Source organism: Somniosus microcephalus, chromosome 3 (genome assembly GCF_052327205.1).
Source record: "Somniosus microcephalus isolate GS21.2 chromosome 3, FLI_Smic_1.0, whole genome shotgun sequence".
NCBI classification, from domain to species: domain Eukaryota; kingdom Metazoa; phylum Chordata; class Chondrichthyes; order Squaliformes; family Somniosidae; genus Somniosus; species Somniosus microcephalus.
In genome coordinates this window covers 276,659,421-276,731,509 of record NC_140989.1, presented here as the reverse complement: position 1 = coordinate 276,731,509, position 72,089 = coordinate 276,659,421, and the positions used below count along the sequence as shown (strand labels likewise).

The following is a 72,089-nucleotide window of genomic DNA, read 5'->3' as shown; positions in this document are numbered from 1 at the left end:
ACGGTGGTGGTGGTGGTGGCGGCGGCGGAGAAACAATTATAATGGATTGAATTGAACATTGCTGTTTGTGTTGCATAGTTTATCCAATTATGCTAAGAAATGCTTTCTAAAGTGGTTACTTCAGGTCTCCTATTGCCCACGCATTTCTTAAATGGCTTTTGTGAAGTTGGGAGGTTAGAGCTTTGGATTCTGATGGAAGTCACAATGCTAGTTCCATGCAAACTGTCAACTTTCAGCCCATGTGGCAGCTGTAATGTATGTACCTTTAAGGGGGAGAACTACTTTTTACAGCTCCTGTATCCTGTAGTACCGGCAGTGACCACACCTGTATATAAACCCTGAGTAGTGATCTGTACAGTCAGTTGCAGTTTGAATCCTCATTCAGTAAACACCTGTTGATCATTCCCTGCAGTCTGTTGTCTGATTATTGAAGGACACAACATTAAGATACACGGATATAACATTGGCGACGACGCAGATTCGAACCTACCTGCAACTCTGCATCACCTCCCAGGGATTCGCTCCTGGAGAACAGTGGAAGGAGGTCGAGTCCAGAAGCATGGACGTCGACCACGGGCAACCGCCCAGTCATCCAGCGGAGATTTGAGCATCGCAGGGGAGGCTGTCGAGAGCCAGGCTTGGCTTTCCAGTCACGGTGGTCCAGCGAAACGGGCTGGCAACAGGTACTGCGCAGACCCTTCCCGGACAGCGGCGGCTAGAGCCGACTGAGCGGCACAGAAAAAGGCCGAGCAGCGTCGACGGGGGAGAGAGGGCAGAATGCACAGGGCGCAGCCAGTGTTCAAGACCGAGCGGCATCAACGGGGAGAGAGACGAGAGAGAGCAGAGCGCAGCCGCTGCCCAAGGGCTGAGCAGCGTCAACGGGGGAGAGAGGCGCGCAGGAAAATGCGAGGCGCTGCCATTGCCACGAGGACCGCAGAGAGCAGCATTGGCAGCAGCGCAGGAGCAGTGCACGAAACCTACAGGGCATCGCCATTTGCCACGAGGACCGCCGACAGCGGCGTTGGCAGCAGCGCAGGAGACGCCATTTTAAGCAGCAGCGGGGAAGAAAGGAAAGCGCGGGAGATGCCATTTTAAGCCGCAGCGGGGAAGAAAGGAAAGCGCGGGAGACGCCATTTTAAGCCAGTCTAACCACACCCAAAAATGCCGAAGCGTGGCAGTATCACAGTGTTCGACAATGAAGTCGAAGATTGGACGACATATGTCGAACGCATAGAAGTATACTGCAAGGCGAATGAAGTGCCAGATGACAAGAAAGTGCTGGTATTGTAGAATTCAATGGGTGCAAAAACGTATGGCTTACTACGAAACCTAGTAACCCCAGAGAAGCCAGTAGAAAAGGATTTTGAAAACATAGTGTCAATCCTACAGGACCACTTAAACCCCACACCGCTGCTGATAGCAGAAAGATTTAAGTTTCACAAAAGGAACCAGCATAAAGATGAAAGTAATGCTGAGTATTTAACGGAACTGTGCAAGCTATCGAAACAGTGCCAGTTTGGAACGGGACTAGCAGATACTTTAAGGGACAAGTTTGTGCGTGGGCTTCAAAGTAAAGGAACCCAGAAACGGCTTCTGTCAGAAAAGGATCTTACGTTGGACAAGGCTTTCAGCATGGCAGTATCACACGAAGCAGCAGCACGGGGCGCTGCAGAGATACAACGGAGACCGCAAGAATATGGCACAAATGAAATGTCATACGGAACAGTGAAGTGCTATCGCTGCGGCAGAACAACACACGACCATAATGATTACTGGTTCAAGGACAAAGTGTGCAGACAGTGTGGAAAAGTAGGCCACATAGCAAGAGTCTGCAGGTCGGGAAAGAAAACCAGCAGCAAGAAATCTCCACAGGAGAAGTACAAGAAGGTACATAAGGTGACGGAGAGTAGTTCAGACGAACAGAAGAGTGATACAGGCTCCGGAAGGAAGGAGCTAGGTTGTCTGAAACTACATAATGTGATCAAAACGGAGGATCACCAAACTATCTGGGTCACGCTCAAGATAGCAGGAGTCCAAGTGAAAATGGAATTGGACACAGGGTCAGCCCTAACAGTCATAAACCGAAGGGACTACAAGCGGCTATTCTCACATATACCCTTGAGAGATACAAAGATTGTCTTGAAGATGTACACGGGGCAAAAAGTCTACCCCAAAGGAAAAATAAGGGTGAACGTTATATATAACAGCAAGGAAACACCAAAAATGGATGTCGAGGAAATTAACTATCAGACGGAGACATCGAGGTTCGCTTTAGGAATTTATTACATGATATCATGGAGAGTCTGCAGCAGTCCCTACTGCTCACCGGCACTCTAAATTACTATTGTACAGCGCTCATAGTTATACAGCAAGGTAAACAACTTCATGTGATTAGCTTACATTACATTTCAACATATGGTTTCATAGGTTCCATTGTTCTCAAGAAACAGATTAACATGTTCACATTTTATCACCAGATGTTCTAAGCCAAAAGGTCAGCTTGACTTTATTATGGCAGTCAGCAGTTCTTTTAGTTTTAACTAGTTTAGTGTCCTTTGTTCAATTAGTAAAGTGGTCAAGTATCCCAGCATGCCTTAATGTTTAATACATTTTCTCCCACAATTCCCTCCTTGTTAATCTTTACTGATCAACACTGCTTTACGGCATTGTATTCAGTTCGTTTTCATAGGGAGGATAATATCCCTTTGGGAAAGGACGCATTTTTAGACAATCTTCTTCATCATACTCATCCTGGTTTGCTCTTTTTCTTTCCTTTCTCTCTAGTACTTTCGTAGCTCTTTTTACAGATGCTACTGGTTCTACTGTTTGCACTAACAGATATCTCACTCTTATCCACATTATACAAATTAATATAAATAAAACTCCTGTTGTTGTGTCTGTGTGTTGATAGAGACACTGAAGACAGGAGTTGGTTCATAGGTGTTTACTAAGCAAAGTCTGGAGGGGAACTAACGGATATAACACAATATACAGGCTTATATAGCCCGAGTGGCCATTACCGGCATTACAGCACACATGGGGCTCTTAAAGGCACATACACTACAATTCCTCCCCTTTTAGATAATTAGTACATAATATTTTAAGTAATTATTAATTACATGTTATAAGAAAAATAATATACACATTGCTGCAGTTAATTAATTATAAGTCAGTCTCTCTGGAGGCTTCCTGACTCGGTCTGGATAACGCATCGGTGGTGTAGTAGTTTCTGGTGGTGTAGTAGGTTCTTTTGGCAAGGCTGATTCGGCTTGAATGCCAGTGTCGGGTTCATCGGGTTCCAGTATCACCGGATCGGAGGTAGATATGGGTATCTCTACTTCATCGTTAGGCGTATAGAGTTGTGGTGTAGGTTGTCCCTTTTCGGATGACTCTATGATCTGGTCAGCATGGCGCCTTATTATGCTTTCTCCGATGTCCACGGTATACATCAGTGGTCCTAGTCATGTGCAAATAGTTCCAGGCTGCCATTTCTCGGTACGGTAGTCCCGGGCCAAAACTTGTTGACCTATCTGGAAGGTTCTAGTTGGCCTTTCATTCATGCCTTGAAATTGCCGGTTCTCCACGTCCCTTCTGATGTTGGGCTTGATCAAATCCAGCCGGCATCTTAGGCTTCTATTGAAGAACATCATGGCGGGAGTTTGGTTGGTAACCATATGTGTTGCATTCCTGTATGCGAACAAGAAGTTATCCACCTTGTGCTGAAGTTTTATGTCTTCATTACCCATGGCCTTTATGGCCTTCTTGAAGGTCTGGACAAACCTTTCAGCCAATCCATTGGTGGCGGGATGGTATGGGGCGGATGTGTAGTGCTTAACCCCATTGTTTTTTAAGAACTTCCTGAATTCTTCGGACACAAATTGTGGTCCATTATCAGAACAGATCTGTTCCGGCAGCCCATTCCTGGCAAATATGGTCCTTAATACTGTGATGGTTTTTTCCGTGCTGGTGGAGGACATCTTTATTACCTCCGGCCACTTGGAGTGTGCATCAACCGCGATTAAGAACATTGAGTCCATAAATGGACCAGCAAAGTCGATGTGTACCCTTTGCCAGGGAGATGAGGGCCACTCCCATGGATGTAGAGGGGCTTGGGTTGGAGCGTTTTGGACCTTCTGGCATCCTAGGCAGCTCTTGGTCATTTCTTCTATGTCTCCATCGATACCTGGCCACCATACAAACGCTCTGGCTAGGTTCTTCATTTTCACTCCACCCAGATGCCCCTCGTGAAGCTCCTTTAGCACTTTATCCTGGAGTTTGGGTGGAATCACCACTCTGGATCCACACATCAAGGTTCCTCGGCATACTGACAGCTGTTCTCTTCTTTGCGAGAATGCTGGCAACAGTGGTTCGCCATGTGCTGGCCATCCCTTCACCATTAAGTCGTAGACTCGTGAGAGAGTCGGGTCATTTCTCGTTTCCTTTTCAATGGCAGAATTTGTTACTGGTAGACATTCCACTATGGTTGAGTGGAACATCTCCACTGGGTCTACTGTAGGTGCCTCTTCTACCGTTGGCAACGGTAGGCGCGATAAACCGTCAGCATTCCCATGCTGTTTTGATCCTTTGTATTCTATGTTGTATTGGTGTGCCCCTAGAAAAAGGGGCCACCTCTGTAGCCTTTGCGCTGTCATAATGGGAACACCCTTTTTAGGGTTGAATATGGAGATGAGGGGTTGATGATCAGTCAACAAGGTAAATTTTTGTCCGTGTAGGTAATGGTTGAATTTCTTCACTCCCCATACCAGGCTGAGTGCTTCCCTGTCGATTTGGGCATAGTTACGCTCAGCTGAGTTCAATGAGCGTGACGCAAAAGCTATCGGCCGTTCCGAGCCATCAGGGAATTTATGTGATAATACTGCTCCTATGCCATAAGGGGATGCATCGCATGCCAGTCTGATTGGCAGTGATGGGTTGTAATGAGCCAAAACTTCTTTGGATGTGATTAAGTCTTTGCATTTATGGAAGGCACGTTTACAGTCTTCGCTCCATTTCCAAATTACTCCTGTTTGTAGCAGTTCATTAAGAGGGTGTAGAAGAGTTGATAAGTTCGATAAAAATTTATGATAGTAATTTATTAGTCCCAGGAACGACCTTAATTGTGAAACATTTTCAGGTGCTGGGGCTTTTATGACCGCTTCAATTTTTTCAGGTGACTTATGCAACCCTTCCTTATTAATTATGTGGCCACAATATGATATTTGATTTTGGAAAAATTCGCACTTGGGGCGATTTGCTCGTAGGCCCCGTTCTCTCAGCCTAGTGAGCACCTGCTCCAAATTGGCAAGGTGCTCGTTGTCATTTTCTCCTGTTACAAGGATGTCGTCTAGGTAGCATTGAGTACCCGGAATCCCTTGGAGGACTTGCTCCATAGCTCTTTGCCAGATAGCTGGAGCGGATGCTACTCCGAAAACCAGTCGATTGTACTGGTACAGACCTTTGTGTGTATTTATCGTGAGATATTTTTTAGAGGCCTCTTCAACCTCCATCTGTAGATATGCCTGTGCCAAGTCAATTTTTGTGAAACGTTTCCCTCTGGATAGTGAGGCGAAAATATCTTCTGTACCGTGTGAAGGACCGGGTTTACCGTCACCTTGAAGTCTCCACAGATGCGAATTTTTCTCTGTTCTTCAGATTTATCATTATTCAATGCTTTCTTCATGACTGGAACGATGGGTGTTGTCCACTCGCTCCAATCTATTTTGGATAATACGCCTGCATTTTCCAAATTCTCCAGCTCTGCCTCGACTGCTGGACGAATTGCGTATGGCACTGGTCTTGCTTTAAAAAACTTGGGAATTGCTGCATCTTCCACTTTTATTGAGGCGATGATGCCTTTCAAGGTTCCTAGTTTCTCTTGAAACACTTCTTTGGCGTTGGCCAAGATGTCTTTTAATCGTTCAGGTATGACATCATCATTGTTTTTTTTCTTACTGGTCACCGTCAGTGCCTGAATGGAGTGCCAGTCTAAACATATTTTCCTGATCCATTCATGTCCTAACAGCGGTGGGCCACCATCTTGTAGAATGTATAAATACAATTTTTGTATTTCCTTGCCGTTGTATACAACAGGCACCCTTATTTTTCCTTTGGGGTATACTTTCTGCCCCGTATATGTTTTTAAGATAATGGATGTGTCTTTTAAAGGTATATGCGGAAATAGCCTCTCGTAATCCCGTCGATTTATTACGGTCAGAGCTGATCCTGTATCTAGCTCCATTTTAACTGGGGACCCTGCTATCGTGAGGGTAGCCCAAATGGTCTGGTAATCATCTTTGGCAAGTACATTATGTAATTTGAGACAGCTTAGTCTCTTGTTTTCGGAGTCGCTATCGCTCTTCTGGTCTTCGGAGCTACTGTCCGTCATCATTTGTACCTTTCTGTACTTTTCTTTATTGATTTTTTTTTCCCTGTCTGTGGATTTATTTTGTCCAGATCAGCATACCCGTGTAATGTGTCCAATCTTTCCGCATTGCCTGCATGCTTTGTCCTTGAACTAACAGTCCCTCTGGTCATGGGTGGATCTGCCGCAGCGATAACATCTCTCGAAACCCTGTGTCATTTCATGGGTGCCGAAGTCCTGTGTCTTTTGTTGTATTTCTGCAGCTCCTCTTGCGGCTGCTTCGTATGATACAGCTACACTGAAAACCTTGTTCAGTGTTAAATCTTTTTCAGAAAGCAGCCTTTTCTGTGTTCCTTCACTTAAGAGACCGCAGACGAATTTGTCTTGAAGATAATCTGCTAGTCCTGCCCCGAATTGGCAGTGCTTTGATAGCTTTCTTAATTCGGTGAGGTAATCAGCGTTACTTTCATTCTTGTGTTGATTTCTCTTGAAGAATTTGAATCGTTCCACTATCAGCAGCGGTGTTGGGTTTAAGTGCTCCTGTAGGGTATCAACAATTTCTTTAAAATCCTTGTCCTTTGGTTTGGCTGGAGTGATTAAATTTCGTAACAGCCCGTATGTCTTTGCGCCCATTAGATTCAGCAGTACTGAAGCTTTTTTTTCATCTTCTATTCTATTTGCAGTGCAATATACCTCCACTCTTTCCACATATGTGGTCCAATCCTCTATCTCGCTATCAAAAGCATCAATATTGCCAGACTTAGGCATCTTAGAAAAGATATGGCGCTTCCCGCGCTTTTCTTTCTTTTCTGCAGAAAAGATATGGCGCTTCCCGCGCTTTCCCGCCGCTGCTGCCGATGACAACGCTGTTTCCCACGGTTTCCGTTCTTTTTTTATTTATTTATTTACAGTTGGAGACTCGTTCCCGCCGGACTTTCTCTCTAGGTCTGAACGCCGACCTTTTTGCAGCGCCGGCCATCTCCCGAGTGCTCCCTCCCCATCTGTTACTGCTTGCCTCCGCTTTCGCTGCTTGGCCCAGCTGTAAAACCAGCTGCTGGAGCCCCAGTCTGACGCCCAGGAAGGATTAGCGCAGTACCTGTCGCCAGCTGGTGAAACCACAACTTTTTTCACTTTCTTGATTCTTCTGGACGCCAGAGGAATCGATGTCCTTGAGGTGCTGCCGAATTGCAGGTAAGTCCGTTTCCACTTCGTCGCCACTGTTGTGTCTGTGTGTTGATAGAGACACTGAAGACAGGAATTGGTTCATAGGTGTTTACTAAGCAAAGTCTGGAGGGGAACTAACGGATATAACACAATATACAGGCTTATATAGCCCGAGTGGCCATTACCGGCATTACAGCACACATGGGGCTCTTAAAGGCACATACACTACACCTGTCACTACACAAATTATAACCATCGGGTGAACAAACAATTCCAACACTGCGGATGCTTTAGGTGACCATCCTTTAAACACATTAAGAGTTTAAACAAGGACAATCAAAAGGTCAACAGGGCAGAAATGTCTTCAGACAAAGTTAGTTAATTATATTCTGTCAGGAGGTTTTGTTTGAATCTTGTTACCAAAAAATGATTTGCTCACTCATGTCTGATTATCATATTTATACAGTGAAGAACACAAGTTCAATATGACCTTTAACAGAATTGTTTTCATTCTTTGGCCAGATGTCATTAGCAGTGCGGTTACCCAATAGTTCTGCAATGTATTGTTCTGGCAGGTTGTGATTAACTTAATTGCAATAGGTCAGAAGATTACGTTAGTTGCTGCTGACTCAGTTTTAGTCCACAGGCAATGGTACAAACATACATTAGATGTCAAGTATCCCATCATGCACTAGTAAGGGCAAAATCATATTTCCACATTCCCTCCTTTTGTCCTGATCAAGGACAACCTAGTCTAGCAAGATTGCATTTAATCTTTCCTTCTCCATCAAATAGGTCCTTGATCTGTACCTGCATCATTACTTTAACTGGATCTGTATAATAACTGTGGCCAACGCTTGGTCCTCTACTCTTACTCTTATCCAGGCACAAGGAGCTTACTGGTCTCCCTATCCCAGATGTATTGGTGAGGACCAGGGAGGGGAGCTGTCTAGCATGGTCATACTTAGGCTGATACCATCCTTTGAGGGTGTCCAAATCGTACCCTGCCGAGGTCCAGTGCCTTTGCCAGTCTTCATCTACTATAATCTTTTTGGGGCCATTTAACTCATACTTGGTAATACTCCCATTTTGGCGTAAAATCCATTCCATCGTCTCTGACTCATTGAAGGGGATAGGTCTTAATGGAATTCCCCCTTTACTATGTATGGGAACATGGGCACAAACCCAACAGCTGGAAGCGCTTACCATTGTTGCGTACGTGTATGCCATATACAAAAATGTATTTATATACAATTCGGGCATTGCAGGTATTATAAGTGTCCCAAGGAAACATAGTCCTAATGTCCAGTTCCATTTACTGATGGGGTTGGTGATTCCTTTTCCTTGTTTTCTGGAGCTCTTTTGCAGTGGGAGGCGTGGATCCATGTTGGTCTCTCTTTCACCTTTACAGCAGTATTAGTTGCCAGGAGTACTTGGTACGGACCTTCGAATCTGGGTTGGAGACCGTTCTTTCTCTTGAATACTTTCACGTATACATTGTCTCCTGGTTCTAGGTTATGGCACCTTCCTTCAAGTGGTTCAACCTGGGCTTGCTTGACCTGTTGGTGGAAACTGGAAATACACTTAGTTAAGGCAATGCAATAATTCAACATATGTTCATCCATCTTGTGAATGTCCATCTGCTTGTCAGTGAAGGGTGCAGAAAATGGCAGTCTCTGAGGTCGTCCCATGACGACTTCATGTGGTGACAATCCCATCGTTCTGTTTGTTGCTGATCGCCTTACCATCAATGCCAAGGGTAAAAGTTCGACCCATTTAAGTCCTGTCTCGCTGCAGAGTTTGGAAAGTTTATTTTTCAGCATACCATTATATATATATTTTTTCTACCAGTCCCGCTGACTGTGGATGATAGCTGCAGTGGAAGTGTTGGTTGATCTGTAAAGCCTTACACATTTCTCGCGCAACTGTCCCAGTAAAATGTGATCCATTGTCACTTGAAAGTTGTGCAGGTATACCAAATCGTGGTACAATTTTTTTTAACAAACATTTTGCAACAGTAACTGCATCATTTTTTTTTTTACATGGAAAGGCTTCAATCCATTGTGAAAACACATCTACAATAACTAATACATAATCCTAAACATACCGGTAATTCAATAAAATCCATCTGTAAATGTACAAAGGGTCCTGTTGGATTTGGGTGGGAGGCAGCCTGTACCTTTTCCGTTTTACCTGGGTTCATTGTTTGGCAGGTAATGCATTGTTCACTAATTTGTTTTGTAATTGTCAATGCCTGGTGAATACCAACTTTGTGTGATATAGTCTGCCATCCCCCCTTTGCCCGCATGTGTGAACATGTGGACACATCAGGCAATCCATGGGAGTATTGACTTGGGAGCCACCATGCGGCTGTCATGGTAGACCCATACTCCTTCAGGTGTTTTAAAACAAGAATCATTCACCCAAGCTAACACTTCGTCTGGACTGGCCTGTAATTGATAGGCCAAAACGTCATCAATTGTGGGTGGGAGATTGTCTGGATCTTGATTTCTAAGAACATATGCAGACACTTGTGACCCTGTATCAGATAGAGCAGCAGCCTTAGCTGCTCGATCCGCCCTATCATTGCCCAAAGAAGCCTGGTCTTGATTGCCTGTATGTGCTTTGCATTTAATAACAGCAATTTTTGTAGGACACTGGAGAGCCTTTAAAAGGTTATCAATTTGTTCAGCATTTTTAACTGTAGATCCTGATAAAGTCAGGAATCCTCTAAGTTTCCAAATTTGACCATAATCATGAGTGACTCCAAATGCATACCGAGAGTCAGTATAAATATTCACTGATTTTCCTGTAGCTAAAATACATGCTCTTGTAAGGGCAAACAGTTCTGCTTGTTGTGCTGAAAAGAAAGATGGTAGTGAGCATACTTCGATAATGGAATAATCATCGGAAATGGCATATGCACTTTTTGGCGAGCCCTCTTAGTCTCTGAGGGCTGATCCATACACATAAAATATAAAATCGCTATTGTCCAGAGGAGTTTCTACAATGTCTATACGAGGCTTAGTGATAAGCTGAGTCACTGATTCACAATGCCTCTTGGGTAGGTGATGCAATTAGCAGGTCATCTACGTACTGTATGAGGGTTGACCCATCGGTTAAGACAATGTCCTGTAAATCATGTTTGAGGCACTGCGAAAAGATAGTTGAGCTTTCTGTATAGCCTTGTGGCAGCCTGGTCCATGTGTATTGGGTTCCTTTGAACGTGAAGGCAAACAGGAACTGGGAATCTTGGTGAATAGGAATGCTGAAGAAGGCTGAGCAGAGATCAATGACCGTATAATACCTTGAATTAGGAGGTATACTGGTCAGGATAGTGGCTGGGTTTGGAACCACCGGGTAGGCAGGGAGAACAGACTCGTTAACTGCTCTTAGGTCTTGAACCAACCCTAACTTATTCTCCACTCCTGTTGAACTGCGGCTTTTGATAGGCGTAGGACCATCTGTCCTAGATCAGAAGGTTTGAATTCATGTGCCACTGCTAATGTACAGTGTGGCTTAGAGTCTTTTACCCTGAATAATTCCCATGCTGTTTGGGTCAACAAGATTGGTGACGCTATTCCTTCTTGCCCAATTAAAATTCTTCGGATTTTAAATGAATATTGTAATGATATCAGCAAATAGTGATGATATTTGTCTGTGTTTGATTACTTATGCCTTACAGCATATTTGTCTGTGTTTTTGATTACTTGTGCCTGACCAGCAGAGGTCATGTGAGAGACAAGCAGTCCAGAGGAGTTTTACTTTCAGTTTCATTCTTGATGCATCACAGCATAGTGTGTTCTGTAAAAAGCTGTAGAAAGTCTTGAACAAGACTTTAGATTAAACAACATTCTCTTTCAGAAATGAGTCTTTATTGAACCCAAAAAGAAAACAAAACATGATGTCAGAAGTGGCTGAAAGAGAAAAAATCTGAAGTTAGCAACTCGATGGGACAGTGAAAGCAGTTGTGGCAAGTAAGCGAAATCAGCTCTCCACAGATTAGCAAGCCAGAAGAGAACATCGTTGCTTACCATTAGAGAATAGCTAACGAAGTGAAAAATGGAAGGTTTACACCCACCGGCGACGCTTCAATTGTCAGGTAATGTGGCTGAAAATTGGAGAAGGTTCAAACAACGTTTAGAGTTGTATTTAGCGGCAATCGGAGCTGACAAGAAAAGTAATAAACAGAAATCGTCACTGTTCTTACATGTCGTGGGTGATGCAGTGCTGGAGGTATATAATAATTTCATATTTGCCGATGATGGAGACAAAATGAAGCTAGATAAAATAATGGAACAGTTTGAGGCCTACTGCATACCTAAACGCAACGTGACCTTTGAGAGGCACAAATTTTTCAAATGTGTACAGAAAATCGGCGAGACTATTGATCAGTATGTGACTGAACTGAGAAACCGAAGCAAATCGTGTGAATTTGGGGGACTCACAGACTCGCTGATAAAAGACAGACTGGTGTGTGGAATTCCAGATAATGGTCTAAGGGAAAGACTGCTCAGAGAGCAAGATCTAGACCTGGGAAAAGCCATAGCACTGTGTAGGGCTACAGAGACTGTCAAGTTGCAGGCAAAGGAGCTGTTCAGTGACAGTAGCTGCAACGTGGATGCAGTGAGAAAGAACGGATACAAACCATTTAACAAAGAGAGCGCCAATGTGAAAAAAGAGACGTGGCCAGCAAACTAAAATTAAAGGGACAATCGGAAGTCATGTAGTCGATGCGGTACACAGCATCCACCAAGAAAGTGTCCAGCATATGGTAAAACATGCAATAGATGCAACAAAAACAACCATTATGCCCGTTGCTGTAAGAACCAAGCGCAACAAAGCAAGGTCCATACAGTAGATGAAAGCGAGATAGAGGAATTCAATGTAGATGTTGTGTCTGAAAACAAAAAAGAAAGAGACTGGATGTTGACACTAAAAGTGAATGACATACACATTCCATTTAAATTGGATACTGGAGCACAAGTTAATGTGATATCAGAGACTGATTTTAAGAGAATTAGACCCAGACCAAAGTTACATGGAATACAAGTGAAAGTGACCGGATACTCAGGTACTGATATACCAGTGAAAGGAACATGCATTGTCAAAGTAACACATAAGGACAGAGAGCACACGCTAGCATTAGTCGTGGTGCCAAAGGATGTGCAAGCCATACTAGGTTTAAAAGCCTGTGAGAGACTGAACCTGGTAAAGAGAGTCCTCATTGTGGAAAGCGAAGGAGAGACAGTCTATGATGAACTCATGAAAGAGTACAAAGACCTATTTAAGGGTCTAGGCTGCATTCCAGGAGAACACACGATCAGAGTAGATAAAAGTATGACACCGGTCATACATCCATGCAGAAAAGTTCCGTTTGCTCTTCAAAAGCAACTGAAGGCAGAGTTGGACAGGATGGAAAGCCTGAACGTGATTCAGAAGATAGATGAGCCAACTGAGTGGGTGAGTTCCCTCGTCGTAGTGGACAAAAAGAATGGAAAGCTCAGAATTTGCCTGGATCCAAGAGATCTAAACAGAGCAATAAAGAGAGAGCACTTCAAGCTTCCTACACGTGAGGAAATCATGGCACAGTTTGCAAATGCAAAATATTTCAGCAAGTTAGATGCATCCTCAGGATTTTGGCAGATGAAGCTGGACGAAGCAAGTTCAAGACTGTGCATGTTCAACACTCCATTTGGCAGATACAGATTCCTAAGGTTACCATTTGGCATTGCCTCAGCTCCTGAAGTGTATCACAAGACTATCCATATGATCTATGAGCACCTGGAGGGAGTTGATACATCAATGGATGACATCATAGTGTGGGGAACCACGAGAACTGAGCATGACGAGAGACTGAAAAAAGTGCTGGAAGCAACAAGGAAAACAAACCTGAAGCTGAATAGAGAGAAATGCCAGCTCGGGGTGACAGAACTGACATTCGTGGAAGATATCCTTAGCAGTGAGGGCATCAGACCAGATCCCAGAAAGGTGTCCGCCATTGAGAATATGCCAAGGCCACAATGCAAAAAGGACGTGCAGAGGTTTAATGGAATGATCAACTACATGGGTAAATTCATATCCAACCTCTCAGAAAAAATAGCGCCACTGAGAAGACTAACTGAAAAGAACATAGAATGGGAATGGAATCATGAGCATGAGAAGTCATGGAGCGATCTAAAGAAACTACTCACAGAGGAACCAGTTCTGAGGTTTTATGACCCAGCGAGACCCATCAAGATATCATCAGATGCATCACAGAGTGGGCTCGGTGCCGTTCTTCTGCAACAATATGACTACTGGCAACCTATTGCATATGCATCGCGCTCAATGACAGATGCGGAGACGCGATATGCTCAAATAGAAAAGGAGCTGCTCAGCATCACATACGCCTGTGAAAGATTTCACCAGTTTGTGGCAGGACAAGCAATCAGTGTAGAGACTGACCATAAGCCCTTGATTGCATTGTTCCAAAAGCCACTGAATAGCTGTCCGCTTAGAATACAAAGAATGATGATCAGGCTGCAACGCTATACACTGAATGTTGCGTACACACCGGGTAAGCTGATGTATACAGCAGACATGTTGTCCAGAGCTGTTGACCCAAGTGAGCCCGCAAACACCACAATGGATGAAAAAGTGAACGCCTACGTGGACATGATCACAAGTGCACTGCCCATAGCAGATGCAAAAATGGAGCTCATAAAGACTGAGACAAACAAAGATGAAACAATGAGACGACTGAGAAAAAGCATCTTGGATGGATGGCCCAACATGAAGCAAGACTGCTCACCTGATATAGCAGAGTACTGGAACTGCAGGGCGGAACTATCAGTGGTCGAAGACATCATCTACAAAGGAAGTAAAATAGTTATCCCAAAGAGTCTGAGAAGAGAGATGCTAAAAAAGATCCATGGAGGACATCTGGGAATCGAAAAGTGTAAGAAAAGAGCACGAGAGGTGATGTACTGGCCACGAATCAACCAAGATGTGACAAATGAGGTGTCAAACTGCACAATATGCCTGAAATATCGAGCAAGCAATCCGGTAGAACCACTAAAGCCACACCCAGCACCAGACAGACCTTACCAGAAGGTAGGCGCTGACCTATTCGTATGTCAAGGGAAGGACTATCTTGTCGTCACAGACTATTACTCCCTGTATCCAGAGGTTTGTAGACTGTACACCACCACTGCAGAAGCTGTGATAAGAAGTATGAAAGCCATATTCTCCAGACATGGCGTGGCAAGCGAGGTCTTCACAGACAACGGACCCCAGTTTAACAATGCAAATTTCCGACACTTTGCCAAAGAGTGGGACTTTGTCCACACAACGTCAAGTCCTCACTATCCACAGTCCAATGGACTAGTGGAAAAATCGGTCCAGACAGTGAAAAGACTGATGTACAAGGCAAAAGACAGTGGAACTGACTTCTACCAAAGCATGCTTGTATACCGCACAACGCCGCTCGAGTGTGGTATGTCACCAGCCCAACTCCTGATGGGACGTCGGCTAAGGTCAAACCTACCCATCCCGGAGAACCACCTGAAAACAAAAGAGGGGGAGAAAGTGAGGAAGTTCAAAGAGCAACAGAAAGAAAAGCAAAAGTACTACTATGACAGAGGAACACAAAACCTACCTGAACTCCACACTGGTGACCAAGTAAGGTTGAAAGACAAAACAAACACATGGACCCAGAAGGGAACTGTCCTGAGTGAAGTTCAACCAAGATCATACACCATTCAGACAGATGAGGGTGCTGTTCTGAGAAGAAATCGTCGAGATCTTCTCATGGGACCAGCCACAGCAGGTCAAGAGACTGATACTGGTGAACAACCTGATCACACAGCTGAGAACCAATCATCTGAGGCAACAACTCAGATTCAAGGACAATCAATCAGAAAATCCTCAAGACACGTGAAGCCTCCTGAGAGACTCATTGAGCAAATTTAAGGACTATTGTTACAGAAGGAAGTAATGTTATCTTATTCTTTCTTCAAGTTCTAGTGTATTGACATATTTCATGTGAACACACAAAGCAAGGGTAAAAAACCTTGATCATGATAATGATAATGTAAGTTCATTAAATGTTGTTAGTTAAAAGTAAAATACTTTTGTTTTAAGAAAGGGAGATGTAATGATATCAGCAAATAGTGATGATATTTGTCTGTGTTTGATTACTTATGCCTTACAGCATATTTGTCTGTGTTTTTGATTACTTGTGCCTGACCAGCAGAGGTCATGTGAGAGACAAGCAGTCCAGAGGAGTTTTACTTTCAGTTTCATTCTTGATGCATCACAGCATAGTGTGTTCTGTAAAAAGCTGTAGAAAGTCTTGAACAAGACTTTAGATTAAACAACATTCTCTTTCAGAAATGAGTCTTTATTGAACCCAAAAAGAAAACAAAACAAATATTTCTGATGCAGAAAGGGCTTGTAATTAATTGCCACTTCTAGATCTTCTCCCGTTTTGTCATAATAGACTGTACAGTGCAATTTATCATGCCAATGTCCCAAATTAAACTGCTTCTGGTATTCTGATACTGATCTTGTGACATACTGCAATGCTCCCACAGCCATCAGTAATTGTTTACTGAGGTCGTCATCATGATTAGTCCAACAATACAAAATAGGAGAATTGTGGACCTGCAGTGGGTACATCCCGTATCTGTCAGTTGGAACATGTACCTTCAGTCCTTTTTCCGTACATGATATCACTGCTTTTATTTTACACAACAAATCTCTTCCTAATAAGTTGATGGGAACGTCTTCAGATAATAAGAATGCATGCTGTTCATCAAAGTCTTTCATCTGTACATCCAATGGAGTGGGCCATACCATAGTCTGGGTTGTTCCTGAAAGTCCTACACACTTGACACTCTGATTGGTACAAGGTGCTCCTACTGCATATTGTTTAGTCAAGACCGAATTAGTTGCTCCAGCGTCTACCAAAAAATGGAACTTGTGTTCCATTCATATTTAAATTTATAAATGGCTCTTCTTTAGAATTTAATGATACTGCAGGCAATTGTACCACAGCTTGTTGTTCCTGGGCAATGTCTGGGGTGGGCTCTAAGTAACGTCATGCTGAACAATTTGGATTTTGTCCAAACTGTTCGTTTGGGCCACTTTGGATTTCCCCAGGGATTGCTAGTTGTCCAATTAGTCTGTGGACGAATGTGAACCTGGGCTTGGGTATTTCCGTTTCCAGATAAATTTTGTGGACCCTGCCAACCCTGATTTTGTTTAACTTTTTGTTGTTTATTCTATTCCTGATTAATCTCATCCCTCTTTTTATTATGTTTACTAACTTCTATACTTCGTTCGCGTCGCCTCTCTGCTTCCTTTTTCCAATCTGAGAAGGCTGACCAATTTACTTCTTTTTTTCCTTTTCTAGTTGGGTCCCCTTTTTTTTTAATGAGGCATTCCTCTAGACAGGTAATTCTGTCTATGTTAAAGGTGCCATCTGGTGGAAATGGGTATTTCCCATTTCGGGTCCCTCTGGACCACCTTGGCAGGTCATTGATTGAAACTTGACCGCAGTTTTGAAAAATATAACAAGCAGGGGTGCCTTTCTCTGGGATTTTACTAGATTTGGCACCCTTTTTTTTTACTTAATTGGGACTTTCCTGTTGGTTAGTCTCAACTAGGCGTAATTTCTCTGGATCGCAATAACCCGTTTCCCCTTTGCGATTTTGCAACCAAGTTGCTGTAAGAGATGAAAAGAAACACATACTAACAATAACAAGACTAATAATAACTAACGCGACAGGCCACACAGGTAAACAAATTAGGTAACTCATTAAAATCTTATACTATATACTGAACAATAGACAATTCTCAGTCTGTGTTATTCGCCACTGCAGAACTGAGCCCTTATACTTTAATGAAATCTCTGAAGGTCTCCTGCCTTCTTTTATTACAGTATCGGCTGGCGATCCCGGTGGAACGATGGGATCTCCTACCTTTTTTCGATGTTGCACGAGCTTTTTTATTCTGTCATTCGTTCTTTTACATATCTTGATTTTACCATTTGCAGCCTCCTGTTTTACCTTGCCTCGGGCTCCTTTCTTGGCAGGATCGGACGAATCCTTTCTTGGCAGGATCGGACGAATCCGCTAGACTGCCATTATTTCCCATCTTCTCCTTACTCCTGTAACTTAGTTTTAAACTTACTGGTTATACAACCGCGGGTTATTTTATATACACAAAATACAATGAGCGCTCATCGGTTTTTCTGTCCGCGAGTCTCGAAGTCAACCGTTTATTCTCTTTGTAGCTACTTAATTCGGTGCCATAGTCTTTTCTCTCTTCTCAGCAGTCTTGCCTCAGCCTGACGGGCTTCTTGGCTCAGCATGAGTCACCGGCCGGATAACTAGGCAACCGCGCGCCGTCCCCCTTTCAGCTGGGACACGCTAGGTGCTCTCCCCCTTTCAGCTGGGAGGCACCGGGCACTTTCCTTTTATTTTTAGGAGAGTCCCTTTTTAAATTTCCTTTGTCTAATCGGAGCCTAAGCGGGCCAAGTGATATACAAGGTCGATGCTATACCCAACTTAGACCTTCTTAGTTCTTTTGGATCCCGTTGTTAGGGATCCTGCATGACTACGCCAAATTCTGTCGAGGAAATTAACTATCAGACGGAGACTTCGAGGTTCGCTTTAGGAATTTATTACATGATATCACGGAGTGTCTGCAGCAGTCCCTACTGCTCACCAGCACTCTAAATTACTATTGTACAGCGCTCATAGTTATACAGCAAGGTAAACAACTTCATGTGATTAGCTTACATTACATTTCAACATATGGTTTCATAGGTTCCATTGTTCTCAAGAAACAGATTAACATGTTCACATTTTATCACCAGATGTCCTAAGCCAAAAGGTCAGCGTGACTTTATTATGGCAGTCAGCAGTTCTTTTAGTTTTAACTAGTTTAGTGTCCTTTGTTCAATTAGTAAAGCGGTCAAGTATCCCAGCATGCCTTAATGTTTAATACATTTTCTCCCACAATGGACCTATATGTATTGCCAGATGGAGGACCACCACTACTAGGACGTGAATGGATCCGGAAGATACAGCTAGATTGGCATTCCATACAAGCACTGACTGTAGATGCCAAAAAGGATGACGATGTCACACCTGGACGACTGTCAAAAATGCTAACTGATGCACAAGAAGTGTTCCAGCAGGGACTCAGAACACTAAAAGGCATAACAGCGATGATCAAAATAGAGGAAAATGCAAGCCCAAAGTTTTTTAAGGCCAGACCGGTACCTTATGCGATCCGCCCAGCCGTCGAAGCAGAGCTGGAAGGTTTGGAACGTTCAGGAGTACTGTCCAAAGTGGACTGGAGCGAGTGGGCTACACCCATCGTTCCTGTAATGAAGAGGTCATTGAGTAATACGCCTGGGGAACCAAAGAAGGTTTGCATCTGTGGGGACTTTAAGGTGACAGTGAACCCAGTCCTTCACACTGTACAATATCTGCTTCCGCGGATTGAAGATATTTTCGCCTCGCTATCTGGAGGGAAACGCTTCACTAAGATTGATCTGGCCCAGGCGTAACTGCAAATGGAGGTAGAAGAAGCCTCGAAACAGTACCTCACGACGAACACTCATAAAGGTCTCTACCAATACAACCGGCTGGTGTTCGGGGTAGCATCAGCTCCGGCTATTTGCCAAAGGGCAATGGAACAAATCCTGCAAGGGATTCCAGGGACCCAGTGTTATTTGGACGACATCCTGGTCACGGGCAAAAATGACAGTGATCACCTCGCCAACCTGGAGCAGGTGCTCACTAGATTGAAGGAATATGGGCTCCGAGCTAATCGCCACAAATGCAAGTTTTTCCAGAAGCAGATCTCGTATTGTGGCCACGTTATTGATAAAGAGGGGTTACATAAGTCCCCTGAAAAGATTGAGGCAGTAGTCAAGGCTCCAGCACATGAAAATGTGTCACAACTGAGGTCGTTCCTCGGACTGGTGAACTACTACCATAAGTTCTTGCCGAATTTGTCTACCGTACTACACCCACTGAACACCTTACTGCAAACGGGGGTACCATGGAAGTGGAGTGACGAATGTAAACGAGCTTTCCAGAAGAGCAAAGCATTGATCACATCAAAAGAGGTGTTGGCTCATTTCAACCCAGCACTACCAATTCGGTTGGCGTGTGATGCATCACCCTATGGCATTGGAGCGGTGCTGTCGCACAAATTCCCAGACGGCTCGGAGAGGCCAGTAGCCTTTGCGTCTCGGTCACTAACCTCAGCCGAGCGTAACTACGCCCAGATTGACAGGGAGGCCCTCAGCCTAGTGTGGGGAGTGAAAAAGTTCAATCACTATCTGCACGGGCAGAAGTTCACCTTGCTGACTGACCAGCAACCACTTGTCTCCATCTTTAATCCAAAGAAGGGTGTTCCGGTGATGACTGCGCAACGGCTACAAAGATGGTCCCTTTTTCTAGGGGCGCACCAATATGAAATCGAGTATAAGGGCACGAAACAGCATGGAAACGCTAATGGGCTATTACGCCTGCCACTGCCTACTGCGGTGGAAGCACCAGCAGTGGATCCTGTCGAAATATTTCATTCGACTATAATTGAATGCTTGCCAGTAACTAATGCTGGTATAGAGAAGGAGACCCGAAATGACCCGACACTGTCTCGGGTATATGATTTGATGGTGAAGGGATGGCCAGCACATGGTGACTCACTGTTGCCAGCATTCTCATCCAGAAGAGAACAGCTGTCAGTATGCCAGGGGACCTTGATGTGTGGATCCCGAGTGGTAATTCCACCCAAGTTAAGGGAGAGAGTGCTCAATGAGCTTCACGAAGGTCATCTGGGAGGGGTGAAAATGAAAAGCCTTGCTGGGGCTTATGTGTGGTGGCCGGGGATCGATCAGCAAATCGAGGACCTGACAAAGAGCTGCTCAGGATGCCAGAAGGTCCAAAATGCACCACCACATGCCCCTCTACATCCATGGGAGTGGCCCTCATCTCCATGGCAACGGGTGCATATTGATTTTGCTGGTCCATTCATGGACTCAATGTTTTTAATAGCCGTGGATGCGCACTCAAAATGTCCTCCACCACCACGGAGAAAACTATTGCAGTCCTACAGACCATTTTTGCCAGGAACGGCTTGCCAGAGCAGATTTGCTCTGATAATGGACCACAGTTTGTGTCCGAAGAGTTTTGAAGATTTATGAAAAGGAATGGGGTAAGGCATTACACATCCGCCCCGTATCATCCAGCCACAAATGGATTGGCTGAGAGGTTCGTACAAACATTTAAAAAAGCAGTAAAAGCCATGTGCGATGACGACATTCCACTGCAGCATAAGGTGGACAATTTCCTGTTAGCCTACAGAAATGCGACACATGCAGTCACCAACCATGCCCCGGCCATGATGTTCTTTAACCAAAGGTTGAGATCTCGTCTGGATTTGCTCAGACCAAATGTACGAAGAGATGTTGAGAGTAAGCAATTCCAGCACATCAATGAGACGCCGCCAAGGAACTTCAATGTAGGGCAACCAGTCTTGGCCCGTGACTACCAAACAGAGAAATGGCAACCAGGAACGATATGCACATGGCAGGGGCCACTAATGTACACAGTGGATGTTGGGGAGAACATTGTGAGACGCTATGCTGACCAGATCCTAGAGTAACAGGAACGAGTCAACCGCATGTCTTGGCCATACGTACCTGGTGAGGAACCCGACGTACAGGTCGCATCTACCTCAGAAACAATAGCATTGGAAGCTGATGAATCAACTGACGACAGGGTGTTAGAATCGCCTCCGCACCAAGAGCGAGACACTCGGGAAAGGCGTTATCCAGAAAGAATCAGGAAGCCGCCCCAAAGACTGAATTTATAAATAAACTATTTTCAGTTAATGTTGCATGTTAAAAGTGTTAATTGTAATTAGTTTGATATTTAATTGTTAAATGAGTGTTATGGTACTGTTAATCTAAAAGGGGAGGAATTGTAATGTATGTACCTTTAAGGGGGAGAACTACTTTTTACAGCTCCTGTAGTACCGGCAGTGACCACACCTGTATATAAACCCTGAGTAGTGATCTGTACAGTCAGTTGCAGTTTGAACCCTCATTCAGTAAACACCTGTTGATCGTTCCCTGCAGTCTGTTGTCTGATTATTGAAGGACACAACATTAAGATACACGGATATAACAGCAGCTTGTTCACTTTTTACAAGAAGAAAACAACAGCTTTTTCACTGGCATTGACCAATCATTTGGAAGGTGAGACTGGAGCCTGACAGAACCAGCTGGGCAGGACTGCACAAATACTTGAGGCAGAAAATGAGTTGGTTTCTTATTGTGTATTTATTTAGTGTTTCTGCCAAAATAAGTTTTATATAACAAATAAGATGTCAAAATGCAACTTCAAAAACATCTTTATTATCCTGAAAAACAACATTCTGGGACATGCCTGACTGTTGTTTTTTATGTGAAGGTGTATTTTCTTCAGTACTGGTTGCAGCTGTTCTTTTGAGATGAGGTGAATGTTTCTGGTCTGAATGCATTTAACTGGCTTTATTTGACGAATCCTGTCACAGTACTTGTGGAATTGCCAGGGCTGAGAAATCACACAGGAGTTAAATTGATGGTCCATTTAAATTTTACAGTGTTAGCCGTGACTCAGTGGGTAGCACTCTCGCCTCTGAGTCAGAAGGTTGTGGGTTCAAGTCCCACTCCAGGGACTTGTGCACATAAAGCTAGGCTGACACTCCAGTGCAATGCTGAGAGAGTGCTGTACTGTCGGAGGTGCTGTCTTTTAGATGAGACATTAAACCGAGGCCCCATCTGCTCTCTCAGGTGGACGTAAAAGATCCCATGGTACTATTTTGAAGAAGAGCAGGGGAGTTATCCCCGGTATCCTGGCCAATATTTATCCCTCAATCAACTTAACAAAAACAGATTATCTGGTCATTATCACATTGCTGTTTGTGGGAGCTTGCTGTGCACAAATTGGCTGCTGCGTTTCCCACATTACAACAGTGACTACACTCCAAAAAAAAAGTACTTCATTGGCTGTAAAGCACTTTGAGACGTCCGGTGGTCGTGAAGGACGCTATATAAATGCAAGTCTTTCTTTTCTTTTTTAAATGAAAGTGAGATTCACACTCAGAATTGCAGTAGATCAGGTGTTAAAAATCAAAATGATCTGGAGGGGGGACTGCCCTGAAAAATGCCTTCAGCGTTCACAACTCACTTTAGTAATTTCTAAATCTTCTCTGCTGCAAATGTGCTTTTGTGAACTGCAATAAAAGTGATGGAATGTTGAGAAAATCTGCAGCATAGGTTATGATAAACCCATATCCCACTGCTGTCTGTCTAACTCCCTGACTTTATATTTTTAGTTTTTTGCATGCTAATGACTACGAGCAGGTTTTAACCAGAAAATCTGGTAAACCAGAAAAACTGGTTAAAGAGATAATCTAACTTGCACCAAGCCCCGTTCACCCATCACCCCTGTGTTCACTGACCTACATTGGCTCCCGATCCACCAATGCCTTGATTTAAAAATTCTCATACTTGTGTTCAAATCCCTCCCTAACTTTGCAACCATCTCCATCCCTATAACCCTCCAAGAACTCTGCATTCCTCCAACTCTAGCCTCTTGTGCAATACCCACTTCCTTCACCCCACCATTGACTGCGTGTCTTCAGTCGTCTAGGCCCTTAACTCTGGAATTCCCTCCCTAAATCTCTCCACCTCTCCACCTCTCTCTCCTCCTTAAAACTTACCTCATTGACCAAGCTTTTGGTCACTAGCTAATGTCTCTTTCTTTGACTCAATGTCAATTTTTGTCTGATAACGCTCCTGCGAAGTACCTTGGGATATTTTACTACGACAAAGGTGCTATATAAATGCAAGTTGTTGCTGTTGTAGAAAGGATAAAATGGCCTATTTAGCAGTGTGAAGGTAATTCTTGTAAAAAAAATGGGAAATGTTGGAAATCCAAAACATAAGCAGAAAATACTTGAAATACACAGCAGATCTGTATCAGCAGATGCAAATGCTGAGGCAGGGGTCTTGCATTATTCCATCCATCTCATTTATATTCAAACATTTCATTAGTTTGTTGCGGGAACTTTGCCGATTGGAAGATGCAGATGGTGTCTTGCTGAGCCATTCTAAACTGGAAGGCCCCAGGTCAAATTGCTGCTGTTCTTTGTTTAATTAGCTTATCTCAGCCAGGATAGTAGCGAGGACACTGCAATTGGCTTTAGCATCCCCAGGTTATGGCTAACTTGGGACTGCGAGGTCAACTGTAGCAATCCTACTACTAACCAGGCTCAGATCAACTAACTTAGCATAGACCAGGAATTGGACCTGGGACCTTCCTGTTATGATTGGCTTAATAACATAGAAACATAGAAGATAGGAGCAGGAGTAGGCCATTCGGCCCTTCGAGCCTGCTCCGCCATTCAACGAGATCATGGCTGATCATCCAAACCCTAGCACCCGGTCCCTACACCGACAGCCATCCCACCCAAGCCCTATCCCCGTAACCCTGTAACCCCATGTATTTAATCCCCCCTAACACTAAGGGTCAATTTTTTATCATGGCCAATCAACCTAACCCGCACATCTTTGGACTGTGGGAGGAAACCGGAGCACCCGGAGAAAACCCACGCAAACACGGGGAGAATGTGCAAACTCCACACAGACAGTCACCCGAGGCCGGATTTGAACCCGGGTCCCTGGCGCTGTGAGGCAACAGTGCTAACCACTATGCCACCGTGCTGCCATGGGCTGGATTTTGTCAGCCCCGAGGAGGCGGGTATGGAGGTGGGACTGCCGGTAAATTTGCAGGAGGTGGGAAGTCGTCCTGCCCTGGGTTCCATCTCCTCGAGGTGGGAAAGGGATTAAAGCCTATTAACTGCCTGTTAACAGGTAGTTAACGGGCAGGAAATAGGATTATCCCTATTTTCCGTTATGAAGTGCAGGCTTCCCGACCTCGGGGAACCCTGCCAGGGTGTAGAAGACAAGTAGGAGGTCTGCGGGGGTCGGAGGGGTCTGAAAATGCAATGTAGAGGTGAGTGATGGGTGCAAGTGTGGAGTGGTAAGTATGTAAGGTGAGTGTAAAGTGCTAGAAAATGTTCACTTACCTTTGTTTCTGCCTACAGCCTTCAGCCGCTGTGGAGCCTGAGTCCCGACATCTCCATTGTAGATATCACAGACTGGCTGTTGGATCCTCCGAACCAACAGCCAGGTGATTTCTGCAAAGTTGAAAAGTTTGATGAGTCCTGAACACAAGCTTCACAGAGCTGTCAAACGCTGACATTTCTTCTTTCAAAAGTTCTTGACAGATGACATGTCATACGTTGACGTGCTCTGTCACGGACTTCCCCCTAATTGGCCCGCTGAGCCCGCTGGGCGGACTTAACAAGGTCAATCAGGGGAAAATCCCGCTGGTTGGCCAGAAGCTGATGGAGGCGGGATTGAAAGCCGGCAAGCAGCAGTCCCGCCTCCAAAAGCTTCCCATTGAGAAAATCCAGCCGCATGAGTAGAGTTACCTACTCAGTTGTCAATGAGATCAACACATAATCATAGAGAGAATCTCAGAATATTGCAGCAAAGAAATAGGCCATTTGGCCCATCAAGTCTGCACTGGTATTTTTCTCCACAAGAGCCTCTTAGTTTAATCCCATTCTTCCTTGTTTTCTTCTTATACTCTTAATATTCCTCTCTTTGAAGCAAATATATAATTACATTTTAAAGAATTTGTGGAATTTGCTTCAACAACTGGAAGCTGATATTCCTGGGAACAGGTGCCGGAGCTAACTTAAAAACAGGCTAGAGTGAAGAGACTGGTGCTGACCTATGTGCCTTGGGCACCACAGGAGCCACAGCCAGAAATCATGCAAAGGTTTGATTTACAGGCCTATACTCATACTTTAACTTTTACTTTAATTATAAAGTCACTATAAGCAGTTTAAAAGTAAATCGTACTCTAAGTATAAGCATGTAAATAGTTACCCTTTTCCCTAGCTAACTAATACTAGTCATTTTAAGATGCAGTATTCCAGAAACTGAACAAAAGTTGGTCACTGATATTTCTCCCAAGTATAGAATATTTTTTTCTCCCTGTTGATTTTGTGCATGACGATAGAATAAAAGTAAACTGACATAGTAGGCAATGTGAATTTTTGACCTACTTCCCATTTACAAGATCTTTACTAACCAAGTGATTTGATCTATTGTACCACACCCATAATCTTGTAATTTGTACACAGCAAACTTCCATTAGGGAATTTTTAAAAATACCGTGTGCTTTCAATACGACTTTTTTTGAGGTTGGCCATAAGTAATTAAATAAATATATGGCCTCTGAGTACTGCAGGTACATTATAATAGGATAAAATACAAAAAGAATCATAGCACTATTAAAAGTACGATCATTGAAGCAAGTCTTTTGTCTGTGGATTCAGATTATTTATTGAAAGTTTTGTGTTTTCCACTTTTATTACATGGGATTTTTACTGGTGTTTTGGGGATTGCATTCTGTGATTCCATCTGTGAAAACTAAAAATCAGTGGCTTCACCCCCAGCTCTTCCTTCAGCCCAGCTCTGACCTCTATCACTTTGCAGCTTTCCCATCACCCTCCTGGCACTTGGCCTCATCTCCTACATGAGACCAACCTCCTGTGTCCTAGATTGTCTTCTGATTCAACTCTTGGCTAAACTAAGTTCTCTTGCCCCAGTCCTGAATAGCAGCTCCCTTTTCTTGGGCATTGAACTGGACCAGCCATATAAATACTGTGGCTACAAGAGCAGGCCAGAGGCTGGGAATTCTGCGGCGAGTGTCTCACCTCCTGACTCCCCAAAGCCTTTCCACCATCTACAAGGCACAAGTCAGGAGTGTGATGGAATACTCTCCACTTGCCTGGATGAGCACAGCTCCAACAACACTCAAGAAGCTCGACACCATTCAGGATAAAGCAGCCCGCTTGATTGGCACTCCATCCACCACCTTCAACATTCACTCCCTCCACCACCGGCGCACTGTGGCTGCAGTGTGTACCATCTACAAGATGCACTGCAGCAACTCGCCAAAGCTCCTTCAACAGCACCTTCCAAACCCGTGACCTCTACCACTTAGAAGGACAAGGGCAGCAGACGCATGGGAACATCACCACCTAGAAGTTCCTCTCCAAGCCACACACCATCCTGACTTGGACCTGTATCGCCGTTCCTTCACTGTCGCTGGGCCCAAATCCTGGAACTCCCTTCCTAACAGCATTGTGGGTGTACTACACCATATGGACTGCAGCGGTTCAAGAAGGCGGCTCACCACCATCTTCTCAAGGGCAATTAGGGATGGGCACTAAATGCAGGCCTAGCCAGCCAGCGACGCCCACATCCCATCAATGAATAAATAAAAAACAAAAAATTGTCCCCTCGCCCTTTAAAACTACCATCATCACTCATAGGAACAAGAGTAAGCCATTGAGCCCCTCGAGCATTCAATGAGGTCATGGCTGATCCGAGACCTAACTCCATATACCCACCTTTGGCCCACATCCCTTAATACTTTTGGTTAACAAAATGCTATCAATCTCAGATTTAAAATTAACAATTGATCGAGCATCAATTGCTGTTTGCAGAAGAGAGTTCCAAACTTCTACCACCCTTTGGCCTAGAAATTGGGTATAGCCCCGCTTGAGGCGTTAGAACTGGCGCTGCGCAAAGTTTATAGCCAGACGAAACTTATCGCTGCCTGGCGCGATATTGGGTTGCATCGCCCCCAAAGGGGATTGTGGCGCGAATTCAGACGTTGCACAGGCCTCCTAAGGCACAAAACTTCCGGCGCTACCCAATATCGGCGCGGACGGGCGCAGCGCAGGTGATCTCAATTACCGATAACCACGAGACATCCACAGTGCTAACATTCCCACAGACAATGCACAGTGCTAACACTCCCCACAGACAAAGCACACTGCTAACAGTCCCACAGACAAAGCACAGTGCTAACACTCCCACAGACAATGCACAGTGCTAACAGTCCCACAGACAATGCACAGTGCTAACACTCCCCAGACAATGCACAGTGCTAATTCCCAGGAAATGAAGTGCTAACACTCCCCAGACAATGCACAGTGCTAACATTCCCAGACAATGCACAGTACTAACACTCCCACAGACAATGCACAGTGCTAACACTGCCCAGACAATGCACAGTGCTAACACTCCCACAGAAAATGCACAGTGCTAACACTCCCACAGACAATGCAGTGCTAACACTCCCACAGACAATGCACAGTGCTAACACTCCCACAGACAATGCACAGTGCTAACACTCCCACAGACAATGCACAGTGCTAACACTCCCCACAGACAAAGCACAGTGCCAGCACTCCCACAGACAATGCACAGTGCTAACACTCCCCACAGACAAAGCACACTGCTAACAGTCCCACAAAGCACAGTGCCAGCACTCCCACAGACAATGCACAGTGCTAACACTCCCCAGACAATGCACAGTGCTAACACTCCCCAGACAATGCACAGTGCTAACACTCCCCAGACAATGCACAGTGCTAACACTGCCCAGACAATGCACACTGCTAACACTCCCACAGACAATGCACAGTGCTAACACTCCCACAGACAATGCACAGTGCTAACACTCCCCACAGACAAAGCACAGTGCTAACACTCCCCAGACAATGCACAGTGCTAACATTCCCAGACAATGCACAGTGCTAACACTCCCACAGACAATGAACAGTTCTAACATTCCCACAGACAATGCACAGTGCTAACACTCCCACAGACAATGCACAGTGCTAACACTCCCACAGACAATGCACAGTGCTAACACTCCTACAGACAATGCACAGTGCTAACACTCCCCACAGACAATGCACAGTGCTAACACTCCCCACAGACAATGCACAGTGCTAACACTCCCCACAGACAATGCAAAGTGCTAACACTCCCCACAGACAATGCACAGTGCTAACATTCCCAGACAATGCACAGTACTAACACTCCCACAGACAATGCACAGTGCTAACACTCCCACAGACAATGCACAGATCTAATTCCCAGACAATGCACAGTGCTAACATTGCCAGACAATGCAGTGCTAACACTCCCCACAGACAATGCAGTGCTAATACTCCCCACAGACAATGCACAGTGCTAACACTCCCACAATGCACTGTGTTAATACTCCCACAGACAATGCACAGTGCTAATTCCCAGACAATGAACAGTGCTTACCCTCCCACAGACAATGCACAGTTCTAACACTCCCCACAGACAATGCAGTGCTAACACTCCCCACAGACAGTGCACAGTGCTAACACTCCCCACAGACAATGCACAGTGCTAACACTCCCCACAGACAATGCACAGTGCTAACACTCCCCACAGACAATGCACAGTGCTAACACTCCCCAGACAATGCACAGTGCTAATTCCCAGGAAATGAAGTGCTAACACTCCCCAGACAATGCACAGTGCTAACATTCCCAGACAATGCACAGTGCTAACACTCCCACAGACAATGCACAGTGCTAACACTGCCCAGACAATGCTCAGTGCTAACACTCCCCAGACAATGCACAGTGCTAATTCCCAGACAATGCACAGTGCTAACATTGCCAGACAATGCAGTGCTAACACTCCCCACAGACAATGCACAGTGCTAACACTCCCACAATGCACAGTTCTAAAACTCCCCACAGACAATGCACAGTGCTAACACTCCCCACAGACAATGCACAGTGCTAACACTCCCCACAGACAATGCACAGTGCTAATTCCCAGACAATGCACAGTGCTAACACTCCCACAGACAATGCACAGTGCTAACACTCCCACAGACAATGCACAGATCTAATTCCCAGACAATGCACAGTGCTAACATTGCCAGACAATGCAGTGCTAACACTCCCCACAGACAATGCAGTGCTAATACTCCCCACAGACAATGCACAGTGCTAACACTCCCACAATGCACTGTGTTAATACTCCCACAGACAATGCACAGTGCTAACACTCCCCAGACAATGCACAGTGCTAATTCCCAGAAAATGAAGTGCTAACACTCCCCAGACAATGCACAGTGCTAACATTCCCAGACAATGCACAGTACTAACACTCCCACAGACAATGCACAGTGCTAACACTCCCACAGACTATGCACAGTGCTAACACTCCCCAGACAATGCACAGTGCTAACACTCCCACAGACAATGCACAGTGCTAACACTCCCACAGACTATGCACAGTGCTAACATTCCCAGACAATGCACAGTACTAACACTCCCACAGACAATGCACAGTGCTAACACTCCCACAAACAATGCAGTGCTAACACTCCCACAGACAATGCACAGATCTAATTCCCAGACAATGCACAGTGCTAACATTGCCAGACAATGCAGTGCTAACACTCCCCACAGACAATGCACAGTGCTAACACTCCCACAGACAATGCAGTGCTAACACTCCCACAGACAATGCACAGTGCTAACACTCCCCAGACAATGCACAGTGCTAATTCCCAGAAAATGAAGTGCTAACACTCCCCAGACAATGCACAGTGCTAACATTCCCAGACAATGCACAGTACTAACACTCCCACAGACAATGCAGTGCTAACACTCCCACAGACTATGCACAGTGCTAACACTCCCACAAACAATGCAGTGCTAACACTCCCACAGACAATGCACAGATCTAATTCCCAGACAATGCACAGTGCTAACATTGCCAGACAATGCAGTGCTAACACTCCCCACAGACAATGCACAGTGCTAATACTCCCACAATGCACTGTGTTAATACTCCCACAGACAATGCACAGTGCTAATTCCCAGACAATGCACAGTGCTAACACTCCCCACAGACAATGCACAGTGCTAACACTCCCCACAGACAATGCACAGTGCTAACACTCCCCAGACAATGCACAGTACTAATTCCCAGAAAATGAAGTGCTAACACTCCCCAGACAATGCACAGTGCTAACATTCCCAGACAATGCACAGTACTAACACTCCCACAGACAATGCACAGTCCTAACACTCCCACAGACAATGCACAGTGCTAACACTCCCACAGACAATGCACAGTCCTAACACTCCCACAGACAATGCACAGTGCTAACACTGCCCAGACAATGCTCAGTGCTAACACTCCCCAGACAATGCACAGTGCTAATTCCCAGAAAATGAAGTGCTAACACTCCCCAGGCAATGCACAGTGCTAACATTCCCAGACAATGCACAGTACTAACACTCCCACAGACAATGCACAGTGCTAACACTGCCCACAGACCATGCACAGTGCTAACACTGCCCAGTGCTAACACTCCCTACAGACAATGCAGTGCTAACACTCCCCACAGACAATGCACAGTGCTAACACTCCCCACAGACAATGCACAGTGCTAACAGTCCCACAGACAAAGCAGTGCTAACACTCCCCAGAGACAATGCACAGTGCTAACAGTCCCACAGACAATGCAGTGCCAGCACTCCCACAGACAATGCACAGTGCTAATTCCCAGACAATGCACAGTGCTAACATTCCCAGACAATGCACAGTGCTAACACTACCCAGACAATGCAGTGCTAACACTCCCCACAGACAATGCAGTGCTAACACTCGCACAGACAATGCACAGTACTAACACTGCCCAGACAATGCACAGTGCTAACACTGCCCAGACAATGCACAGTGCTAACACTCCCCACAGACAATGCACAGTGCTAACACTCCCAGACAATGCACAGTGCTAACACTGCCCAGACAATGCACAGTGCTAACACTGCCCAGACAATGCACAGTGCTAACACTCCCACAATGCAGTGCTAACACTCCCACAGACAATGCACAGTGCTAACACTCCCACAGACAATGCACAGTGCTCACACTCCCACAGACAATGCACAGTGCTAACACTCCCACAGACAATGCTCCCACAGACAATGCACAGTGCTAATACTCCCACAGACAATGCACAGTGCTAACACTCCCACAGACAATGAACAGTTCTAACACTCCCACAGACAATGCACTATGCTAACACTCCCACAGACAATGCACAGTGCTAACACTCCCACAGACAATGCACAGTGTTAACACTCCCACAGACAATGCACAGTGCTAACAATCCCCACAGACAATGCACAGTGCTAACACTCCCCACAGACAATGCACAGTGCTAACACTCCCCACAGACAGTGCACAGTGCTAACATTCCTCACAGACAATGCACAGTGCTAACACTCCCCACAGACAATGCACAGTGCTAACACTCCCCACAGACAATGCACAGTGCTAACCCTCCCACAGACAATGCACAGTACTAACACTCCCCACAGACAATGCACAGTGCTAACCCTCCCACAATGCACAGTGCTAACACTCCCCACAGACAAGGCACAGTGCTAACACTCCCATAGGCAATGCACAGTGCTAACTGTCCCTCAGACAATGCACAGTGCTAACTGTCCCTCAGACAATGCACAGTGCTAACACTCCCCACAGTTCAGACAATGCACAGTGCTAACACTCCCCCCAGTTCAGACAATGCACAGTGCTAACACTCCCGCAGAAAATGCAGTGCTAACATTTCCACAATGCACAGTGCTAACACTCCCACAGACAATGCACAGTGCAAACATTTCCACAGTCAATGCACAGTGCTAACATTCCCGCAGACAATGCACAGTGCTAACACTCCCACAGACAATGCACAGTGCAAACATTTCCACAGACAATGCACAGTGCTAACACTCCTACAATGTACAGTGCTACCACTCCCATAGCTCAGATGATGTACAGTGCTAACACTGCCACAGACAACATACAGTGCTAACACTCACACAGCTCAGATGATGCACAATATGACCATTCCCAGGCTCAGATAACACACAGCTTTAATGCCCCCCAGGTGCTAAAATTGGAAGTGATGACATGGTGCTAACACTGCACTAACGTTAACACATATGGCCACAGAACGTATCTAGACTGCTGACTGGAACAGGATGGTCTGGTTTCATAATTCATTTCTTTGAGGAGGCAGCTGACTGAGGTTATGTTATAGTGTGATGGATTGACGCTAACTGTTACTGGTCAGTATGGGCACACTCCTGCATTGAGAGAATGTCTAATGCAGTCCTGAAATTTGTTGAAAGGTGGGCAGAATTTTGACCTGCCAGCTCATGAACATTAAATCCAACTATCTTCTGTAAAATATACACTTGTTCCAGGAGAATCCTATTAATAATGAAAGTATACATTCATTGTGTATTTTTGATAAGTATAGCAAAGAAATATTTTATATAAAATTTCCTTCTCCAAATATCTAGTTGCTACGTCACTTATTCTAAACATCACTGTAACTTCTTAATATATTTCTGGGATAAAATCCAAATGGAAACAAATTTAGCACCAATATCATACAGATATAAAGAAGTAGAATAGGTAGAAGCAATGGAAGGGGTGAAAAGTGATAGACAGGATGTACTAGAAAGGCTGGGAATTGCTTAGAGTGGACAAGTCGCCTGGTCCAGATGGCTTGCATCCCAGGTTGCTAAGGGAATTGGGGGAGGAGATAGCGGAAGGGCTTGCCATAGTTTTGCAATCTTCCCTATATGCGGGGAAGGTGCCTGAGGATTGGAAAGTGGCAAATGTGACACCATTGTTCAAGAAAGGGTGCAAGGACAATCCTAGTAGCTATAGGCCAGTTTAACATCAGTGGCGGGTAAAGTTTTAGAAACAATAATCAAGGAAAAGATTAATGAGCACTTGGAGAGGTTTAAGCTAATTAAGGAGAGTCAACACGGATTTGTGAAAGGCAGATCATGTTTGACAAATCTAATTACATTTTTTGATGAAGTAACAAGAGAGGATTGATGAAGGGAATGCAATGGATGTTGTCTACATGGATTTTTGGAAAGCGTTTGACAAACGACCACATAGAAGGCTGGTTAACAAAATTGAGGCTCATGGAATAGGTGGGTCAGTGGCAGCTTGGAATTTAATACAGAGAAGTGTGAGGCGATGCATATTGGCAGAAGGAACAGGGAGAGGCAATATACAGTTAATGGCACAGTTTTAAAGAGTGTGCAGGGAGAGGGACCTGGGAGTTAATGTACAGAGCTCCCTGAAGGTGGCAGGACATATTGAGAGAGTGGTTAACAAAGCATTTGGGATCTTGGGCTTCATAAATAGAGGGATTGAGTACAAAAGTAGAGAAGTTATGCTGAACCTTTATAAAGCATTGGTTAGGCCACAACTGGAGTATTGCGTGCAGTTCTGGTCACCACACTTTAGGAAGGATATGAAGGCCCTTGAGAGGGTGCAGAGGAGACTTACCAGAATGGTTCCTGGGATGGGGGATCTTAGCTACAAGGACAGGTTGGAGAAGCTGGATTTGTTTTCATTAGAGCAAAGGAGGTTGAGGGGTGATTTGATAGAGGTGTACAAGATTATGACGGGTTTGGATAGCCTAGACGGGGAAAAGCTGTTCCTACTAGTTGATGGTACAAGGACTAGGGGACACAGATTTAAGGTTTTGGGCAAGAGATACAGGGGGACATGAGGAAAAACTTTCTTACGCAGCGAGTGATGATGACCTGGAATTTGCTGCCGACGGAAGTGGTGGAAGCGGACACACTCAATGTTTTTAAGGGGAGACTGGATAGGCACTTGAAGGAAATAAACGTGTAGGGCTACTGGGATAGAGCGGGGGAATGGGACTGACTGGATTGCTCTACAGAGAGCCAGCACGGACTCGGTGGGCCGAATGGCCGCCTTCTGTGCCGTTATGACTCTGACTCTGATTTATGATTTTTTTTTTTTTTAAAGTATTGTGGCCTCGATGCCCAGTTGTGCATGTATGTTTTATCTAGATATGCTATTCAGGGATCTAATTAGCTTGCTGGATAATCTCTTGTAGATTTACTTGTGAACTGCATGAATGGAAATCCAAATTCAGGACAGCTTTCAGCCTTTTCCAAAAGAAGCCCTGTTGAAACTCATTCTGAGGCCACTCTAAGTAAGTGTTCCTGTTCATCAGCTTCCTCAGTTTGCAAAATCGATCTGGAATGGAATTCTTTGGAATAGGTTCTAACAGGAGCAAGATAAGACTGTCCTTTTTTTCATCAAATAATTGTTGGTGTGCAAAGAAGAATTCGTAGTGGCACCATTCACTTTGTACAAAGTTTTTTGATAGGATAAATATGGTTTTGTAGCTTTTTGATATACAGTCAATGATATTGGTAATTATTGGCTTTCCAGGTTTGAAGTCTCTTTCATGAATGCAGATGCGGTATGGTGGCTCATTATTTTCTAACTGTACCAGCAATTTGTTCTTCACCCATAGTGAGTCATGTTCACTGTATGAAATGAAAGCATTGTAATCAAATTTTTTTTCAACCAGGTTGACATCTAGACTTCTTTTAGCCTTAAGCCAGAGCCAGAGTGTGCAGATATACCAGGTAACATTATACTTTATACACAGCACAACACACAGCGCTACCAAAAGTGCTACACAGGCCAAAAGGACCCCAACAAATAAAGGAATGTTGCATTCAATGGGAGAAAATTTCAGGAATTGGATAGCTTGACCCTTGAATTTTCGCGGACTGTCACATTGATACTGGTCTGGCCAATCAAGAATCACTATATGTGTCTGCTGAACATAATTAGAGACTGACTGAATTGCACAGAAGCATTCCAAAGGGTTATTGCTGAATTTGAGCTCCGCTAGATCTAAGGACTGTAATGAGCGTACGTTTATGTTATTAATTTTATTGTGGTCAATGTGCATGGTTTTCAGCGAGTGACCCACTCTAATCTCAGGAAAAGAAACTATGGTATTTGCTGTCAAAAAAACTTCGCGGAGGTTTCTCAGTCCTTTGAGGTTTGGGACTGTGCTGATGGAATTGTAACTCAAGTCTAGTGATTCCAGTGATGCTGGCAAGCAGTCAAACACATTTTTTTCCAGGTTATTGTGTGACAAATTGATATGGGTCACAGACCGAGGCCATGTGCAGGCCAGTCCCTTGTGTAGTACAAGACCATTATGACTAGCACTTATACGAGACAAGCTCTCCATTTTAGATACTAATGTACTAAACCTTTGTAGATTTGAGAATTGATTCTTGTTTAGTATGAGGGTATTAAGATTGGGGAAAGGAGCTGCGCATTTTTTAGGAATAAAGGTGGCTTCTAAAAGCAAGTTGGAAGATAAGTCCAAATATCTTAAAAAAGTCATTGTTTCTGATACCACACATGGGACATAGAACAAGTTCCCCTTTGTGATCATTACCTCGGTCAGTTGTGCAAATATATCTCGAAAATATTCAAGTGAGTAAAAACCATAGAAATTGGGATTTTCTATATTAATTACATGAAACTTGCGCAAATGAATCTGCTCAGCTGATACAGGTTGTATTTGCCACCTGCCAATGCCATCCATTGTAATAGTTTCCAAAATTAATTCTTTTATGTTTGAGTCGAGAACACTGTTAAAAAGATGAGAGGTCAAAGAATCATCAATGGTAATATTCTGTACAACTAGTGTCAAGATATTCAGTTTCTTTAGAGGGAAAAACAAATCTACATTTTTTCCATTTTTGACTAAATCAGAGTTTAGAATTTCCAATGTAGTGGTCATTGTTGGAATATCCTTGAAAATATTGATCAATAATTGTGCTTTCTGCCCAAACTGTAAATCTAAAGAAAGCTTTTCCATGTTCTGGAGGACATTAAGTGTTCCAGGTTCATATGTCTGCAGGTCTCCAGTAATTAAATAGACCTCCTTAAGTGGGAGTCCATGAAGGTCAGATAAGGAGCTGGACTTCAAGGAAGAAAGCCGAGTGTTTCCAAAACGTAAAGAATGCAGTTTCTGTAGTTTGTTGATCTCTGTTCCAAAGTCAGCTGTATCAAACATGTTGTTGGTGATATCTAGGTGTGTTAGTGACTGGAGATGGTTAAATGGCAAGATTGAAATATCATGCAAAAAATTATTTGAAAGATCAAGATACTGTAGTTCTGGATTTTTTGCAAATGATCCAGGTTCTATTGCAGTGATGTGATTGAACTGAAGAAAAAGATTTTTCAGTTTGGCAAGATTCTGGAAACTCTGCTGTTGAATTATTGTGATGTTATTGTGAGACAGGTCCAGGTTCTCTGTGTCTGGTCCCAGGGTGCAAGGAGAAAGTGGATATCCAATTCCTGAACAATTCACTAAAAATGTATCAGTCCTCTTTGGTGTTGCACAACAACCAGCCATGAATAGAGAGCTTGTCAATACAGTAACTGCCCCCAACAGTGTCATCTTGGAAGCAGAATTTTCTTTACGGACATCATGGCCAAGTATCAACTCTTCTATTAACATATTGACCATCTTCAAACAAGTCCTGTCAAAAGAACAAATATGAATAATGAAAATACTGCTTCGGTCTCGAAGAAAGAATCAGTGGCACAGCATTCAGTACAATCCCTGTTCCACTTAAAATAACAGACATCTGATGTGAGACACCTTCCATCACTACAAAATATATCTTTTGGTTTCAGAGTCCTAGGTGTTCGGTGGCTGTGCATCAGGCACCATAATAACTGCAATGGATGCGAGGCTGCTGAAATATGACAAGGAAGTGTTTTTGGTTGGCAGTGGGGGGGGGGGGGTGGTTAGCTAATAATTAAATATATCAAAGAGCAGAGATTTTATTTAACTTTAATCAATTATTAATAGGCACAGATCAGATACATTGATTTCATGATTTTGCACTTGCCTCAACAGCTCTACTTCAGAATGAACACAGTGCTAACTTACTTTTGATGGTGAAACTTCAAAGCCTATTTTTACTATATGGCAGTCTCGGAGCTTCAGGATTGCTTCGAACGCACCGATTGGGGCATGTTTGCCCATAATGACATCGAGGAATACGCATCCACAGTGCTATTCTACATTAACAGTTGCATCGAGGTCGTCATGACCCATAAAAATATCAGGACATACCCCAACCAGAAACCCTGGATGAACGGAGAGGTCCGCTCGCTGTTGAAAGCACGCGACGCAGCATTTAAATCTGGCGACGCGGCGGCTTACAGTGCAGCTAGGACCAACCTAAAAAAGGGTATCAGGACTGCCAAAAGGAAACAGACACTGCGGATAGAGGATCATTTCCACAACAACTCGGACCCCCGGCGCATGTGGCAAGGCATCCAGTCCATCACTGACTACAAGAGCAAAAACACCAGCCCCCCGGTTAGCGATGCCTCCCTTCTGGAGGAGCTTAACAACTTAATAAGAATAATAATAATCAACTTTATTGTCATTGTTAGTGCACAAGTGCAGTACAACGAAATGTAGGCTTGCGGCTCCCGAGAGTGTACATTTAGATTAAGACATTTAAACATTCAACATACATTTGGCTTGTAATACATTAACATAAACATAACCATAATAATAACTTCTATGCTCGCTTCGACAGGGACAACAGGGAGCCGGCTACCAAAGCCTTGCCACCCCCGGAAGACCAGGTGCTCACTCTGTCGACCTCCGACGTAAGGGGTGTTCTACGTGGAGTGAACACACGAAAGGCTGCTGGACCGGATAGCATCCCTGGACGGGTACTCAAGGAATGTGCTGATCTGCTGGCTGATGTCTTCACCGCCATCTTCAATCTGTCATTGGCCCAGGCAGTAGTCCCTACATGCTTCAAGACCGCTACCATTATTCCTGTGCCAAAGCAAACGGCTGTGACGTGCCTGAACGACTATCGACCCGTCGCACTCACACCCATCATAATGAAGTGTTTCGAGAGACTGGTCCTGGCTCACATCAAAGCCAGTGTTCCCGCCTCTCTTGACCAACACCAGTTTGCCTATCGTGCAAACAGATCAACGGAGGATGCAATCACAACTGCTCTACACTCTGCACTGAATCACTTAGATGGTAAAGAGACCTACATCAGAATGCTGTTCATAGACTACAGCTCAGCATTCAACACTATTGTCCCCAACAAGCTGGCCACCAAACTCCACACTCTTGGCCTGAACACTTCCCTCTGCAACTGGACGCTGGACTTCCTAACAGACCCCAGTCTGTCAAATTAGGTAACCACACCTCCCCCCCCGACCCTGAACACGGGGGCCCCACAAGGATGTGTGCTGAGCCCCCTCCTCTACTTCCTCTTCACCCACGACTGTGTGGCTGGTTATGGTTCCAACACCATCAAGTTTGTGGATGATACCACGGTAGTAGGCCAGATCACCAACAACGATGAGTCAGCCTACAGGGAGGAGGTCCAGCATCTCGTGAAGTGGTGCGCCGATAACAACCTGGCCCTTAACATCAAGAAAACGAAAGAAATCATTGTGGACTTCAGGAAGTCTAAAGGTGGAAGTCACACCCCCATCCACATCCATGGGGCTGTGGTGGAAAGGGTGGACAGCTTTAAGTTCCTCGGAGCCCACATCACGGAAGACCTCTCCTGGTCCCTCAATACCTCCTCTCTGGTGAAGAAGGCCCAGCAGCGCCTATATTTCCTAAGGAGGCTGAAGGGATGTAACCTGTCACCCCTGATCCTCTCTAACTTTTATCGCTGCACAATAGAGAGCATCCTGACGAACTGTATCACAGTATGGTATGGCAGCTGTAGCTACTATGACCGGAAAGCCCTGCAGCGGGTAGTCAAAACTGCCCAACGCATTACCGGCACCCGGCTACCGACCATAGAGCACATATACCGGAAACGTTGTTTACGGAGGTCACGGACCATCATCAAAGACCCTACCCACCCCAGCCACAGTCTGTTCGCCCTCCTGCCATCTGGGAGACGCTACAGATGCATTCGCACCCGAACTACCAGATTTAGGAACAGCTTCTTTCCCAGGGCTGTCATCCTACTGAACTCCACAAATAAACTCTAAAGCCTGCACATCTGCCAATGCACTTTATTATGGTTATGTTTATGTTAATGTATTACAAGCCAAATGAATGTTGAACGTTTAAATGTCTTAATCTAAATGTACACTCTCGGGAGCCGCAAGCCTACATTTCGTTGTACTGCACTTGTGCACTAACAATGACAATAAAGTTGATTATTATTATTATTATAAAAGTCCATACACATGATTGCAGAGATGAAGGTCCACAGCTTTTATGGTCCTCCCAGCTTAAGAATCACATCAAAAGCAGGTGAGACAAGGGCCCCTGCACTACTATTTTTCAGTATAAGTGGCTGCACTGAGAAAACTAGTGTAAATCAATTACATTTGTGATCGCCATTGTCTTGAACGCGGACGGAGCTATGATTTTTGGCGGGCGGTGCTAAAGCCACAGGAAATTACGGCACAGCGTGCCGAGCGGTGTGACTTATGCCATAATTTCCTCTGTCTTTTGCGCTGGAAAACAAACCCAGTGTTTTCGATGTCCCATTGAAATGGTGCAAGATTCCAGGAAATTCTGGGCCATTGTCTTTAATAACTTAAGGAGTTAACTATAGCTCCCACTTTCTATTTGGCAGGACGCACTGCCAGTGTGGGATGGGTGTGCCTCTTTAGTGTTTACTTAGTTTTCTTCTTCTCCTACCGCTCTACTTTTCAGTTTTTTGTGCTTCCATTTCTACTCTCTACTCTCCTTTTGCTATTCACACATTCTGTGTCTCATAAATAATCTTTAGTTTCTATCATTATACCTCCTATTGTCTTGTGTTAAGGTATCACGTCAGCCATTTATCAACCTCCTGGTTTCCACTTAAGCACTTGGAAACATAAAGCACAGAAGGAGGCCATTTGGCCCATCGTGCCTGTGCCGGCTCTTTGAAAGCACTATCCAATTAGTCCCACTCCCCTGCTCTTTCCCCATAGCCCTGCAAATTTCTCCTTTTCAAGTATATCTATAATTCCCTTTTGAAAGTCACTACTGAATCTGCTTCCATCACCTTATCAGGTAGTGCTTTACAGGTCATTCTATTTCTTCACTTGTGTTTTTTTCCTCCCCTGACCCTCTGAGTCAGAAAGTTGTGGGTTCAAGTCCCACGCCAGGGACTTGCGCACATACAGCAAGGCTGACACTCCAGTGCAGTCCTGAGGGAGTGCTGCACTGTCGGGGGTGCCGTCTTTTGGATGAGACGTTAAACCGAGGCCCCGTCTACTCTCTCAGGTGGACGTAAAAGATCCCATGGCACTATTTCAAAGAAGAACAAGGGAGTTATCCCTGGTATCCTGGTCAATATTTCTCCCTCAACCAACATAACAAAAACAGATTATCTGGTCATTTTCACATTGCTGTTTGTGGGAGCTTGCTGTGCACAAATTGGCTGCTGGTTTCCCACATTACAACAGTGACTACACTTCTAAAAGTACTTCATTGGCTGTAAAGCGCTTTGGGACGTCTGGTGGTCGTGAAAGGCGCTATATAAATGCAAGTCTTTCTTTTTTTTAAATGTTGTTCCTCCGTGATTTCTTCCAGTTGCTTAATGGTGTATCCACCCGAAACCTTAACTCCTCTATTCTGGCCACAGACGCTGACCGTTTAAGATGGAAATCACCTGACTTTGCGTTAGCGCGATGTGGAAATAGTTCACCTAACGGGTTGCTCCAGGCTGCAGAATTACGAAATCTACCCTGTTGAACGAAAAGGGGAACATTAACTGCTGGTTGGGAGTTGTCCTGCAGTGTAAAATTTCTAAAAACTACTTTTACGAACGGTACCTTTCTGACCTTCCGCTTCACTTCAATTGCTCGAGTCGATTTCTTAAAGTTGGGACACAATTTCCTGGAATATCCGCACCGATCGCTGTTGTATTTCAGCACTCCTCAATCTGCTGTCATTTACTTGGCATATTCGGAACTATTCTGAAAATAATCGACTGATCCCATTGGACCCAAGTGACTTTTGCGAGTCATCAAAAAACTTATTGCACTTCAATAATTTCCTTACATTTAATATTTAACCTGGAACAGAGATACATAAAGTACACAGACCGCTGTACCAAGGATCCTGCGATGCTTGGTGTTTCTGTTCAGCACACACTCTGCTGCTGTGTCCTCAGCAAAGTCCGAAACCTGACTGGCTGCTGATTTTCTCCAAGAGACGTGGCACCCGGGGACCCGCCTCGATGGACTCGTAACCTATGGCAACTAACCCTTCATCTGCTGTACAAGCAACTATTCAGAGCGCAGAGAAACGCCTGGACTTAAGCATATTGAAACGAGCTTTGAAAGCTGGTTTTGGATCTCTCCCCGTAAAATTATTCTTCCCTGTGAAAGTATCGGTTGGTTTGATGCACAGCGATACCTCGGCGCCTTCTCCGAGAATGATACAGCACAGAAGGAGGCCATTCGACCCATCCTGCCTGTGCCCAGCCATCCAATTAGTCCCACTTCCCTGCTCTTTCCCTAGAGCCCTGCATTTTTTTCCATTTCAAGTATTTATCCAATTCTCTTTTGAAAGTTACTACTGAATCTATTTCCACCAGCCTTTCAGGCAGTGCATTCCAGATCAGAACTTAGAGTAAAAAATTCTCATCTCTTTTTTTTGCCTTTTTTTACCTTAATAATCTATGTCCTCTACCAGTGGAAACGGTTTCTTATTTACTCTATCAAAGCCCTTCATGATATTGAGCACCTCTATTAAATCTCCCCTTAAGCTTCTCTGCTCTAAGGAGAATAATCCCAGCTTCTCCAGTCTCTCCACATAACTGAAGTTCCTCATCCCTGGAACCATTCTAGTAAATCTCCTCTGCACCCTCTCCAAGGCCTGGATATCCTTCCTAAAGTGTGGTGCCCACACATTGCATTACTCCTAAAACCCTACTGCTTCCATTCCATCATTGGTGGTCATTCTTTGAGCAACTACACCGTGCCCCTGAAGCCCCCTCCCTATAGCCCTTTACACTGCCTCTTCGGCTTTCAAAAACGTATTTTAAAACTCCTTTCTTTCAACTGCTTTTACCCTCTCCTATTTCAGTTTTCCTTTCCTGTCCAAATTTTCCCTCTGCCCTGCCAAGCAGGCCGAGAGGTTTTTCTTTACATGAGGATCATATGTTATTGTCAATGGCATTCCCTTGTCTTCCTGTGCCAGGGCAGAGGGCAAGCAATCTTTTGCTGTGGTCAGTTAGTTGTCTGAGTAACTCATCACCATGCTTGCGTTTCTCTTTTCCCTCTCTGTAGGGCTGCCCTACTTATCTAAGTCAAGTGAACTTGGGCACAGGTTGGCAAGTGTTTAGGCTCTAGGAACCCTAACTGTGTTTACAGCACTGCTAGAGTTTAACCAGCTAAAAGTGTGCAGCTTAATAGCACAAAGCACAAGTAGGCTTCCTGATGCTTGTGCAGTTAATATCAGCCTACTGATTAAGGCTTTGGTTTATAGGCTCATTTGTAGCTGAGTGGGAACAATAGTAGGTCCAGAGGCAAGTCTACCTCTCTGTCCCATTAATGAGCACCCTGCGCACTGCCTAGCTCAGATATCAGACTACCAAGTTTGCCGCGGAGGGTTGGCTTAGTTCTAAGCCTTCATCACAAAGGGTGTCATTTTGGTATCTATTCAACCGCAAAGATGCCCTGCTTACCTCTTTCCTATGGAGATTAGTCAGTAATTGGTTATTGGTCAACTAACCAACCTGTTTAGATAGCTACCAATCATTAGGAACTCCCTTCATAATTGCATAGCAAGCATCACGACTCATCCTCTTTCCGAGTACAACATGGAAACATTATTACCCAATTGTCACATTTCTAACTGGTCAAACCACAATTTGTCGTTTGGCCAGTTAGAAATGTGACAAAAATTTTTGTCTTTAGTTTAGATAATTAACATAAATGTGAATTTAAAAAGGGAATTTCAGCCAACTGTGTTTCCTGTAAGGCATGTGCGATGCCCTCTTGTTCTGTGACAACATTAGTTTGTAAATGATCAAAACAAATAGGTAGCTGCATGTAATCAGACCTAGTCATCATATTCAATGAGAAACGTCTGTTCCTAAAGGGTTTTCTTTGTTGTTTCAATCCATTTCTACACACAATATAGTATGCTTTCATCAATGGGACTGCTCCATATCAGTACTCTGTAAATTCATCTTGGTTATAAATGTATCAAGAAGTAATTTCCCCTATTATTATGTATTGACAACCAGCCTAACTGGGAAGGTATGAACACAACTGAGAAGAGATTTGTTTCCTGAATCATTAACACATTATTTGCTGTCATATACGTCTGTTCAGACACTGGGGGGAATTTTTCGGGAGGTCAGCGGGCACGATCGGTGGCGGGTTGAGTGGGAATTTTTTTTTGACAGCGCTGCGGAACCCACTGTCAAGCCGCCTCCATGTTAGTCTCCTAGATGTCGGGTCTGTCAGCGTTGAACAGACCCAACACTAAGTAGTGGGGGAGGCAATTTAGATCATTAAGAGATTGTTAAGAGGCACTTAAATACTATTTTAAGTTTACCTTTCAATTTTACGAGTTCCCCCGAGAGTTATACGCTGCTCGGGGATCACGTCAGCTCAGCAGGTCGTGAGTGGATTCAGCATTGAATTATATGATTACTTGACAGCTGCAAAAAGTGGTATAAAAGCTCCCATCTCACAGCAGTTCACTTTCCAAGCTCAGAAACTGTTGCTTACTGCATTTGGAAGACAGATTGAGCTTTATGCAGCTTGCAAGTGTTTGGAGCCAATTCTCAATCGAGTGCCACCTCATTGGAACAACCACTCTGACCATTGACAGATTTGCTTCTGTCATCTCAACTTCACCTGCCATCTATTACATCAGCATCGGTGCACTTGAAACTATCTCACCTTGGTCCTCAGAATCCCACCACGATCAGCCCCAACACCAGCAGCACCAACAACAACACCAACTTTCTCTGCAATCAACTGATGCTGCACAGGACACAAGCACCCGACCACATTGCTGCCCGGGAGGCCAGGGATGGCCTCACCATGGCCAGATTTACTTCTCTTGACGCTGTACACCCTGGCTGCCTCATGATGCGCCGGGTTGGCACCACCCCACACCTACACCATAAAGCCTACACCCTACAATGCTCAAGCCATTCCTTTCACACTCACCATTGCGGGGGGTACCGTTATGTCTCACCATTCACTGCAACTCACTAAGCCACTTCCAAAGGTGCACACAAATCTGTCCAAGAACACAAAGTGTTGAAAATAAAGGTTTCAATGTTTGACACCACATTAACAGAAACTTCACATGAACATTGGCTAAAACATCCAAGTGCCTACGCTTGTGTGTTGTTACTTGGTATGATTGCACTAGGATGAGGGTGAGTGTGAGGGGTGGCTAGTGAGATGGGGAAGTGATAATGTAGATAGAGAGGGATGGGTGGAGGTGCAAGATAAGTTGGTGTGAGTAAGGATGTGCAGTAGGGTAGGGAAGGCAGAGTGATGAGGATGTGATGTGGCACAGCAGGATGAGGTTGAGTGTGGCTTTGCAGTGACATTTTGTGATCTACTGAGATCATTGAAAGGTTTGCACCACTGCAGCCAGATCCTCCTAATGACATCCTTGCTTATGTCCTCCTGTGGATTGTGCAGCCAGGCTGCGTTGATCTCCTGGGGAGGTCTCTTCCGCCCATGGGAAAGGAAGAGGACCTCCCCGCGTGCTGTGATTCCCTCCATAAGCATATGGAGGGAGTCATGGGAGAGCCTGAGTGCAGCTGTGCACCTTTGTGCAGTGCTTGTCAGTGTTTGCAGCACCTCAATGCTGTAGAACACTGACAGCACAACTGTCAAAATCAATTTGCGCATGGTCCCTTTAAAGCAACTGGCTGATGACGCATCATCAAATGATGTCATCAGACCCGCTTCCTTCAATTGGCTGGGAAACGCGCTGGGCGGGCTTAACAAGCCCAATCAATGCAAGATCACTCTACAGAGTGGGCTGGAGCCAGCAGCGGAGCCGCAGCCTGCCACCGACACCGGCCCCACCGGACCTGCCTCGGTAGGCAAAATCGCGGCCTGAGTCCTTCTTTGACATTTGTCCTTATCAAACATCCGATTTTACATCAAAGGAAGGAAACGCTTGTAATCCAGAGATCCTATTGGGGTCTTCAGGTTTTTTACATGATATGGGCTTTGTGCAGAATCATCTTGGTTTTTTAAATTCGCTTATGGGATGTGGGCATCGCTGGCAAGGCCAGCATTTATTGCCCATCCCCAGCTGCCCTTGAGAAGGTGGTGGTGAGCCGCTGCCTTGAACCGCTGCTGTCCGTGTGGTGAAGGTACTCCCACAGTGCTGTTAGGTAGGGAATTCCAGGATTTTGACCCAGCGACGATGAAGGATCAGCAATATATTTCCAAGTCAGAATGGTATGTGACTTGGAGGGGAACTTGGAGGTGGTGGTGTTCGCATGTGCCTTCTGCCCTAGGTGGAATAGGTCGTGGGCTTGGGAGGTGCTGCTGAAGAAGCCTTGGCAAGTTGCTGTAGTGCATCTTGTAGATGGTACACACTGCAGCCATGGTATGCCAGTGGTGGAGGGAGTGAATGTTTAAGGTGGTGAATGGGGTGCCTATCAAATGGGCTGCTTTGTCCTGGATGGTGTCGAGCTTCTTGAGTGTTGTTGGAGCTGCACTCATCCAGGCAAGTGGAGAGTATTCCATCACACTCCTTACTTGTGCCTTGTAGATGGTGGAAAGGCTTTGGGGAGTCAGGAGGTGAGACACTCGCCACAGAATACCTAGCCTCTGACCTGCTTTTTTTGCCACAGTATTTATGTGGCTGGTCCAGTTAAGGGTCTGGTTAATGGTGACCCCCAGGATGTTGATGGTGGGGGGATTCGGCAATGGTAATGCTGTTGAATGTCACGGGGCGGTGCTTAGATTCTCACTTGTTGAAGGTTGTCATTGCCTGGCACTTCTGTGGTGCAAATGTTACCTGCCACTTATCAGCCCAAGCCTGAATGTCGTCCAGATCTTGTTGCATGCGGGCATGGAATGCTTCATTATTTGCGGAGTTGTGAATGGTGCTGAACACTGTGCAGTCATCAGCGAATATCCCCATTTTTGACCTTATGTTGGAGGGAAGGTCATTGACAAAGCAGCTGAAGATGGTTGGACCTAGGACACTGCCCTGAGGAACTCCTGCAGTGATGTCCTGGGGCTGTGGTGATTGACCTTCAACCACCAATACCATCTTCCTTTGTGCTAGGTATGACTCCAGCCAGTGGAGCATTTTACCCCTGATTCCTATTGACTTCAGTTTTACTAAGGCTCCTTGATGCCACACTCGGTCAAATGCTGCCTTGATGTCAAGGGCAGTCACTCTCACCTCCCCTGTGGAATTCAGCTCCTTTGTCCATGTTTGGACCAAGGCTGTAATGAGGTTGGGAGCTGAGTGGTCCTGGCAGAACCCAAACTGGGCATCAGTGAGCAGGATATTGGTGAGTAAGTGCTGTTTGATAGCACTGTTGCTGACACCTTCCATCACTTTGCTGATGATTGAGAGTAGACGGATGGGGCGATAATTGGCCAGGTTGGATTTGTCCTGCTTTTTGTGGACAGGACATACCTGGGCAGTTTTCCACATTGTCGGATAGATGCCAGTGTTGTAGCTGTACTGGAACAGCTTGGTTAGATGCGCGGCTAGTTCTGGAGCACAAGTCTTCAGTATGATAGCCGGGATGCTGTCAGGGCCTATAGCCTTTGCTGTATCCAGTGTGCTCAGCCATTTCTTGATATCACATAGAGTGAATCGAATTGGCTGAAGACTGGTTTCTGTGATGGTGGGGACCTCGGGAGTAGGCTGATATGGATCATTCACTCAGCACTTCTGACTGAAGATAGTTGCAATCGCTTCAGCCTTGTCTTTTGCACTCACGTGCTGGGCTCCACCATCATGGAGGATGGGGATATTCATGGAGCCTCCTCCTCCCATTAGTTGTTTAATAGTCCACCACCATTCACGACTGGATATGGCAGGATTGCAGAGCTTTGATCTGATCCGTTGATTGTGGGATTACTTAGCCCTGTCTATAGCATGCTGCTTCTGCTTTTTAGCATGCATGTAGTCCTGTGTTGCAGCTTCCTCAGGTTGGCACTTCATTTTTACGTACGCCTGGAGCTGCTCCTGGCATGCTCTTCTACACTCCTTATTGAACCAGGCTGGTCCCCTGGCTTGGTGGTAATGGTAGAGTGAGGGATATGCCGGGCCATGAGGTTACAGATTGTGGTGGAATACAATTCTGCAACTGCTGATGGCCCACAGCGCCTCATGGATGCCCAGTTTTGAGTTGCTAGATCTGTTCTGAATCTATCCCATTTACCCCGCGCCCACCTAGATCAGCTTTTGGAAATTTGGCATGGAACAGTTAATGGCCTTCGTCTCCACAATGACTGTGCGGTGGTCACTGCTACCAATGCTGTCATGGACAGATGCATCTGCGACAGGTAGATTGGTGAGGTCAAGGTCAAGTAGGTTTTTCCCTCACATTGGTTCTCTCACCACCTGTCGCAGGCCCAGACTGGCAGTCATGTCCTTCAGGATTCGGCCAGCTCAGTCAGTAATGGTGCTACCGAGCCCCTCTTAGTGATAGACATTGAAGTCCCCCACCCAGAGTACATTCTGTGCCCTTGCTACTCTCAGTGCTTCTTCCAAGTGGTGTTCAACATGGAGTACTGATTCATCAGCTGAGGGAGGGTGGTAGGTGGTAATCAGCAGAAGGTTTCCTTGCCTATGCTTGACCTGAAGCTATGAGACTTCATGGGGTCCGGAGTCAATGTTGAGGACTCCCAGGGCCACTCCTTCCACACTGTATACCACTGTACCACCACCCCTGGTGGGTCTATCCTGCCAGTGGGACAGGACATACCAAGGGATGGTGATGGAGGAGTTTTGGGACATTGGCTGAAAGGTATGATTCTGTGAGTATGACTATGTCAGGCTCTTGCTTAACTAGTCTGTGGGACCACGCTCCCAATTTTGGCACAAGTCCCCAGATGTTGGTGAGGAGGACTTTGCAGGGTCGACTGGGCTGGGTGTGCCGTTGCCATGTCCATAGCCGGTGCCGAGGTCGATGCCGGGTGGGCCATCCAGTTTCATTCTTATTATGTTTCCTAGTGGTTAGTTACAACTGAGTGACTTGCTAGGCCATTTCAGAGGGCAGTTAAGAGTCAACCACATTACTGTGGGTCTGGAGTCACATATAGGCCAGATCAGGTAAGGTCGGCAGATTTCCTTCCCTAAAGGACATTAGTGAACCAGATGGGTTTTTACGACAATCCAATAGTTTCATGGTCACCATTACTCATGCTAGCTTTTTATTCCAGATTTATTTAATTAACTAAATTTAAATTCCCCAGATATGAACTCGTGTCTCTGGATCATTAGCCCAGGCCTCTGGATTACTAGCCCAGTGACATTACCACTGTGTTACCATTCCCTCACTTCCCTGTCAGACAGTCTATAAGTGCTTGCTGAGAAGAGACTAAGAAATATCTTTCTGAAGAGGTATACTTACCCATTGTAGACAGTTTCTAATTCTATTGTATAAATATTGTGCTTTGTGTTTTCTATCTTGCTATATTCTTTTGCTTCAATATATTGTATCTGTAAATAAATCAGGCCAAGTACAGGTATGTTGTTTAGGGAGGGAATGCCATAGCTTGGGACTTAGACATCTGAAGGCAAGTCGGCAGTTGTTGATACTAATCTCGAAGGCCATTAACAGTTCCATATCCCGCCCCCACCTAGATCAGCTTTTGGAAATTTGACATGGAACAGTTAATGGCCTTCGAGATTAGTTTCAAGAACTGCCAACTTGCCTTGTAGCTGCCCAGCTGAGGCTGGACAATGGCTCATTGTTCCAGCGTACCATTATGGATTCTATCCATAAGAAGTGCCTTTATATGAGATCACAGAATGTCATAAGGTGCAGGGGAAATTAGTCATTTCTTTTTTTATCCGTTTTTATGGGATGTGGGTGTCGCTGGCAAGGCCAGCATTTGTTGCCCATCCCTAATTGCCCTTGAGAAGGTGGTGGTGAGCCGCTGCCTTGAACCGCTGCAGTCCATGTGGTGAAGGTACTCCCACAGTGCTGTTAGGGAGGGAGTTCCAGGATTTTGACCCAGCGATGATGAAGGATCGGCGATATGCTTCTAAGTCAGAATGATGTGTGACTTAGAGGGTAACTTGGAGGTGGTGGTGTTCCCATGCGTCTGCTGCCCTTGTCCTTCTAGGTGGAAGAGGTCGTGGGTTTGGGAGGTGCTGCGGAAGAAGCCTTGGCGAGTTGCTGTAGTGCATCTTGTAGATGGTACACACTGCAGTCACGGTACGCCAGTGGTGGAGGGAGTGAATGTTTAAGGTGGTGGATGGGGTGCCAATAAAGCGGGCTGCTTTGTCCTGGATGGTGTCGAGCTTCTTGAGTGTTGTTGGAGCTGCACTCATCCAGGCAAGTGGAGAGTATTCCATCACACTCCTTACTTGTGCCTTGTAGATGGTGGAAAGGCTTTGGGGAGTCAGGAGGTGAGACACTCGCCGCAGAATACCCAGCTTCTGACCTGCTCTTGTTGCCACAGTATTTATGTGGCTGGTCCAGTTAAGTTTCTGGTCAATGGTGACTCCAGGATGTTGATGGTGGGGGATTCAATGATGGTAATGCCATTGAATGTCATGGGGCCATGTTTAGACTATCGCTTGTTGGAGATAGTCATTGCCTGGCACTTCTGTGGCGCGAATGTTACCTGCCACTTATCAGCCCAAGCCTGAACGTTGTCCAGGTCTTGTTGCATGCGGGCATGGACTGCTTCATTATCTGAGAAGTTGTGAATGGCACTGAACACTGTGCAGTCATCAGCGAACATCCCCATTTCTGACCTTATGTTGGAGGGAAGCTCATTGATGAAGCAGCTGAAGATGGTTGGGCCTAGGACACTGTCATGTTCACAAGGCTTTTGCCCAGACAAAATTAGCTGAGCACACTTAAAATTCCACAGCAAGTAGTTCTTGGTCATTGATCAGAATCATTCCACTGGTGCCATTTGTCCATAAGCCATCATTGATGATCTTTATTTTTGTTCATCAGATCTCGGGTTATATGCTTTTCACTTTTTCATTGGGTTATAATTTTCTGTCAAAATAACAGTGAAGCTAATGGCGCTCACCGTTATTTATGGGAAAATGCTGCAGCAACTTCAGGCAAGGGAAGTTAAACGCAGAAATCCAAAAGTTGTTGTCCAAGCTTTGCAAAAACAGCATCTCGCTGTCTGGCTCACCATTGAAATGCACTGAATGGCATGAAGTTGCTGTATTTGCTCAGTAGATACGAACTAATGTTTCCCACATTACAACAGTGACGCCACTTCAAAAGTACTTCATTGGCTCTAAAGTGCTTTGAGACGTCAGGTGGTCGTGAACGGCGCTATATAAATGCAAGTCTTTCTTTCTTAAACTCACCACAGAAAGTTAAGCCATGGACATTTCAGTCTAAGTACCCTTAATGACATGTTAAGTATTAATTACTGCCAGTCAACTAGTCTGGTACTGAAAATTAACTATTATAAGTGTGGAGTCTCATTCCTTCTCTTTTTCATTGTTAAAGATTTTAAAAATGTCATTAATTTTTTTAAACTTTTCCTTTGTCTCTTTTTTTCTCTCTCAATTCAATCTTTCTTTCCCTCTCTCTATTTCTCTTTTTGTACCTGATTTGACATTTAATTTATCCACTCTAATTTACACTTCCTTCTCCGTCGTTATGCTGTTAATTTCACAATCCTTCAATCTGATTGCTTAAGGAGATCCACATTTACTTGCCCTGTTCACTCAGGTCCCAGGTGCCTGGTTTCCCTCACTGTGACAGTATCAACTCACACTTCAAAAAATGTAAAAACCTAAATGGGCGTGTCTAATTAATGGCAGACCCCATTAGATTCACTTCTTCAGTAAATTATGGCCCAATACCCTTCCAGTTGATGTTGCTTTGCAAAATCATGAAGTTGATTTTCTGCAGTGTATCCTGCTCTGCTCTGCCCTGCCCAACCTATTGGCCAAGCTCATTCAATCAAAAACCAATTAAATTGGGAACATTCCATCTCCTGTGACTCACAATATATTACAATCAGAGAAAGAGATATGTGACTTTGGAAACACCTAGGCTTCAGGGTAGGGAGAAAAAAAAAACCTGACGTGAAATCTGGACTTGGATCTGTGCCTGTAAATTACTTTTTCTCTATGCAACCTCCAGTGTGTAAGGGGTTCCATTCCCTTCCTCCTTACAATGTTTCTTGGACCCCGGAATTACAAGAACAGAATACACGCGACACACAGGTTTTGGCTCAACTTTAAATTCATTAGTTTATTAAACCAACAAAACCACAGTACAAACCCCTTTTATGATTGATTTGACTGAAACTTAATCATTACCAACAAGTACAAACCCCTTTATGATTTGGCTGAAACCGCGCGGCTGGTTGTTACCGATGTTGATTGTAGGCCTGGATCCAAAGATGACCGATCTCCGTCCTTCTTCACCTGACTGCAGTGCCCATGCTTCGATGTTGTCCTTTCTTATAGTGTCCCAGTCCTGCTATCACACACACCCAGGCCTCAGGCGTAGATTCAGTTAACAGCCGGCTGGAATGCAGGGTCTTCGTATCTCGTTATCTTGTTCTTTCAATCTCCTGAGCTATGCAGAACTGCAAGGTCAGAGACAACTCCTTATCTCCTCCCCTGCTGTTTACACAGCAGAAAGATAATGGGGGAAAAAATTGTCACGCCCCCTTTGGGGCACTAACTTCGGCGCCCAAAAAAATGAGCGCGGCCGAAATTCACCGGAAGTGCCCCAAGAGGGAGGCGGGGTGTTACTGGAAGCACCCCGCCTCCTTCTTGGGGCGCTGCGAGTGAATATCGCACCCGCTGCGGTACTGCAGGCCTTCCTCCCCTTCTTAAAGGGGAGGGGCCTTGCGCAGTGTAACCCAGGGCTCAGCTGGGCCACCAGGGATCGGAGTGCCGGCAAAAGAGCCCGGCACTCAAGAGAAGTGCTGGGCTCACGGAGCGCAGCCGGCACTCCGCGGGGGGGGGCTGCAGAGGCGGCCAGGGACGGCAGCGGGGGCAGGTGCTGGAAGGCGGCCAGCAACAAAAATGGCCGCCCAGCACCTCCCCTTTAATTTGTGCCGCCCCGGCCGCAGATAGGCTCCCCTGACGGGGAGAGAGAGGGCAGAGCGCACAGGGCGCAGCTGTTGTTCAGGGGCCGAGCAGCATCGAAGAGAGGGAGAGAGAGATGCGCAGAAACCCGTGAGGCGCCGCCATTGCCACGAGGACTGCCGAGAGCGGCGTTGGCAGCAGCGCAGGAGAAGCACGTGAAACCTACAGGGCGCCGCCATTGCCACGAGAACCGCCGGGAGCGGCGTTGGCAGCAGCGGGGGAGGAAGGAAAGCGCGGGAGACGCCATTTTAAGCCATTGGGAGACGCCATTTTAAACCACACCCAAAATGCCGAAGAGTGGCAGTATCACCGCATTTGACAATGAAGTCGAAGATTGGACTACATATGTCGAACGAATAGAGGTGTACTGCAAGGCAAATGAGGTGTCAGATGACAAGAAAGCGTCGGTATTGTTAAATTTAATGGGTGCAAAGACGTATGGTTTATTACAAAATCTAGTAACCCCAATGAAGCCAATGGAAAAGAGTTTTGAAGACATAGTAACGATACTACAGGGACATTTAAACCCCACACCGCTGCTGATAGCAGAAAGATTCCAGTTTCACAAACGGAACCAGCATAAGGATGAAAGCAATGCTGATTATTTAACAGAACTGCGCAAACTATCAAAACACTTCCAGTTTGGAGCGGGACTGGCAGATACCTTAAGGGACAAGTTTGTGTGTGGGCTTCAAAGTGAAGGAACCCAGAAACGGCTTTTATCTGAAAAGGACCTTAATCTGAAAAAGGCTTTCAGCATTGCGGTATCATATGAAGCAGCAGCACGGGGCGCTGCAGAGATACAACAGAGACCGCAAGAATATGGCACAAACGAAATGTCATATGGAACAGAGAAGTGCTATCGCTGCGGCAGAACAACACACGACCAGAATGATTGCTGGTTCAAAGACAAAGTGTGCAGACAGTGTGGAAAAGTAGGACACATAGCACGAGTCTGCAGGTCGGGAAAGAAAACCAGCAATAAGAAACCGACCAAAGGAAAGTACAAGAAGGTACATAAGATGACGGAGAATAGTTCAGACGAACAAAAGAGTGATAACGACTCCGAAAGCAGGGAACTGAGTTGTCTGAAACTACATAATGACATCACAATGGAGGATCACCGAACCATTTGGGTCACTCTCAAGATAGCAGGAGTCCAGGTAAAGATGGAATTGGACACAGGATCAGCCCTAACAGTCATAAACCGACGGGACTATGAGCGGCTATTCTCACACATACCCTTGAGAGACACAAAAATTATTTTGAAGACGTACACGGAGCAAAAGGTCTATCCCAAAGGAAAAATAAGGGTGACCGTTATATATAACGGTAAGGAAACACCAAAACTAGACCTGTATGTATTGCAAGATGGTGGACCACCATTACTGGGATGTGAATGGATCCGGAAAATACAACTGGATTGGCATTCCATACAGGCACTGACTGTGGCTGACAAAAAGGATGACGACGTCACACCTGGGCGACTGTCAAAGATCCTAACTGACGCGAAAGAAGTGTTCCAGCAAGGACTCGGAACACTAAAAGGCATGACAGTGACGATTAAAATTGAAGAAAATGCAAGTCCAAAATTTTTAAGGCCAGACCGGTACCTTATGCGATCCGCCCAGCCGTCGAAGCAGAGCTGGAGAGTCTGGAACATTCAGGTGTACTGTCCAAGGTAGACTGGAGCGAGTGGGCTACACCCATCATCCCTGTGATGAAAAAGTTGTTGAGCAGCACGCCTGGGGAACCAAGGAAGGTTCGCATCTGTGGGGACTTTAAAGTAACAGTGAACCCGGTCCTTCACACCGTACAATATCCACTTCCGCGGATTGAAGATATTTTCACCTCGCTATCTGGAGGGAAACGCTTCACTAACATTGATCTGGCCCAGGCGTATCTGCAAACGGAGGTAGAAGAAGCATCAAAAAAAATCTCACAATCAACACCCATAAAGGTCTCTACCAATACAACCGGCTGGTATTCGGGGCAGCATCAGCTCCGGCTATTTGGCAGAGGGCAATGGAACAAGTCCTGCAAGGGATCCCAGGGACCCAGTGTTATTTGGACGACATCCTGGTCACGGGCAAAAATGACAGTGATCACCTTGCCAACCTGGAGCAGGTGCTCACTAGATTGCAGGAATATGAGCTCCGAGCTAACCGCCCCAAATGCGAGTTTTTTAGAAAACAGATCTCGTATTGTGGCCACGTTATCGATAAAGAGGGGTTACATAAGTCCCCAGAGAAGATTGAGGCAGTAGTCAAGGCTCCAGCACCAGAAAATGTGTCACAACTGAGGTCGTTCCTCGGGCTGGTAAACTACTACCATAAGTTCTTGCCAAATTTGTCTACAATACTACACCCACTGAACACCCTACTGCAAACTGGGGTGCCATGGAAGTGGAGTGACGAATGTAGACGAGCTTTCCAGAAGAGCAAAACACTAATCACATCGAAAGAGGTATTGGCCCATTACAACCCAGCATTACCAATTCGGTTGGCATGTGATGCGTCACCCTACGGCATTGGAGCGGTGCTGTCGCACAAATTCCCGGACGGCTCAGAGAGGCCAATAGCCTTTGCGTCACGATCACTAACCTCAGCCGAGCGTAACTACGCCCAGATTGACAGGGAGGCCCTCAGCCTAGTGTGGGGAGTGAAAAAGTTCAATCACTATCTGCACGGGCAGAAATTCACCTTGCTGACTGATCACCAGCCTCTTGTCTCCATTTTTAATCCGAAGAAGGGCGTTCCGGTGATGACTGCGCAACGACTACAAAGATGGTCACTTTTTCTAGGGGCGCACCACTATGAGATTGAATATTAGGGCACGAAACAGCATGGAAATGCTGATGGGCTATCACGCCTGCCACTGCCTACTGCGGAGGAAGCACCAGCAGTGGATCCTGTCGATATATACCATTCGACTATAGTTGAATACCTACCGCTAACTAACGCTTGTATCGAAAAGGAAACCCGAAATGACCCGACACTGTCTCGGGTATATGATTTGACGGTGAAGGGATGGCCAGCACATGGCGACTCACTGTTGCCAGCATTCTCGACAAGGAGAGAACAGCTGTCAGTGTGCCGGGGGACCTTGATGTGTGGATCCCGAGTGGTAATTCCACCCAAGTTAAGGGATAGATTGCTCAATGGGCTTCATGAGGGTCATCTGGGAGGGGTAAAAATGAAAAGCCTAGCCAGGGCTTGTGTGTGGTGGCCAGGAATCGATAAACAAATCGAGGACCTGACCAAGAGCTGCTCAGGATGCCAGAAAGTCCAAAATGCACCACCACAGGCCCCTCTACACCCATGGGAGTGGCCCTCACCTCCATGGCAACGGGTGCATATTGATTTTGCTGGTCCATTCATGGACTCAATGTTTTTAATAGCCGTGGATGCGCACTCGAAATGGCCTGAGGTCATCAAAATGTCCTCCACCACCACGGAGAAAACTATTGCAGTCCTACGGACCATTTTTGCCAGGAATGGCTTGCCAGAACAGATTTGCTCCGACAACGGACCACAGTTGTGTCCGAAGAGTTCCGGAGGTTCTTGAAAAAGAATGGGGTAAGGCATTACACATCCGCCCCGTATCATCCAGCCACAAATGGATTGGCTGAGAGGTTCGTACAAACCTTTAAGAAGGCAATAAAGGCTATGTACAATGACAACATTCCGCTGCAGCACAAGGTGGACAATTTCCTGTTCGCCTACTGGAATGTGACACATGCAGTCAGCAACCAGGCCCCAGCCATGATGTTCTTTAACCGAAGGTTAAGATCTCGCCTGGATTTGCTCGGACCAAACGTACGAAGAGATGTTGAGAGTAAGCAATTCCAGCACACCCATGAGAAGCCAACAAGGAGCTTCAATGTAGGGCAACCAGTCTTGGCCCGCGACTACCGAACAGAAAAATGGCAGCCAGGAACGATATGCACACGGCAGGGCCCACTAATGTACACAGTGGACGTTGGGGAGAGCATCGTGAGACGCCATGCTGACCAGATCCTAGAGTCACAGGAAGTCAACCCCATGCCTCGCCCATACGTACCTGGTGATGAACCCGACGTACAGGTCGCATCTACCCCAGAAACAGTAGCATCGGAAGCTGATGAACCAACCGACGACAGGGGGCCAGAATCGCCTCCGCACCAAGAGCAAGACACTCGGGAAAGGCCCTCGGAGTCCACATCATGGAAGACCTCTCCTGGTCCCTCAATACCTCCTCTCTGGTGAAGAAGGCCCAGCAGCGCCTATATTTCCTAAGGAGGCTGAAGGGATGTAACCTGTCACCCCTGATCCTCTCTAACTTTTACTGCTCCACAATAGAGAGCATCCTGACGAACTGTATCACAGTATGGTATGGCAGCTGTAGCTACTATGACCGGAAAGCCCTGCAGTGGGTAGTCAAAACTGCCCAACGCATTACCGGCACCCGGCTACCGACCATAGAGCACATATACCAGAAACGCTGTTTACGGAGGTCACGGTCCATCATCAAAGACCCTACCCACCCCAGCCACAGTCTGTTCGCCCTCCTGCCATCTGGGAGACGCTACAGATGCATTCGCACCCGTACGACCAGATTTAGGAACAGCTTCTTTCCCAGGGCTGTCATCCTACTGAACTCCACAAATAAACTCTAAAGCCTGCACATCTGCCAATGCACTTTATTATGGTTATGTTTATGTTAATGTATTACAAGCCAAATGTATGTTGAATGTTTAAATGTCTTAATCTAAATGTACACTCTCGGGAGCCGCAAGCCTACATTTCGTTGTAATACACTTGTGCACTAACAATGACAATAAAGTTGATTATGATTATGATTATGAGGGATCAGGAAGCCTCCCCAAAGACTGAATATATAAATAGACTATTTTCAGCTAATGTTGCATGTTAAAAGTGTTAATTGTAATTAGTTTTATATTTAATTGTTAAGTGAGTGTTATGGTACTGTTAATCTAAAAGGGGAGGAATTGTAATGTATATACCTTTAAGGGGGGAACTACTTTTTACAGCTCATGTATACTGTAGTACCGGCAGTGACCACACCTGTATATAGCACTGAGTAGTAATCTGTACAGTCAGTTCCACTGTGAGCCACGTTGAGTAAACACCTGTTGTACCGTTTCTCCTGCAGTCTGTGTCTTATTATACCCAGACACAACATTGTCGAGTTGTTAATGTTCTCCAAACCGATCATGAATCAGGGTTTCAGGTAACTCATTCTCTCTGTACATTGAAGTTAACTGTTTCATGTACTTCAAGTGGCGAGAGCAGGCAACTTTCTTAGTCCAAGTACTAGGAAGAGTGTCAGTGGCTTGGGCTTGGGCTTGGGCATGGGTTTGCAGGAGCTGTCGGGGCTTTTGTATGGTGGCTGAATCTAGGAAGCAATTTTGGCTTGTGATGAAAGTGAGTGTATGCACCAACACCCTATGCAATGGTGCTGTAGGTTAGATTTTGCATTTTAAAAGTATATGGCCAGAATTTTTGGGGGTCCGTGTGGGTGCGATCGGAAGCGGGTCGGGTGGGAAATTTGAAAAAGTCAGAGCGGGTCGGGAGCCTGCTGTCATCCTGCCCCCGCGCACCTTTCACTCGTGTGTGGCAGCGACCCGAACGGCAGAGGTGGGCGACCTAATTGAAATCGTTATCAGCTTGTTGTTAGACACTTAAGTGCCTTTTCCCCCCTACCTTTCAAACTTTCCTGCATGCCCACGGGATTCACACAGCTCGGCAATGTCTGTTAACCTGAGGCGGGAGTTGAGTGGCCATTAATCCAGCTGATTACTTGACAGCATCAAATGTACTATAAAAGCACTGACCACACAGTTGATCACTTTCCTCAGGCAGAAGCTGTTGCTGACTACATTGCCAGCACAGATTTAGCTTTCTACAGGATGCAAGTGTTTCCAGCAAATTCTCCATCCAGTGTCACCTCTTTAGAAGAACCCCTCTCACCATTGACAGATTGCATCTGTCATCTTTACTTCACCTACCATCTATTCCATCAGCATGGGTGCCATTTATACTGTCTCACCTTGGTCCTCAGCATCTGACCATGATGAGCTTCAGCACCAGGCACACCAGCAGCACCAACAACAACACCACCAACCTACTCCGCAGCCACCTGATGCTGCACAGGACAGAGGGCATCAGCACCTGAGCACATTGCTGCCCGGGAGGCCAGGGGTGGCCTCATCATGGCCAGATTTACTTAACTTTATGCTGTACACCCATATGGCTGCCACATGATGCATCAGGTTGGCACCACCCCACAGCAACAACATAAACCATCCCCACAATGACCAAGCCATTCCTTTCACACTGACCACCATTGGTGGAGGTACAGTTATGTCTCATCCTTCACTGCAACTCACTAAGCCACTTCCAAAGGTGCACACAAATTTCTCCAAGGCCAGAAAGTGGTGAAAATAAAGATTTTTATACTTGAGATCACATTAACAGAAACTTGACATTAACATTGAATAAAACACCCAAGTGGCTACCCTTGTGAATCTACTTGTGTGTCGTCATTCTCTTACGCGTGCATCTACAAGGTGCTACCCCTATGACCTCAGCAGAGGTAGAGGCAGCCTGCTCAGTTCTCTGCTGCAACTGCTTAGACACTCTTGGCGGACGTCCTCTGGGTTTTGGAGCCTCTGATGGCCCCGCCAAACTCTGCTCCTCCTGCAACTGTGCAGGGGCAGACTCAGCCATCGCGATCTGAGGAGGCATCTGGGGCTCTGACTGAGGGGGTGGCAACGGGGGAGAAGTGTGAGCACTTTGAAAGGAGCCCACACTTCCACGTCCCCTCTCACCATCATCCCTCTCATGGGCCACCCATACTTCCCTGCTAGCAAGGAGCTGGAGAGCACCTTGTTGCACATCAGTGGGGCCATGAGGACCCACATCTATGCTGACATCCCTCCTGGAGAGGAGGCCTATGAGACTCTGCCATCTATTCTCCATAGATAGCATATGCTCATCTGAGTGGCACATCAGCTGCTCCACGCAGATGGCCATCCTTTCCATGGAAGAGCCTACAGTTGCCATCACCTGCGACACGGTGGTGCTTATGCTGGAGATGGACTCGTCCATTCTCTGCACACTTGCAGACATCATGGTTGCAAAACCTGTCAGAGACTCCTGCGCTTCTTGCTGCACCACTAGGATCGCCCTCTTTCTAGATGGCCCCCGAGGCTCAGCGTCTGCTTGCAGTTGAGCAGAGCTGGGAGTGTCCTGCGCCCTCCGGCGAGGAGTCTCCACTGCTGTCCCTGTCGCCACTATCTGCTCTTGCTCACTTGTGAGTTGTGAGACACCAGGTGACAACACTACTCTATCTCGCGTGGGACCCACCGCGGTGTAAGTATCTGCACTGGTGCTGGGGACACCCACAGAGGCTGGAGGCTCCTTGTAATGATCAATAACATGTCATTCTATAGTGGACACTAGGTGGAGCCGTAGAGCTGTGTAGAGCGGTATATAGCTGTATGTATAAGACTACACTACCCAGCTGTATGTATATTAAGACTACATTACCCATGAGGCACTAGGCTACCCACAAGGCAACAGTCAAGATGGAAGCCTCTACAGATACTGTACCTAGTCCACATGTGCTCAATAAAAGTGTCTAGCAAAAGCTAGCTGTGTTCATAATAAGAATGTCTATTTATTAATGAACATAAGATGGTACCAGGATGGTGAAGATCTGCTGAAAATTGTGAAAAGCGACATGGAGAATTTGAAGCCACCAGAGCGTTTGAAACTCACAGGAAATATCAACTACAATTGGCAGACTCTTAAACAACAATTCGAACTCTACATTGCAGCCATCGGATTCGGTACGAAGCCAGATGCAAGGAAGATAGCGTTGCTGCTTACGGTTGCAGGCCCACAGGCGATAGAGGTATTTAATACATTTGTATTTAATCCAGAGGAGAACAGAGAAAAATTAGAAGATGTGCTACAAAAATTTGATGCACATTGCTCTCCCAAAAAGAATGAGACCTATGAAAGATACATGTTCTGTTCAAGGACACAGCAGCAAAATGAGACTTTTGATAGCTTTATAACTGATCTGAAACTGAAAGCACAGACATGTAATTTCTCTGAGCTGAAATCATCCATGATTCGTGACCAGATTGTGTTTGGTATTCATGATAAAAAAGTCAGGGAACGTCTGTTGAGAGAAACCGAACTAAATTTGGAAAATGCAGTGAAAATATGCCAAGCCAGCGAGCTAGCTCAAAAGCACGCGAAGACTTTCAGTGAAATCAATAATGATGCGATTGATAAGAGTGGATAAACCTCAAAACAGTGCTGACAACCACACCTGTACTCACCTTCTTTGACCCAACAAAAAGAATCAAAAAGTGTCAACGGATGCATCAAAAGATGGCCTAGGTGCGGTCTTGCTACAAGCAGAGGGTGAAGATTGGAAGCCTGTTGCCTATGCCTCCAGATCTATGACTGATACTGAGTGTCGATACGCCCAGATTGAAAAGGAATGTCTAGGCTTGGTAGCTGGACTAGAAAAGTTTCATGGCTACATATATGGACTTCCCACCTTCACAGTTGAGACAGACCACAGCCCTCTGGTTGCCATCATAAAAAAAAACCTGAATGAGATGTTTCCAAGGATTCAACGACTCATGATGAAGCTGCAAAGATATGACTTTGAACTGATCTACACACCAGGCAAATACATAGTGTTAGCAGATGCACTATCCCGAGCACCCACAATGAGTCATGTGAGCTCTACTGAAGAAGACGTGGATGTTCATGTGAGTATGGTCACTGCTGCGCTGCCCGTGTCAGACACAAAATCAAAGCAAATAGCAGAAGAAACGGTAAAAGATACAGTATTACAAACAGTAATAGAGAACATTCATCATGGTTGGCCAAAAGGTTCCTGTCCAAAATATTTTCACATAAGGTCAGAATTGAGTGTCGCAAGTGGACTATTACTAAAACAGAACAGAATAGTCATTCCACAGGCTCTACGTCAAGACATGCTCAAAAGGATTCATGAGGGACACCTCGGAATTGAAAAATGCAAAAGGAGGGCAAGAGACACTGTTTATTGACCTGGCATAAATAAGGACATTGAGAACATGATAGGCAAATGTGAGACATGTCAGAAACACTAAAACAAACAAGCAAAGGGACCAATGATAGTAGCTGACATACCAACAGCACCATGGCAAAAGGTTGGTATGGACCCTTTTCATTTAAATGGTAAAGACTATCTAATAGTGATTGACTACTATTCTAACTATCCTGAGATGGCGCTGCTCTCAAGCACCACAGCAAGCAGTGTCATAATGCATGTGAAATCCATCTTCGCCAGACATGGAATTCCCAGGATTGCCATTAGCGACAATGGTCCGTGCTTCAACTGTAAGGAGTGGCAACAGTTTGCAGCACATTATGACTTTCAGCACATCACATCCAGTCCTTTGTATGCTCAGTCAAATGGTAAGGCAGAGAAAGGTGTTCAAGTTCTCAAGCAGCTACTGAAGAAAGCGACAGAAAGCAAGTCTGATCCTTATCTCGCCCTGCTGAGCTACCGAGCCTCACCTTTAGACTGTGGTTCTTCACCTGCTGAACTACTAATGGGTCGCAAGTTGTGCACCACGCTACCCTGCTGTGCAAAAGAACAGCAAAGTGAGGAACTGAGACAGAGACTTCAACTGTTAAAGCTGAAACAGAAATCATACTATGACAAGTCATCCAAAACTCTAAAACCATTGACAAGGGATGATGTTGTCAGGATTGAGGATCCAGATGCATGGAACAGGAAAGCTACAGTTCTTGAGGAAGTAGGACCAAGGTCATACACTGTTAGAACTGAGGAAGGACAGATTCTCAGGAGGAACCGCCGTTCTCTCCTAAAAACACAAGAGACTATTCAAGAGCAGATTGATGACAATGCCGCAACTGCATCTTGTCATTCACTGCCAGAACAATCTCATGAAGACACATCAGACTTACCCGTGTTGAGAAGATCCACACGTGAAGTAAAAAAGCCTGATAGACTTAATCTTTGAGTACAATGTAAAACTTTGAAAATGTGTTGACTGTTTTGAAAATGTTTATGTTTATAGAGCACTAACAAAAGTGTTACTGATATTATCTTTATTGTTTTCTTGAAAGTTGATTGATATTGATTTTGTTAAACCTCAAAGAAAGGAGGATGTAATGATCAATAACATGTCATTCTATAGTGGACACTAGGTGGAGCCGTAGAGCTGTGTATAGCTGTATGTATAAGACTACACTACCCAGCTGTATGTATATTAAGACTACATTACCCATGAGGCACTAGGCTACCCACAAGGCAACAGTCAAGATGGAAGCCTCTACAAATACTGTACCTAGTCCACATGTGCTCAATAAAAGTGTCTAGCAAAAGCTAGCTGTGTTCATAATAAGAATGTCTATTTATTAATGAACATAAGACTCCTCTGAGGAGTTGTCTTCCTCTTCCTCCTGTACAGGGTTGGGGGGTACGGAGGGTGGGTGGCAGCTCTTGATGGACCTGTGGGAGACTAAAGAGATGAGTTAGATACGTCATATGAATAATGGGTACAGATACCATTATGCACATGATGACCATTCAGTGGCTGATGACATCAGTCCCAATATGATTTGTAGCTGTAGCTGTTAGATATGTAATTTTGTCACGTAGCTGTTAGATATGTAATTTTGTCACCAGGTTGCCCCCTCTCTTCGTCTCCCACCTCGAGTTGCTCGGCAAATCCCAATACTTTTAACGCAGCCTCCTCTGCTGTTGTGAGGATGGCAAATGTGAGAATTACACCTCCGGTTCTCTCCCTCTCCCTCCTATTGTGGGCTCTATTTTCCTGCAAGGAGGGAATGAAGAGAAGGTTGAGTGAGAGTGATGGAATGAGTGTAAGGAATGGACAGGTTAGATCTTTGGAGGGAGACTATGATGGAGTGGGATGGCAATACCAAATGGTCTCCTTGTGTGTTGTTAATTGGTATGATTGCATTAGGACACATATTTAATAATTCATTAGAAAAATGTGTAGTGCCAGAGGACTGGTGGATAGCTAACATAATAATACCTATACTTAAGAAGGGAGATAGATCATGTCCAGGGAATTATAGACCAGTCAGCTTAACATTGGTGTTAGGAAAAATAATGGAATCCCTACTAAAGGAGAAAATAGAAGGACATCTAGAAACCAAAAATATAATAATGAATAGTCAGCATGGATTTCAAAAGGGAAAGTCTTGTTTGATCAACCTCATTGAATTTTTTGGAGGTAACAGAGAGAATTGACAAGGGTAATGCAGTAGATGTAATTTATCTAGATTTTCAAAAGGCCTTCGATAAGGCAGAGTCAGGGGACAAGTAGCAGAATGGATAGCTGGCTGGCTTCAAGGTAGAAAGCAGAGAGTAGAGGTAAAAGGTAGCTATTCACAGAAGGTGGGTAGTGGTGTTCTACAAGGATCAGTGCTGGGACCACTGTTGTTCACAATTTATATTAATGATTTAGACTTTGGAATCAAAAACACAATTTCTAAATTTGCAGATGGCATGAAATTGGGGGGGGGGGGTGGTTAATACTGAGGAGGACTGCAGCAAATTACAGGAAGTCATTAATAAACTTGCAGAATGGGTATATAAATGGCAAATGAAATTCAACACAGATAAATAGGAGGTATTACATTTTGGAAGGAAGAATAGGGAGATCACTTATTACTTGGAGGGTGCGAGTCTGGGTGGGGTAGAGGAGCAAAGAGATCTCGGAGTCCAAATACACAAATCACTAAAAGTAGCGACACAGGTTCGCAAGGCCATAAAAAAAGCAAACCAGGTACTAGGGTTTATTTCTAGAGGGATAGAATTAAAAAGTAGTGAAGTTATGCTAAACTTGCATCAAACCTTGGTTAGACCACACTTAGAGTACTGCGTACAATTCTGGTCGCCATATTATAAAAAGGATAGAGAGGCACTGGAGAGGGTGTAGAGAAGATTTACAAGGATGATACCAGAAATGCGACAGTGTACCTATCAGGAAAGGATGAACAGGCTGGGTCTCTTTTCGCTTGAAAAAAGGCTGAGGGGTGACCTAATTGAGGTCTTTAAAATTATGAAAGGTTTTGATAGAGTAGATAGAGAGAGAATGTTTCCACTTGTGGGGAAGAGCATAACTAGAGGCCATCAATATAAGGTAGTGACTGCACACTCCTAGATGAACCTTCAAATGCAATGTGGCCATGGCAGATGTCGTCAGACCTGCACCATTTAATTGAGCTGGGTAATGTGCTGGGCGGGCTTAATAGGCCCCATTAACGCAAAGTCTGGAGCGAGATGGAAGCAGCAACAGGGTCACGACCCACCATGCCGACCGCCCACCTGACCCGCTCAGGTAAAGAAAATTCCAGCCTGTATGTTTGTACACAGAATTTTTAGAAAATCTTTTGACAATTCACAATTCTTTTGAGTATAGTAAAATTAGATTGATGTACAAAACAGACACACAATGAAATGTGTTGCTGAATGATGAATTATTTTAAGGTAAGTGATTTGATCACAGAAGAGCTCCCCCTCTCTTCACCACTATTGCCCTATGGGGGTACAGGTGGGTCGAATTGGAAACCACACCCCCCCCACCCTGTCTCTGCACCTGCTTAATATCTGTTACATTTCCAGCTTTTTCCAGTTCTGATGAAGGGTCCCAGACCTGAAACGTTAACTCTGTTTCTCTCTCCACGGATGCTGCCTGGCCTGCTGAGTATTTCCAGCATTTTCTGTTGTTATTTCAGATTTCCAGCATCCACAGTATTTTGCTATTGTAATAACTTGACCAATCTGCTCCAGCAATATAGGTCAGTCATTGAGGTCACATATTTCAACAGCACAAGTTTGAGGTCCTAACAGAATTATAATGGAGTCTTCCAACTCTTTTGGCTGATAAGTGTCCTTTGTACAGATTTCAAGTTTTCTTGTCTTTTAAAATGTGTGAATGTTATGTTTCAAATCAATACTCACCGAGTACTGCCTTGTGGTGTAAAAGTTGTCAATTATGCATTGAAACAACGACTTGTATTTATGTATAAATATTGCAGCATAATGTTTTTAGCTGCAAGTGCTGAATCACAATACATTTGAAAATTTTGAAAAAATGCACCCAATAAGTGTCAAATCAAAATTTCCCTGGGTGAAATTCTCTCTCACCCGATGGAAATAAAGGTTATACCATGAGAACTCACTTCCACAGTCAAAACTTTATAAATCCATCACTGCAAAAATTGTACTTTTGTGTACTTTAGTTCCCCCCCGCTATAGTAGAACTGATGGAATATTGAATATAGCTGCAGCTTAAGTCATGCTGAGTTTATGTACCACTGCTTTCCCGTTGTATCTGTCTTGTCATATGTGAGAATAATAGGTTTCAGTTTTCACAGAAACAAGGGAGATTAAGGTAAGTGGAGGGAGGAGGTGGTTGTGGGGGGGAGGGGGGGAAGAAAGAGTGGAAATATTAACAGTCTTCTGATTTTTTAATGAAATGGATAAGATGATAAAGGCAAAACAAGGTTGCCAGAGTCACCATACCAACAAGTAAAAAAAACTTTTAGAAACTGTTCTCCCCCTGAAAATGAGGGAAATCGTGTTCTTAAGTGGTGTAGGAACCTACTGCCATCAATACCTCAGTACGTGTTTATGGAGCATTCTTCAGTGTGATACTCACTGTACTGTTTATTTTCCTATAGGGCCTGTAGCAGCAATCAAGTAAAATCTGCAATAATGGATACTAGTGTATTTTTAAAATTTGTCTTCTGCAAAGTTTAAGTGCCCGATAGCTCATTTTGTTGAGTGTGTTTGCAGTTTGCAGAATCTTTTCATTCTCTGGAGATGGAAAAAAATGAGTACAATGGGTAGGGAGAGCAGGGACTTGCAGAGACCGAGGGCAATGCTGCTCAAACTATCTTTGGACACTCCAGGCTATCTGCAATAGAAAGGGAGACCAGCATTTATTTTGCTGGATCTGTATATTACTTTAGGGGGTTACCAGATAAATTGTGTAAAATAATAAATACTATTATATTAGTCCAGATTTGTGATGTTGGATGAGCTTATTAATAAGTTACCTATTGGAGCATTGTCAATTAGTATAGGTCTGAAATATATATTTCTGCCTCCAATATTTCTTCCCTCCTCTTGTGCTAGGGACAGTTCTACAGTGGCTGTTCTTGATGTGTAAGCTTGGACAGTGAGTGTTTCAGACTATTCCTTCATGGGGGTATCATCTTGGTTCTAGTATCATTTGAACGCCTCCATATATGACTAATACAGTCCAGCCTACGCGCTGCACTATATGTACTGTGCGGGAAATGGTTTGGAGAAAGTAATACACAGGCTTTATGGCAATGAAAAAGGTTCAGAAATGTCAAACAGTACTTGAGATTCTACTGCAGCAAATTAAGGTCTTGTACTTCTGGATGAAAACAGAATTGTGCTTTGAGTTTCAATGTCAGGAAAATTCCTACTGATGATTGGTGCTTTATCCACATGCATTTACTGTGTATTATGGGTATGGTTGTTATTCTTGGATATTTGGACTACTCAATTGTAGAATAAGGTATGTTGCCAAAACCTTGTACAGTCACACAGTCAGAATATATTTACGGATGGGCTCACCGTAATACGTTTATTCAGAACAATCCTACACTCCCCTCATTGCTGAATTTAACTGCTTTTTAAATGATTCCGGGGCTTTCATTTCCACCACTCTGCTCTGAAGTTTGGTCCAAGTTTTGTTCACTCTCTGTGTGAAGAACATCTCCTTTATATGGGTCCTTAAAGTTGCCTTTTACTATTTTCAACCTGTGCCCCCTTGTACTACTCGCACTGCTTAAACTGAAGCAGTATTCTGGATTTCTATACCATTTCCTATCTTGTATTACTCTATAAGACCACCTCCCAGGTACCTCCTTTCCAGCTTGAAGAATCGGAGTCTCTTCAGTCTTAGTTGCCCGACACTAGGGATCAGCCTGTGGCACTTCTCTGCACTACTTCCTGCTTTAAATGTCTTCCTGGCTTCTCAGTGACCAGAACTGGCCGAAGTACTCAAGGCATGTTCTGACCAGAGTATTGTACAATTTGATCATTGCCTTCTCTAACTTGTATTCTACTGTTTTAGCTGTGTAGTTCAACATTCTGCTGGCCTAATTGACTGTTGCTATACATTGGCTGGACATGTTGAGTAATGAGTCTATTAAGACTCCCAAGTCTCTTTCAATTTCATCCATGGCTATTTCAACACAATTCATGAAATTTGCATAGTGCCCATTTTTCCTTCCTGCGTGCAATACTTTACACTTGCGCATTAAGTTTCATCTGTCATTCTTTGGTACAATTTGTTTAGTTCATTCTGTAATTTCTGGGTCATCTTCCTTTGATTCTGCTGCCTCTCCTACTTTGGTATTGTCTGCAAATTTAACCAATCTGCTTTGAGTTTCAAATTCTAAGTCATTGATGTAAATTAAAAACATTAGTGGTCCAATCACTGAGTCCTGGGCTACCCCACCTCCGCCCTCCCCACCCAACATTCCCCTTCTAATTTCCTACCCTTCAGCTAGCTTTTTATCCATACTCTAGTTTTCCACTGAATCCTCAAGACTTTAAGCTTAATTAGTAATCTTTCCTGTGGAACGTTAGCAAATACCTTTTGTCTAAGTACACATCGTGGGATTTACCCCACAGTCAACTTGTGTTGTTAGATCCTCAAAGAAATCAAGGAGATTGGATCTTCCCTGTCTAAAGCCCTATTGACTGATGTTTGCTAGGTTGTTGTATAGATAATCCTCAAATTTACTCCCGATAATGGATTCCATTATTATATATGGAATTAAAGGAAGACTAATGAGTTTGTAGTTGCCTGCATCTATTTTGTCACAATCTTTGCAAATGGACACCACGTTTCCAATCTACTGGTACTTTCCCAGTGTCCTTCGACTCTCTCATAATGATCGTCAGTTCCTCACTAGTCTCTTGCAACACTGAGTTAAGTCCCATTTAATCTGAGGATTTCTTTGTTTTAAGACCTGTCAACTTGTCTAGGACTTCAATCCTACACCCATTTTGGAAAAGCAATAACTATTTTGACATAATTTTCTAAATTGGGGGAAAAAAACCTATGTGATGGGCCAAGAGCCATAATGCAGAACACCACCATGATTGATGAGAGTAGGGGAGATGAGATAAATGATTAGGTGATATCACTATCAGGATTAAAATGCCTGTAAATGGTAGGAAAAGGGAAAAACCGAGGCTGAGTTCCACCTTTTGACCATTTAAAAAAAAATGTGGACCATGAAGTGGGCATTTTCTATCTGAGTCAGGCTTCTGATGCTCAAAATATAACCCAATTAATATTTTAGTAATCTCAGGCTAGTACATTAGGTTTTAGAAATGTTATCTTAAGATGGCAAAGAAATGAAGTGCTCACTGTAAGAAAGTTAGAAGGGCATGTGACCTTTATTTTGTTATTTGATGTTACACTTTAGCCTTTTGGAAAAAAAATAAATGAACCATAGGTAACTGCATAGAAAATACACAGAGAATTGTTCATATATACATTTCATAAAAATAGAATACATCTTGATATCTGACTCCCAGAACTTGTCGTCTTCTTATACAGTGTATTGACTTTAAATGGCTGGTGGCTATTTGGTCAGAACTCTTAGTTAAGCATTGCATTGCTGAGAATGATGATTTGTCTCCCTTGTTCAAACAGCATGCCAGATTGGTGCCTGCTGTCTACAAGCTTCAGATATGCATACTGCCAAAACATAGCACCATTTTCACAAAACTGTATTAGACAATGGCAGATTTCAAACATTTGCATCCGGTGGTCTTGACTGCTACTTACTTGGGTGAATAAAAAGTATACTTGTTGAAGTGCTTTTAGTATGGGTATGCAGACACTGCTATATAAACTATGAAAGTAGTCTGGTATTCAATATTTCCATCCGCACTGTATGATGATGCTCGCACTTTCATCCTATATGTCTGAGGCTCTTGTAGTGGTCTGATTGTAAATACAACTCCTTTCAAGTTCTCATCTCGAATTGCAAAAGGTATCATTGGGTCCTCATCAACCATGTAGAAGATTGTTCTGGGATGCATCACTCCATCGTGAGTGTAAGCCACGAGACGGATAAGATCCTGGTTTGCAGCAATACCAAATGGAAGGGCAACAAGTTTATACTCCAAGGCATACGGACTGAGAGCACACTCCAGGTCATTGGGTGGGCAGTTTTTCAGGCAAAATCTACAAAACAAAAATCAATTTCAATTCACAAGCTCACAAAGTAGATACTGGATGAGGAAAGTCTTTTGGCCCATTCTACTATATCCATCCAGAAAGGCCCTACAGTTCCTTAAACAACCTAACCTTTTGAAAGGAGGAATTGCGCTCTGTGGCGCTCTCCTGTAAAATTAACGAATAGCTCTGACATTTTACTTGTTACTCTGCTGCAATTAACTGAAAGTCTTGGGGGGGGAAAAAAAAACAGAAAATGCTTGAAATACACAGCAAAACTGTGTTCTGACCATTTAAACCAACTTTTCTATTTTCAGATAGTGACTGATGTGCAATATATTCCCAACATTTACTCTTTTTATTTCAATGTATTTTTCATTTGGGGGATATTATTTTGGGAGGAAGGGTGTGTTGGAAAGCGTATTAACCCCAGACTGGCAGTAGATCCAGAAAATAGTCCTTATCTCTCTACCGCCTAGTAATGTAAGTTTTTAGCTCACACCATGTAAGCACTAATATTACAGTATTAAAAATATCCAGATGTATAAACTAGTTATATAAAATGTTCCCAATAATTTTAAATTTCGGTGCATGGACGGTCCCTTTAATGGGCTGCACAGGACCGCATGCGTGAAATTTCACATTGGAAAAGCTGGTCCCAAGCTGCGGGGACCGACAGCCAGCTGCACAGCTTAGAGGAAATGTTGGTTATATAAATAGTAATTCAAACACAAATAAAAACATTTTAAACACTTCATCAATGACTTGCTTACTTGTTTTATGAATTGTATAATTGCTGTTGGTAGACAGTCTCACCCATTGTTTTTTTTAATCCTCTGAGTGAACACAAAAAGGAAAAGCTAATAATTTTCTACTAAATGCAGCATCCTACTGAAAAATCCAATCTGTTTGGATTTGATCAGGATTTCCATGGCCTATTTATAGAGCAGAATAATGTTTCTACCCTGTCTCATTTAATCAGACTAGCAAATACTGAATGTAAATAGAAAGATGCTATTATGAGAAATAATCTTTTATAAGAAATTGTAGCGTGCAAGGAATGTGCTGAGCAAAGCATTTATAAACTTTTATGCTTAGTCCTAAGAAGTGTTATGAATCAATCAGGAATGCAATGAGAATGAATTGGAATTCTCTGCTTGCATCAGGAGAGAAGTCTGGAGTCACTTATCTTTTTGCGGATAAACATATGTTAAACAGCGAAGCTGAAAAATAACAATAGCGTTAGAACAAAGCTAGTGGTGTTGCTGAAACCTACCCAGTGACTGGATCTCGCTGGTATTTGGGTGGGCAAGGAGTGTCTATGCACTGGTAGCTGCCTCTCATGTTAAAGCACATGCGGTTGGCTCCACAGTGGATGTTTTGCTCCAGACACTCATCAACATCTGGACAGTTCAAAAACAAAAGATGTGTCATTATTACTGTTGTGGCCATGTATTTGCACCACTCATAATATTTAAAATGTGAGCACCTCTTTTTGGAACCATTCAAAGAAAATAAATGAGCAAATTGTTTTTCACTAATAATATAATAGTTATGATATTTCATTATTCATTCACAGTACTCTAATTGTAATATTTTTTCACTGATGCAATGAGGTGGATGGACCTATGAGTTTATTAATGAAAGGCATGAGACTCAGGTTGTTGCTATGCAGTGCTATTTATATAATTCATATATAAAACCCACAAGATTGTTCTGCTGCCTAAGATTTAAAGAAGCAGCCATTTTACTCTGCTTAGTTCAAATGATGATTACAAAGGCCAAAGAGAAAGAAATGAAAGGATTGCCCGGTGGCTATAAGCACCACCTAGTGGAACATTAGACCATACAGATCACAAGGTTCTGGCCAGCAATAGGTTAGCTGGTTCCACCAGGACAGAAGTTGGGATGCTACAATTGGCTTCAGCACCCCTAGATTAGGGAAGCAAAAAAACTGGCCAAAGCCATGCTCCTGATTGTTATCCAGTGATCCCAGCAGAAAAGGACATGTGTGTAGACATTAGTTGAGGACAGGAGTGAGCTCAATTTGTGATAGCTCCCTCGTAGTTGAACAGAC

General features: G+C 44.6%; 2 protein-coding genes across 2 annotated transcripts in view; both read right to left on the bottom strand.

The window, feature by feature from the left end:
• Nucleotides 1–32,295: 32,295 nt before the first annotated feature.
• LOC147121979 (toll-like receptor 2) lies at nt 32,296–36,948 on the bottom strand. The gene has a single exon (XM_085977717.1). It carries the CDS (start codon nt 36,934–36,936, stop codon nt 34,453–34,455), a length of 2,484 nt encoding a protein of 827 aa, XP_085833843.1. The 5' UTR covers nt 36,937–36,948; the 3' UTR covers nt 32,296–34,452.
• Nucleotides 36,949–69,201: 32,253 nt separating this feature from the next.
• The window catches only part of hmcn1 (hemicentin 1), a 757,099-nt gene continuing 754,211 nt past the window's right edge, over nt 69,202–72,089 (bottom strand). Inside the window, exons 106-107 of the mRNA XM_085982583.1 lie at nt 71,289–71,415; nt 69,202–70,021 (exon numbers count right to left, since the gene is read on the bottom strand). Of these exons, the coding sequence (XP_085838709.1) occupies nt 69,655–70,021; nt 71,289–71,415 (494 nt within the window). The 3' untranslated portion in view covers nt 69,202–69,654. The remainder of the gene's footprint in view (nt 70,022–71,288; nt 71,416–72,089) is intronic.

Excerpts from the sequence above, each read along its gene's own strand:
- LOC147121979 (XM_085977717.1), bottom strand. The coding sequence starts at position 36,936 with ATGGTCAATATGTTAATAGAAGAGTTGATACTTGGCCATGATGTCCGT.